This window comes from Corythoichthys intestinalis, chromosome 1 (genome assembly GCF_030265065.1).
Source record: "Corythoichthys intestinalis isolate RoL2023-P3 chromosome 1, ASM3026506v1, whole genome shotgun sequence".
Taxonomy (NCBI): Eukaryota; Metazoa; Chordata; class Actinopteri; order Syngnathiformes; family Syngnathidae; genus Corythoichthys; species Corythoichthys intestinalis.
In genome coordinates this window covers 58,878,906-58,934,741 of record NC_080395.1, presented here as the reverse complement: position 1 = coordinate 58,934,741, position 55,836 = coordinate 58,878,906, and the positions used below count along the sequence as shown (strand labels likewise).

Genomic DNA, 55,836 nt, shown 5'->3' with positions numbered 1-55,836 from the left:
TGTCGTACTACGTCGTATGTTGTCGGCGATTAGCCTAGCAATGATCTTAATTGTGGTTATTTGTCAGCCCCGTAGACGAGGCCAGTTTCTTTTACTTGGTACCAGCTAAATATTATTCAAAAAATAACGATGGTGGAAGAAAGGGAAGTCACAAACATCTTGAATTTGAAACTATGTCGTACTACGTCGTATGTTGTCGGCGATTAGCCTAGCAATGATCTTAATTGTGGTTATTTGTCAGCCCCGTAGACGAGGCCAGTTTCTTTTACTTGGTACCAGCTAAATATTATTCAAAAAATAACGATGGTGGAAGAAAGGGAAGTCACAAACATCTTGAATTCTAAACTATGTCGTACTACGTCGTATGTTGTCGGCGATTAGCCTAGCAATGATCTTAATTGTGTGTTTGTCAGGCCAAAACCCTCTAAATATATATTAAATGCATCTTACCGGATATAAAATGACTACTACATAGTCTGTGGTGATTTTTTGGTGTCCAGTTTTCACGTCGAATTGCAGCCGTCCATTTCGCTCTTCTCTTTGGATCCCTCGGAATACGGTAAAACTTCAAGTCTCTCCTTCCATCTTCTCTGTTAGTGCAACCAACAGCCACACACGCCTTCACCATTTTGATTATTAATGTTAAGGAGCAGAAAAACACGCCGTAAATAGGAGAAATGTACGTAGCCGTAATAGGTTAACACTATGTTTTGACGGACAAGTGGGCGGAACCCTACAGCGAACACGTGGTACGTGGGTAGGCTCTATAGAACAAATCCTCTGATCCCATTCATATTTGTGTCTGTTGGCAGAGCGAAAAGCTATGATAGCGCAATAAATGATAATTATTCTGTGCATTCCTTTATTTTGCAGTCACGGTGTATCAGCTTCACAAAAAGAAATGCAAAACAAATCATTGGTGTCTCCCACACGATCTGCTGCCGATGTTTCATCAGTGTCATTGGTCCCTTCAATGACCGTTTCATTACGCTGCATTGGCGTTCGTTTGGGCTCAAATTGGTAACCTAAAACACCGATTAAAGCTTCGTAACTCTCCTCGTCACCATTAGATGAACATTCGTTACGTCCTTCTACGTCGGATTCGTCGCTGAAACTAGAAATAAAATTGTCTGCCATCATCGCCGCCATTCAGTATTAAAGCACTGAGCCTTTTTCTTGTTGAAGAAACACCCCTCACTGTCAATTCTGAATTCTTTTATTGACAACGAGGGGTGTTTCTTCATGAGGGAACCTGGAATATGTGCAGGACAAACACAATGCATCAGCATAAACAGCTCAAAACACCCCTAATTCTCCCCTCCCTAGAAGGAATTCTATTGATGCAGACAGGCGCTGCTCCCCTAGTGGCCGGTGGCACTCTCTTCACTTGTAATGACGTCACGCACACAATCTGCCAGATCTCGGGCGCCGGTCGTTTTAGCTTGACAATCGAGCCAAATTTCTCACATTTTCTTGTGTGTAATTACACGAAGTGGTATGATATGAATACAAAAGGCATGCGTTTATGGATAAATGATGGAATATTAAAATTTTCCCAGGGCACTACATACCCTTTAATTATCAACAATATGGGTCAATAAAGATAAAACATGTTTCAAAGTATCCATAAGATTTCAGTTGTGTACCTGTAAGGAGCGCACTAACAAGTTTTCTCATCATCAAAAAGTTCAACGAGCTCAAAATAAAAATCGGTGGCCTACAAAACACTAAAGACGCACAAAGGCTCTATAACAATGATGTAATAGAACAGCAACCTAACTTAATATGAATATTCTAAAGTTTATTTATAGAAATACAGGCAAGTGTTTACAATTTCAAAGAACCTTGTTTACAACAGTGCAATGAAATCACAATGTCCTCCACCAGTGTACTTTTTATTTATTGCATGAATTATTTATTAACTCAAAAATGTAATTTAAGGAGAAATTGCGTGGGGATGCCTTGCTCTCCCATGGGTCACTTCTTGTAGATTTTTGGTCACTTCCTATTAATTTTGGGGCATTTTAGGGTCACTTCCTTGTTGCCTCATAGCAGTGGTTCTTCGCGTGGGTTCGATCGAACCGCAGGGGTTCGGTGAGTAAGTCTAAGGGGTTTCGTTGAAGGTAAAGAAACGAAGAGCCCTATTTTCGTACGCCAATTAAATCTAGGCAAAGTGGCTTTTGGACCAGGTTTTGGACTGGTTTGCTCCCAATTTACAGGCTTAATCTGTTTCTTTAAACCGCTAGTCCTCAATCTGATGGTAGGAGGAACTGTTTGCTCAGTGGAAGGTTGACTCACACTTGGTAAGAAAGAATACAACAGACCTGTTTATAAAACATGATGTCAATATGAGAAGAATTTTGAAAGGGAATTTGCTAAATCATTAGATTGCTAGCTTCAATATATCGTTTTTGAATTGGGGGGGGGGGGGGGGCTTATTATCTAACGCCAAAGTGTTCGGTTAATTCACATGTGAAACTTGTGGGGTTTGGTACCATTAGTAAGGTTAAGAACTACTGGCTTATAGTCCTCAAAGTACAAATGAACTGGATGTCTATCGTTTTCAATGGCGGGCAATGAGTTCTTTTTTTTATCACTTCCTTGTTAATTTTAGGGTACTTATCGGTCTTTGTCAGGTGACGTAACGCTTGCAAAAGCTGCAGTGCATTGTGGGCTGAATCGCCATTTTGGGTGCACCGATCACTTATTGTAAACAACTGAGCAGTGAGAATCGTCTTTGCTTTCATCATTGTCTTTGATAAAATGGGACACTCGTGTTGTGTGAAAGGCTGCCATACTAAATCACACGACAAAAATGGCAGCAAAGTTGACCACGAGGTAAGATTTTTTCGTTTCCCCACTTGGAAAAGAGGTTATGGACGGCAGCTTGAGGAACTAACGAAGAGGCGTCGGATGACCTGGCCTGGGTCGCAGCGGTGAGACGGAAGGGTGACTTCCTGCGTGTTTGCTCTCGGCATTTTCATAAAGGCAAGTCAGAGCTTTTTTTTAAAGTATTGATACTGAATATGCTGTTTTTTTTTGTTTTCTAAAGTCGCTATTTTCTCATTGGCTAACCTTAGCTAGCTAGCCAGCCTCACTTGTAAACTGCAGGCAAAGAGGGAGGGCAGAGGAAATGGGTTAATCTGTTTGTCATAAATCAGTGTTTAATTTATTCAGTCATGGTTTATAAAAACATTATAGAGTGAATGATTTAAAAGATAAGGGTAAACAGCAAAAATGCACAGAAATATTTATCAATGCGTGAGATTTCCTCTTGACACCTGATGGAATGTTGGATGGGATGGTAGCATGTCTTATTAAGTGGTTATGATTGTGAAATGCCATGGAAACATCCAATCTCACCTAACTTTCTAAATAAAACCGAACGTAATTGCAGGTGAACCAGCTTATGAAATGATGGGAGACTGACCTAGACTGGGCATCATCCCTACATCTGGGACACACATCTGTTACACCGACAAACACTGCACGCTCTGCAAGACGAAGTAGGCGTGAGCAGCTACGGAAAGAGACATTGCAAACACCAGAGATGGGGGTCCAGCAGGATGCAAACATTGAACAGCTGCAGACCAAGGGGGGACCATCTGAACCTGGTGAAATAAACAGTCACCAATAGAATGAGGAAGGGACACCTGATGCTGAAGAAGAAAGTGGTCAGCTACAGACTGAAGAGGGGACACATGAAGCTGGAGAAGAAGGTAATCAGCTAATCACAGAGGATGAGACGCACAACATCAATCAGAATTTGACACAGGCTGTTATTATTGACTGTTTTGAAATTTTCACAGAGAAACCATCAAATCTGAAAGCACATGCCCAAATGTTTTCCAGCTACAAGCACCACCACACTATGACGTACTTAATAGGTATTACACCCAAGGTAGCCATTTGTTTCTTATCAAAAGGCTGGGGAGGTCGTACAAGTGACAAACTTATAACCCTGAACAGTGTTTTTATTTTTGTGGATAATTTGTTACCTGGGGACATTGTATTGGCTGACAGAGGTTTTGACATACAGGAATGTATGGGCATGTTGTGTGCGGAGGTCAAACTCCCAGCAGCTAGAGATGTAGAGGAAACTCAGAAAATTGCACATTTGAGAATCCATGGTGAAAAGTTCATCGGAATTGTTTGTCAGAAGTATAAGATCTTAACAGGAACCATAAACATCATTCTTCCATGAGAAGGTGAAGAAGCCACAATGTTGGATGAAAATAATATGTTTGTGCAAGCAAAGTTTTATACATTTTTAGATGACCTAAACCTGTTTAATAAAGTATGTCAATGACAATTTTGAAGTCTTCTCGAGTCTTTGCCTCTCTTAAGTACATAAAGAACTGGTGTTGGTTTTGACAATGAAAAATACCTTTCTTTATTAATTACATTCAAACACGTTGTGGAGATAAACACTGTATAGGAAATACGATGTTTGCTCACAAAACAAGCATGACAGTTTTACATTTTAATTTTTTTTTTTAAAGATGTTTTACTAAAATTCTCAAAACAGCAGCAGCAGCACAATGGTAAACAGAAAATAGCAATTCAAGGAAATATATGTGCATACGAAGTAAAATAACACTAGTTGTAGAATAATGTGTTCAAGTAAATTTGTCCCACTTCACATGACAAGTCCTGCATTGAGAGAAGTGCACATCTTTGCATAGCAATGTCAACACTGAAACAATAGGGAATGGGACGTACTACGTCATTGTTTGGACCCGCCTCCATGCTGGCAATATAATTCACTTCCGGGCCGGCAGAGTCAATGCGGATTGTAACGTGTGATAGTGCTAAGCTAACTCTTTCGGTGTTTTAGAAAGAAAATATGGGTGCTTTATTGTTGCGTTACCGGGTGCAACAGCGTCTCCTACGACAAAAAAAGGGGTGAGGAAAAATGGACTCACTTTTCACCGTTTTCCTGCATGGAGGACCAAATATCAGATCACGAAGGTACGACGGATGGCTGGATTGCAGCGGTTCGTCGGAAAAGCATTTCTTATGATCATATTTCTGCTGGAATGAGAGTGTGTTCCTGTCATCTCTACTCTTGTAAGTTGAACGATTTATCCACTTTTGGTTTCAATACGTTTTTGTTTTTTTACACCGTTGTGTAAATCTGCCTCGGTAGCAATGCTCGCCTACTACGACTCCCCTACCTGTTGTGTTCCTAGGTAAACCTGCTGACAACACATCCCGATTGGTCACCATCTCTCTTCTTGGATCATTTGACAAAGAAAATTTGTTCAATGGAGTGGTTCCATTTGTCCTGTGTCGGACTCAAACAAGCCCCTGCAGCAGACGCCATCTGGGTCTGCCCTTCTCGTCGATGAACTGCGGGCTTTTAACTTGTGAAAATGCAAGAACTTTAATGCACATATTTATTCTGCCTGGCTATTTAACTATGGCCAGTGACGTTTTTATTTTTTATTTTTTTTTTAACCACTTTGACAAAGACACCTTTCATTGTAATGTTGAATTTATATATTCTATTATTATTTTTAAATTATAATATTCTTATTTGCACTTATGTAGACTTTAGACTGTCAATTCAAATAGTGTTGGAAAAGTTGCAATACCTAAAATAGAAATGCAAGAACTGTAAAGTACATATTTATACACCTTTATTTACCTAAGGCCACTGGATGTTTTTTAACTGCTTTGAAAAATACAGGTTTTGTTGTGATCTTGTATTTATATAGTATATAGCTTTTTATAATGTATTATGTATTATAATATTTGCTGCCCCCTGCCAGAGTGTGGGCCATTTTGTACTAAAATGATTTTAAACTGTCAGTTCAAATACTGTGTTGGAGACTAGTACTTGCAATACTTAAAATGGAAATGCAAGAACTTTAAAGCACATATTTATCCTGTCTGGCTATTTACCCAAGGCCAGTAAATAGTGTTTTAAACTGCTTTGACAAAGACACGTTTATTGTGATCTTGTATTTGTGTATCACTTATAATTATATAATATTTGCTGCCACCGTCAGAGGGTGGGCCTTGTTTGCACTAATTTAAAGATTTTAAACTGTCAATTCAAATATCGTATTGGAGAAATTGCATTACTTGAAATAAATCTATTGCAACTTATCAGTCCCAGTTCTTGTCTACAACACTGTCCAAAAATTGTCAATGCATATTCCAAATAGAATAACAAAATTAAGTCACCTGACTTTGTAATTATTACACCTGTTTATTATGAAGACCTGAAGTAAACAACAAGCAGTTACAGTTTGTCAAGAAGTTGTTCAAGTCATGTTTTGGTATTCATATTTTATTGACTTTTCATAACACTTGGGATCGTGTTTGTAAGAGCAGAGCAAACTGAAGTTTCAGCGTGCACTCTTCGCCTTTCCAACCTCTCAACGCTCCGATGTGGTGCGCTTGACCTCAGAATAACCCAAGAAGAGATATGGTGACCAATCGGGATGTGTTGTCAGCATTTCATATGCAGGTTTTCCTAGTAACACAACAGGTAGGTGATGAGGAGGAGTAGGTTAGCATTGCTACCGAGGCAGATTTACACAACAGTAAAGAAAAAAACAAAAACAAAAAACGTATTGAAACCAAAACGGATAAATCGTTCAATTTACAAGAGTAGAGATGAGGGGAATACACTCTCATTCCCGCAGAAATATGATCATAAGAAATGCTTTTCCGACGAACCGCTGCAATCCAGCCATCCGTCGTACCTTCGTGATCTGATATTTGGTCCTCCATGCAGGAAAACGGTGAAAAGTGAGTCCATTTTTCCTAACCCCTTTTTTTGTCGTAGGAGACGCTGTTGCACCCGGTAACGCAACAATAAGCACCCATATTTTCTTTCTAAAACACCGAAAGAGTTAGCTTAGCACTGTCATTACCCGATCGTGACGGGTGCATCGATTGTGACGGTTGCTACTGCGCACGCCCAGATCGACGCCATTTTCTCCCGAGCGATGACGGGAGATATAGACATATATGTGAGAGACTCAATGATCGAAATACATTTAAAATGTATTTTTTTTAATCGGTAGGGCATCTGAGGTACACCCTGATCCAAGCAATTCATGTGTACACAAAAAGAAAACCTTAAGACTTTATTTAATCATGAATAAATCTTAGGCAAGCCGCGATTGGTTCTGCGCATGCGCGTAGAGCACCGCCCCCACTTGAGTCACGATGCCGCAAGAGTGATTTATGTGGTAGATTCTGACATAAAAAAATATTAATCAACCTAAAGACATCGAAGAATAGTGAATTTTTATGTCTGAATCTCTTGCGTTTATAAGCGTAAAGCCTTTGAAGGAAGTGACGTGATGCAGTCACGTGAGAGACGGTCGCGATCGGGTAGCTATCTGCGCATGCGCGTTAAAGTTCTTCGTTTTTTTTTTTTTTTTATTAATCGCGAATTTTAGTGCATACTGCCATCTACTGTATAAAAATGTACATCATCTACAGTTTGCCTCCACCCTTATCTGTGTATCAATATAGTAATAATAATTCTTTAAAAGAATTGAAAAAGTGCTTCCCTTACATACTTAAATGTCTTCCCCTCCCCTCCCCTCACCCCCAGTAACCCCTTCAGAGACCATTCACGCTGGTTAAATTTAAAAGAAAAACTTTAAACCTTACGGACTTTGTTATAACATACGTTTCTCAATGGTATTACAAATAGAAATTGTTATTGTAATAATGTACGAAGGCTTCAGAGTCCTAGATTTATATGGTGAGTATAGTTTAGTCCTTAACAGTAACAATTAAAAAGAGCCTCTATTTTGACTTTTTTATATTTAGTATATATACAAAATTTTGTTAAAGCCCATGCTTTGATTTAATTCTGCAGCTAAATCCAACAATAAAATGTTTTTGTTTTGTATATATTTTGGTATATTCGTAGTTTCATGTAATTTGCTGTGATTATAAAAAACAAAACATTATCACTGTCAAATTTATTGTTGTAATATTTCGACCATTTTATAAGGATTCAAGGATTTTTATTGTCTCATCAGTTCACATTTACATGTTAATGGTGAGAAATTAGAACTCAGGTCCCGTTTTAAAAGCAAATATAAATGCAGAGTGAGTATAAAAGAGCAAAATTGTAAGGTGCATACAAAAATAACAAGCAAGAAAGACAAAAACGCTGGATAGAAGTATAAAAATATGTAACTACTAAAACAATTTAGCAGTTGGCTGACTTGAGCTTGTTAGGGGCTAAGATGTGCGTGAGGTATATAGACATGATCATAGTAGTCCAGTAATATTGGGGGTCTACGGAGCATGGCAAGAGTTCAACAGTCTGACAGCTTTAGGGAAGAACAACAGAAAATTTATGACAACACTGAAAACTATGTGGCAGTCATTCTTTAGTCCAAAATACATAATACAAACCTACAAATGCATAAATATAATTAGAAATACTCTTGAGGATAAACAGTAGAGAAGGTGAATAAACAAATAAAAGCTGTAAGGTGACATTTATTGCTGTATTAAATTTAGGGGGAAAAAAAAAGTTTCATAGGAAAGCATCCAATGATTATGCCGTAGATTGAAGAAAACAAAATGCCTTAAGCTGAAACAGTTTTAATGTGCATGTGTAGAACAAACTCAAACAAAAACATTACAGTTTAATGCATTGGACAGCAGGAACAACTGCAGTATCCTGTAGGTGTTTCCTCCTCGCAGTAAAACGCCGTTACTTTACCCCTTTTCTCCTCTCCAACAAATCCTATAAAAGAACATAAAAACACTGAGAAATACCGTTTCCAAGCACTGTGGCTTTTCCACCATGTCTATGCTTTGTTGAGATATTAAGTGTCTCTAATGACACCAAGATAAGCTTACACAGTGCAACTCACCTCGTGGGGATTGTTTGAACTGCTCCCCATACCCATGGCAGATCTCAATGGTGTACATGTTGTAATACTCTCTCCTGAATTCTGCACAGAACCTGCTCCATGTCCAGACACCTGTGGGATAAAAAAAAAAATCACATTTACATATATAGCTTGTAGACAAATGTGACAACAGCACAAAAAAAGTACATGTCATTGCATTTTACTGAAGTACTTACTGTTAAGCCATTTAAAATGTGGCCGTCTTCTGAAGGAGTCTGGAGAACCAAGGTCTCTGATTCTGGACCACACAAGCGCCAATGTGCATATAGCACGGTCACCTTCCCGAAGGACAACTTTTTCATGTATGTTGGCAGTCAATACTTCTGGCAACTGTAATATAGGTGAGCCGACAATGAAAAAGTATCAAATTTATTAAAAAACAAACGTTTAAAATGTAATTGGCTTCTCATGACAATTACTAAACTCCCTGCGCAATACTGCCTCATTGGGCCCTGTCTCTAATTATAATTACTAGTATAGCAGTTATGTCCTCAATTTAGATCAAAGGAAATTATGTCCAGGATTAGGCAGCTGTCAGTGTCATCCTCAACCTTTCAAAGAAGACATAATTTACACATGACATGCAGGTGAACGTTATGACCAGGTAAGCAATCAATTGCAGTGATGACCATTCCCCTTATCAACATTGATTGATTATCTTGTAGTTTTCTTTTACCTGTCTGATTGAAGTTTAGTAAGATATAGAGGGGGTTGCCTTTGGAACCCTGAAGACAGGCTGTAGAGATCCCTGAAGAAGAGGGGACGCTTTCTCTGTCCAGAAGGCAAATCTGTGCCCATGCCTTTAAAAAGAAATGCAAATAAATCCATGCCCAATACCTCCCAATGTTCTTTGACATAAGTGTCACAAAATGAAAAACAGACCACCAAAAAGGCTTTAAAAATGTGACAATATTTGATAATTTTTCAGAAATTTAAAAAAAAAAAAAAAATTATTTACAATATTTCTACAATTCTGAAAAGGAGGATGGTCTAATATCGTAATGTCTGTTGAGAAGTGAAAACAATCCATTTGTGCTTCAATATAAATCATTACTTTAGATGAAATAAATTTCATGTAACGCTTCTGATTTAACTTAGTTGCTCAATTAAGGCATTTACCCATTCATTGATGTCCTGAATCATTGTTGGCCAATAGAAGCTAGAAATGGCCTCGACGCCGCTCTAGTTCCCAGAGTTATTTTGACACTCCATGAGGATAGTCTGCTTCCCCTTTGACTTGATGACCAGGCGCATATATTTCATTGGGGGGTCTTTTATCTGTTGGACGAAAATTAAAAAAGCAAAGAGATTCTTAAAATTCAGTAGATTAAAATGACCACCACCTGACAGAGATCAATAATAATAAATAAATAAAACTCAGCTCTGGACCTTCTCCCACCTGACATTCACAACAGTTTCACTTATTTTTATTATAACATCTCATATCTTTCTCATTTTCTACTTAAAAAACAAAAATAGAAAAAGTGCCTCTTTTTTTCAATGATTTCAATATCTTTATAAATAGTTTATGGAGCTGCGTTTTTTAAATGGCATAAAAAATAGTTACTTGGCCTATAAAGGATTAAAAAAACGTAGAGGCTCATATATTCATGACCCTCTTTTCAGACCTATAACACAAATTGCCAGTATAACATCAGTTTTACTTACCTTTAACAATGAAATCACGCACCATTCGTCGAATCTTACGGCGCCCACTTGAGTAGTTGGAAGCGTTCCGTCGACCAGGTACCTTGGAAGATGCTAGGTATCCACATTCATCTTCTCGGATCACTCGAAGTATCTATTAAGACATATTCAAGCATTTCATGCTACTCGAAGATAGCGGCGTACACACACGCATAAAAAACCCTCAATGTCCGAGCCTAACGCATAAATCTATATCTCCCGTCATCCCTCGGGAGAAAATGGCGTTGATCTGCGCGTGCGCAGTAGCAAACCGTCACAATCGATGCACCCGTCACGATCGGGTAATGACAAGCACTACCACACGTTACAATCCGCATTGACTCTGCCGGCCCGGAAGTGAATTATATTGCCAGCATGGAGGCGGGTCCAAACAATGACGTAGTACGTCCCATTCCCTATATATTGTGCAATATACATGAATTTGCATGTCATTATGACAGTTTCTTAACCTGTTTTAGTTATGTGATGTTTAAGATGATATTCAAGGTACAATTCAAGTTCAACAATGTTCAAGTAAGAGCTGTATCACGTTTCTGAGAGGAGCAACTAGAGTGACGGCTGTGTTTTCGCAGTCCTGCGGTCGAAATGAGAAGAGATCCTGCACCCAGCCATTCGTGAAATGTCCGTGAGCTTCGAGAGATTTATAGTTTTTAAAATGTAAGCGCTGATACCATAAAAGACGGAGTTTTTTATATCCGGCGATGAAGTTGGAGGCAGTAATGTGGCGTCGGAGCTACTCCTTTTCTGGTTTGTTTACATCCGTGGTACACTCAAAATGGCGCAAGGAGGCGTGTCCGCTAGTTTGGGCACGTGACTGACAAAGACCGATAGGTCACTTCCCGTTGATCTTGAGTCACTTCCTGCATATTTTAGTTCGTTTCTGTGTCACTTCCTGAAGATTTTGGGGGCTAATTGGGTCACTTCCTGTAGATATCAGGTTCCTTTTTCCCAATTGGAAATTAATGGTGCCATAACAAATAAATGAGGAAGTATACAGTATGTCAAATTATAAGAAAAGTGCCCACAGCCTACTCATGTGATCCTTGGGGAATGCATGGTTCCAAGCGAGCGACTATATTCTTCGTGGCAGTGTTGCCACCCAGTGGTGAATAAGGTTGATCACACACAATTTCAGATGCGGCGTTGATGTTTGATAAGCAAAACCTACTAATCCACGGTTAAAAATAGTCTAAATACAAATGTAGAGTGACTAGTGTCACTGACTGATGTCTTATAACATCATCTGCGTTTCAGACCCTGAGTGAGCACAATTAAGTGTAGCTGATGGAATTGGGAAAATAATATGAATAAATACAGTATTTGATTTCGTTTCACACCTCTTGGCCTGAATTTGGAGTTTACTGCTAGAAAATCAAGCATATGCTGATTTCTGCACCAGCAAGACCAGCACCAAACATTACAAATCCAGCAAAGATTTTAATATTTTATTATTAAAAACATAAGTAAAAATCAGAATTGTCACCCATATTCATGTTTTTCGGATTTGTTTTGTGTTTGTAGCTTCCAATTATGTTGCCCCAGATAAGGAAAATGACGCACATTGTCCCGGTGTTCTGACACCGGAAGTCCTGGGGTGAAGCTTGTGTGGTCGCGACTGTGACATAGTTTACTTTCACTCGACAGTCCTGTGAAGCAAAGTGCCAAGCGGGTAAAAAAAAAAAGTTGTTAAAAACAACAACAACAGTTTTTCGAGTTTGAATTTGCGCTTCACTTTTTTTGGGTCAAGATTCTCACACATTTCAGGTAAGTGAACGGAACGGTCATTACCTCACAGACACGGACCACTCGGTGCCCACCCGTTTTCCATCTTTTCGTCCTGTAATGACAAATGCATGTCTATAAACCTTTCTAGACACTCATATTTGGCCCCGAGCTATACTGTATTTGAGAATATCTGACATTTCGCCGCAAATGTTGTAATCCAGTTGTGCTCGTGCTCCTATTAGCATTGTAACTAACATTTCTGATAGTGTTTCTTGGCTTCGTTGAAAACCCAACTTTAATCAATGCGCAATATAAACACAAAATACGGTACTTTCATTAATTCCCAGCCCGTATAAAGTAATGGAGATATTGCATATTAGTGAAGTTGTGTAAAGAAATTACCTTTGGGGGGTGGGGGCTGGGGGCATCAGGTGATGCTAAAACCTAGATGTGATTTAAAATTAATTATCAAACCATCTCTGTACTTATCCTCAAGACAGAAAATAAATCTGATCTGTTCCCCGATAACCATTCAGGATATAAATGAACACTTTCTAAAAGATACACTCATCTGCCATAATTCTACTTACAAAGGCACAGTCTAATGAAAATGCGGATACAAGAGCCATATCAAATTATTCTAAATTTATAAATATTAGGGGTGCACGATATCCATTTTTTGAAACCGATACCAATATCAATAACTTCCTGCTCCTTAAGGCCGATACCAATACGATAACCGAGAATATATATATAATTTTTCAATGTATATTCACCTGAGTTTTTGAACACCTGTACGTCAAAAAATATTGGTGGTGGATTCAGCATAGATTTGCCTTTGACCTTAACAGAATTTTCATGATGACATGAACATTATAATAATGAACAAAACAAAGACAAGAACAGTTTTGACTTCAAATAAAGTGTCCATATTATATTTTTCAAATAAATATAATTTGAGTCAATCACAATCAATCAGTCAATATCATTGACGATGTGTTCCCCTGAACAATGAGCACAGAACTAAGAGAAACATACACCCAACAGGTATTGTGCTTTGTCAGCAGATAAAACATTTGGTGCAACATGAGAGGAGACTTTTGTCATCTTGGTCCAGGAAACAACTTTCTTAACGTGGCAATTATAGGACAGCAAGCCTATCAATAACAAAAAGGTCAATAACTTGTAAACATTACACTGTAAAATGCAAACATTTGCTAATTGCCATAGTAAGGTTGTCAGTGATGGAAAAATAAGGCTTCGAGAACAGTAACAAAACTGTTTCCACTCCTGTTTTGCCAATATGCAAACGCACACATCGCAATCCACCGACACTGTGCCAAAATTAATGTTAATAAGACCGATAATATATAATGTTATTGGATTTATTGGGGTGACGTCATAATTCCTATTATCTGGCCGATAATTATCGGACCGATAATTATCGTTCACCTCTAATAAATATGTCGATGTTCGGTAGTAATATTAATTGGTAGATTGTTATTTTTGCATACAGCAGCAAAGTACACAAATGCGCATGCTCAGCAGTAATACTAAGCCTTTCATGCTTAAATATATGATTTTTTCCCCCCTGCACGAATTTTGCCATGGGAAATAACTATATAAACAATTTTAAATAAAATAGATGAGTTAATTGAAGGAACCATTAGGGGGAATTAAATAGTTATCAATAAAAAAAAAAATATATCCATAAGAGCACAAGAATAGAAAGAATTAATTCCAAATGAATAATAATAATAATGATGATAATAAAAAATAAAATAAAATAAAAACACACACACAACAAATTGTAATACATTGAAGAAAAAAAAGAGTGCCCTGGGAGTTATATGTATGTATGTATGTATGTATATATATATATATATATATATATATATTAGGGCTGTCAAAATTATCGCGTTAACGGGCGTTAATTAATTTTTTAAATTAATCATGTTAAAATATTTGACGCAATTAACGCACTAGGGCCGCTCAGACAGATTTAAATGTCAGTACAGTGAAAGGCCAACTTGTTAATTGTGTTTTATGGAGTTTTTCCGCCCTCTGCTGGCGCTTGGGTGTGACTTGCATATGTTATGTGGCGTAATGTCGCCCTCTGCTGGCGATTCAGTGTAGCTGATTATTTGGGTTTCGGCGCGCTTTTCTGACGTGATTATATGTCGACGCGAACTCACACTAATAGACAGTGCTATTCAGACCAGCTAACGTCCGCGTCCAGTATTCAGTGGCAGTTCTCATAGCCCCATCACACTGTTTGTGTCTAATACATGCACCGCTTGTGAGTTATATTCCTCCTTTGTTTATATTCATGAGCATTAGATAGTTATTGATGATGTGTATTTGAATTTGTTCACATATATGGTGAAATGCAGTTACATTGTTAGATGCTTGTGAGCTAATTGGCTAGTGCTACTGCTCAAATGGACACGTGTGTGTACATTTTATGTTATTTTGTGATTTATGCAAGTTATTGACACATTGCCTTGTTATTTTCAGTTTTACAAAAATACAAGAAACGTGCTCCTGTCAAAAAGAGATGACTTCAGTAAAGCCCATGCAACTTTGCCACACCGTCTGATTTCTTTTTGGAACTTATGTTCGCTACCTGTCAATTTGTGTACTCACACACATTGAGGAGAGAATAGGGCTAATAGTATATTTTTTGATTGAAAATTTTACAAATTTTATTAAAACGAAAACATTAAGAGGCGTTTTAATATAACATTTCTATAACTTGTACTAATATTCATCTTTTAAGAACTACAAGTCTTTCTATCCATGGATCACTTTAACAGAATGTTAATAATGTTAATGCCATCTTGTTGATTTATTGTTATAATAAGCAAATACAGTCCTTATGTACCGTATGTTGAATGTATATATCCATCTTGTCTTATCTTTCCATTCCAACAATAATTTACAGAAAATATGGCATATTTTATAGATGATTTGAATTGCGATTAATTGCGATTAATTACGATTAATTAATTTTTAAGCTGTAATTAACTCGATTAAAAATTGTAATCGTTTGACAGCCCAAATATATATATATATATATATATATATATATAGTGGGGAGAACAAGTATTTGATACACAGTCAATGGGAAAACCCATTGGCAGCGTATCAAATACTTGTTCTCCCCACTGTATATATGTTTTTAAAAAATTCTTGTGACCTCACATTCAGTCCTTTACAACTGGTAGGGCCTGGAGGCCATTGAATGATGTGTCTGTTGCCTTCAATGGGCATTTACAATGTACATTTAGCTCTTTTACTAAATACCACAACATACTTTGTGACCTGGGCTGGCAGTAATAACTTTTGAATAGATTGTCCACTGTACTGACCTCTGTTTTTATAAATCCAAATAATGTTCGATAAACCTCTCGGTTCTTATTTTGTGGTATACCTCATGTTATATCCTGAACTTGGAATCATAAGCATAAAATGGATAGAGAAGCAGTGACTTCAATTTTTTTGTTGTCACTTCATGTTATATTAGGGTTGTCGTGTTTTTTTGTTTGTTTTTTTAAAACAAGTGTGTGGAATTGTTAAATAAAATTATCCATTCAGGAACGAGACGCTGTGAAGCAATGTTATCGGATTTTTGAAAAAAGTGTACCTTTTGTTTTGGATGGTCAGTCTAAAAAAAGACAGACATGACATCATTTACACCCTGGACACAATACAAGTATGAAATGTGAAGTTTAACTTTAATGCATCTTGAGTTTAAAGCAGTGTCTTCTAGTTTTTATATGTTTCTTGTTTCACTTGATAAAATTAGGTTTCTTCCCGTAAAACATTTGTTTCAATAATGTTACAGCGTTAATTTCAAAAGTTGCAATATAAATCATATATGCCCCCCCCCCCCCCCCCCCCCAGTAAAATATCACTAAGCTAATTATATAACTGGTTTAAAACACACTTTCCTGTCTTTACCCAGCTGTATCTTCTTTGAAACAAAATAAATGACAAAATCCCCATTTGATGCTGTTTGCGTTTAATTTCCAGGCACATGTTAAGAGTGTTGACCATTCTCCAGCAGATAGGCGACAGATTGACGAGCGTGCTGTCTCTGAATTGATAGAACCATTTGCAAGGGGAGAGAGGAAAAGAGTCAATAGGAAGCAGCTGGAGCAGGGCAAGTCTGAGCTTGAGTAACAAATCAGCAAGTAGTACAACAAGGTGGAGTTAGGTTTAAAAGGATTCTCATGATATAAACTGTGAGTCAGTGTTCAAAGAGTGTTCAAATTAAAGTTGCAGCATCTACAAAATATAGTTTCCCAACACTGTGCTTGTACCAAGGGCTTACGCATGGATCTCTTTGTGCACAAGTGTAACTGAGTCACTACAGATGCTGCTGTCCGCCGCCACAAATTGAAACAGCTTGCAATATCTCTTTATGTCATATACATCAATAGATGTCCTTTAAAGTGCCTGTGACACGAAAAAGCATGTTTATTTCATAATACACGCGGTATTTTATGCCCCTGAATGATGTGGGCCGCTTGGATGTGTGTGGAAGCGATCGCTATTTTTATTTAGTTTTTTTAATCCCGCGCCATGAAAATGAGTGACTTCCGGCTTCGGTCTTGCATTGAGGAGGAGGGCGCTGTGACGTGTACGGTAGAAGACGTCCTCTTCACGCTACAGTGTACTGTTGTGTATGAGGATGAAGGATTCAGCTGATTTTGCGGATTAATACGTTTATTTTTCGCATCACGCCAGCCAAACGGCTGCAGAAAAATCATTCTGTATGAGGGAGAGGCGTATGCACCTTTTTGGAGTTTAACAAAATTCACCGTGGATATTTACTGTGGGACCATTGGACTTATGAGGAAGTGAGTAAACGTCTTGTTTTGTATTATGTCAAATACGAATACAGCGATTACAAAGTAAACACTACAAACTTCCTTTAAATGAAGGACTACTTACGTTTGATCATTGATAGGCATGTAAAAAGCTCTCCTAATGCTAATTAGCAGCAGCACGTTAGCTGCACAACAAATCCAGCCACCCTCCTCCGGGGAACGAACTGTAAATTGCTCTCCGCCGGGCGGTTTGCCGATCCACTAAGACAATCGACAACCGGGTCGTCATGTCAAATAATCCGGGATAGTTGTGTATGATTTTCCACTTCGAAGACTTTGAAACATCACTCGGTTCGGGTTAGCATGTCGGCTAGCTGTCACGGCTTCTGGTTTGTTTACATTTTCCGAAGCCGGGGAAGGGAAATGACATATGTCCGATTTAGGTGTCATAAAATATCGTTCGGGAGGTGCGACAGTAAAGGTGAAGTCGACATTTTTGACCATTATGGAGTAATTTTGCCATGTCGTCCTGAATAAATGCATTTTTATTATTTCATATTCCATTCAGCACAAGACTGTTATTTGTCATGAACATGCCATTTATTTAGCAATTGGGGAAAATACTTGGATAAAAAGAAAATCCTGTAAAAATATTGAAGTAAAGAGACAGAAAACATGACATTTTGCCGCTCTCTTCGTCGCGTTTTCCTCGTTGTGAATAGTTCCCCCTCGACGAGCTGACTGGTCCTTCTCAAGCCATTTATATAGCTATTGGGGAAAATACTTGAATAAAAAGACTATCCTGTAAAAATATTGAAGTAAAGAGACAGAAACAATGACATTTTGCCGCTCTCTTCGTCGCGTTTTCCTCGTTGTGAATAGTTCCCCCTCGATGGGCTGACTGGTCCTTCTCAAGCCATTTATATAGCTATTGGGGAAAATACTTGGATAAAAAGAATATCCTGTAAAAATATTGAAGTAAAGAGACAGAAACAATGACATTTTGCGGCTCTCTTCGTCGCGTTTTCCTCGTTCTGAATAATTCCCCCTCAATGGGCTGAATAGTAAAACTGATGAGCCCAGTCTACCGCTGACGTCATCCACCTGTTGGGGACGCTAAAGCCCTATAATGGTAGGCGTGGCTAACCGGCAGATTAAAGAACTAATTTCTCGTCATCTGTGCTTTTCTAAATTGTTGTATATAGTCGAATTGTCTCAAAATATGATTCTAATTCACATAATAATGCCATTTAAGACTTTTTTTCTCGTGTCATATGCTCTTTAACTTACATTACATTCTTGCCTTCTGTTGTTTTTTTTTTTTTTTTTTTTTAAACATATACATCTTAAATTGAAAATGTCACATTAAAAAACACTAACACAATGTACATATGATGTAAATGACAATAAATGGCAGTACTATGTACAGTTATTCTACAGTATTTCATAGCTAGCATTACAAGTGTCGTTAGTCACAAAAGAAACCTCAAGTGCTTAAATTTTCTTTTATTGTATGTTTTGTTTATTGATCAGCATGGGTGCACAAGAAGAGAAGAAAGAAACATGTGGTACTATCTGCCTGAAATACCTACTGATCACATTCAACTTCCTGTTTTGGGTAAGTCTCCATGCAATAATTTCATACATGTCAGGATAATTGTATTCTTCAAATTTAAACACCTAAAACACTTTAAAAATTTAATTTCACTCAGTTATTTTGCAACTTTGTAATCAGCTATCGCTCATGATTGTGGACCTGAAATAGAACACTGGCATTATGCATATTTGAATAAAATAATACTGAGAAGCAGCGCTGCATGTAGCATGAGCACTTTTCTGCTTTCAGTGTCTAGGCCTGAACTATAACTCATGGATCAGAAATTTTTACCTTGCCCGATCTGGGAATTGAACTTGTATCAGGACGTGATACTCGATCGCATTAGCCTTATCACTACTTGTCATTTAATGTTTTCCAAGGAAACGCATCAGAACTTAGCTTAATTAAAAATATTGTATTAATTAAAAAAAAAAAAAAAGTCAGTAGGTATCCTTGATCTTAAAGGGGAAATGTGAACTAAGGTTGGCCAACCATGTTTTTGAATAATATCAATGGCTAAACAATTATAAGCATATATATATATATTTTTTTAACGCAGCCCTTCCAGATTCTTTGTTTAACCCATAGCAACGCCCTTGACAACGAAAATGCTTTTCCTCTGCAATCTTCGGAAATCTTCGGAAATTACGTCACCGTGGGGTGGCGTGGCTCAGTGGTAGAGTAGTTGTCCCCCAACCCAGAGTTTGTGGGTTCAATTCGCCGCCCTGATGAACTCATCTAAGTGTCCTTGAGCAAGACACTGAACCCCACGTTGCTCCTGGTGTTGCGTCACCAGTAGGTGGATGGCGAGATAGTGTAAAGCGCTTTGAGCGCCTTGAAAGGTGGAAAAGCGCTATATAAGTATATAACACCACCCCGGGAAGTGCGAGGGAAGTCCGCCATAGAACAGTATTGTTTGTTGCATTGCTTCTCGGTAAGATGCCATGGCGGTGTGTGGCGATGTTTTGTTCTCACTCAAACGAAAAGTTGTATGAGTGGCCAAAGGATAGCAGGGCACGTAAATGGACATCTTTCGTTCGCACGAAGTGAATGAATTTCATGCCATCATTGAGTAGTGTTCTCTGCTGCAAACACTTCGAAGATGCCTGCTTCCTTAACCGGTCTGCTTATGATCAAGGATTTGCCAAAAAGTAAGTGTGATTTTTGGATAGATGACTGATGACTTTGTCAAAGCAGAGCTGCCAACTGTTGTGGAATGAACAGTATAAGCTAGCGACGTTAGCCGAGGCTATCCCCGATCATAGTTGTTGTTGCGTTCACTAGGTTAAGCGTGTTTAAATTGTGCGTCATCTACGATCTTGTCCGAAAGGGTTAATCCACTGTCAGTCGGGAAAGGGGTGTGGATGTGCACATAAGCGGGTCGGCGTCGCGGTAATTCACGGTCACGTTGCAGATAGCCTTCTAGTTTGTGTTTCGCCGCTTCGCGAGAGCCGCTGACAGGTGACAAGTGTTACTTTTAATGTCTGGCAACGAATCAGCGAGCGCGCAGGCCACGCAGTGAATCATGGGAAATGTAGTCTCGGGACAACACTGAAGTGGTGCTTTGTAATCTGTTCGCTTGTGTGAAAAAAACTACATTTCCTCACGCCATTAGACGCCACTTTGTTTTCTTATTGTTGCCACAATAAAGTGGAGAAAGCCATCGGCGACTGTGATATAGTGGATATTATTTAGTTGTAATACGGGAGTTCACCAGTAGAGTGTACGCATGTCATCTAGATGTGTTATTGTTTGTGCCTTACTCCTTCACTAAAAGAGAGAAAAGTTGTTGTTCAGAGTCACTTGGCGAGACGTTGAGTAAAGTTGTAAAAGCCAATAAAGGTGTCGTGTGGGTCACTCGGTCAAGATATAACAACGACTCATCCCCCCCCCCCAATCCCCCCAACGTTTTTATATTATTATTTTATATGCATGAGAGCTGCTGGATCTGCCAAAATGAACATGAAGTCTGATTATTATTTTTTTTTAACAATGTCATCAGATAGACAAAAACATAAAATTATGTGCAAATGCCTGCATCTTCAAATCATGAAAATAATAACAGCCTATATCTTACCAATGTTGTAATCGCAATGGGTCTTGTATCCATTCCATGTCAGGAAGTCTAGGCACATTGTTTGCATCCTGATTAGCGTCTGGCTAATAACATAAAATTCCAATCTCCTCTTCTTCCTCCAACTCTTCAAAAACTTGGATCTCCTCCCTTGCGCTTGATCTATCGCTTATATCGCTGTTTGAATCATTGTTTGAAGGGCTTTGTATGGCGGCCGTATGTATGGAGGTGCCATCGCGTTCCCGGTGTGACGTATCACTTCCGGGTTCGTCCCCTTTCAGGCTCAAACTTCGGAAACGCGATTATTTTGTCAAATATACAACATATAAATGATTTTTTCATGCTGTATTTGTTGGACAATGTTTAATTACTTTACTTGTGACCCTATTTGGCATGTGAAGAAATTACTTCACATTACTGCTTTAATATCTTTCACGTTACCACAAACCTGGACAGACATATGGGCCTCGGGCTACATCTGTCCTGCCCTTTCTGACCAGCCCTCGCAGTGTTCATGAAGTCAAAATGAAACATAAATTATGCAGTGCTTTTATTTTGATGCACACACGTGTAGATGGTACACAATTGAGATCCACAAATTGTGTCTATTGCGTTGTCGCTATATTTAGTGACTTTTTCGATGCCTCCAGCCATTATTTTTCAACTAAAGGTTAACAACAATAGGAACAGTAGTTCTTAGTTCCTGCAAAATGAAGAGAATAAATTCCAGGTTTGGGGTTTGCTCTGATAATACGAATAGAACTACTATACTTTCCGACTGTGGAATCTCAAAAGGGTAAAAATTAAATAAATAAAAACATTTTGAAATAAATACCAATTTGCTTTGTAAAAAACGCTTTTTATCTTGAAAAAACTCATTGTGCTGAAAAACGACTTTAGGAAATAAAAAAGCTATTGTGGAAGAAGGCTCTATGAAATAAAAAGATACTTTGTGAAACACGCTTTTTATCTTGTATATTTTGTAAAAAAAAAAAAAAACAACACTTTTTATCTTGTAAAATCTCATTGTGCTGAAAAATAACTTTAGGAAATAAAAAGGCTATTGTGGAAAAAGCTATGAAATAAAAAGATACTTTGTGAAACATACTTTTTATCTTGTATAATCTTTTTCATAATTATATTACCTTATTTTACATTTTAAGGGGCATATTACAGAATTTATCTTTCAAAAATTTGTTGTTGTTGTTGTTGTATTTATATAGTATTTAATTTGGACCCTTTTGAGGTTCTATATCCTACATTGAATCTATTGGGTGTATAATAAATTCCTCATTGAGTTTTCACTTTATTCCCACTCATCAGGCTTTTGATGAATAGACAGCTTTGACCTCATTCCACTTCTCTGTCTTTACTGTGCCATGTGTTGGAGCGTTAAAATGGTGCACCTTTTCAGTGTCAAACAATTGATAGACAGCTAGTGTATATTTCTGAGATTGACCAACATTTTTTTAAGGGCTTATATAGAGTACAAATATTAGTAGTCTAAGAAGCCAACACCCAATACTGTGATACCTCAAGATACGTAAGCTTTGGTACACAAAGTCTTTTTAGGAAGCTTTTCAAAGCTTTTTTGCTTCATATTACAAAAAGAGGATTCATCATATGAAAGATAATGCGTACTCTAATACACAAGTCTCGCTTGCAGCAATGCAATAATGTAAGTGCTTTGACCAAAAATGTAAACAAACGAAATGTATATGCTACAATGTGCTGCACAATTCTCATGTATATGAAACAAAAGATTAATATAACTTACAACTGTTACTTTATCAAGCCACAAACATATAACAAACATAAAATGGCAAGCAATGACTGCTGAATTCAGCTCGTCTATTAGCTCTCTGTGTTTGCTATGAGCTTGAGTAGTCATGTGATAACGTCTGTAGAACTAGCTGGAAACAAACTAGTTACACTTAAGTGCCACTAGGATGCAACAATGCATTACAAATAAAGGCAGGCAATCACAGGACATGATAGCAAATGAATTGTGTTTTACTAGCGCTTGGAACGAGTTAGGCGATTTACATGCAAAACCCGATTCATTACCCGAAAAAAAAACATGATATGAAAGCCACTCCGGAACCAATTAATTTCGTATCTTGAGGTACCACCGTATTTGGTGCCAGTATTTGTTTACAGTAAAGCATTATCATCCAAATTTTGAATAATACACACTCAAACAGTTACTGTATTTTGCTTTAAAAGCCTTTGAATTTTTGTTTATTAAATAGTTTTTCAAGTTTGCCACCTGTGTCCGTCTACCTCTCGGTATGTCCTTCTGTCCATCTGTTTGTCTAACAGTAGTGGAAGCCTCAACTCGACTATGATTGGCTAAAATGATTCAGTGGTTGGTGCTCAATGAATGTCTGCACGCTTTGTAAACAAAACGTTTTTTGCATGATTTTTGTCAAAGTTGAATAAATACTAATTGTCAGTATATAGATATAATTCAATTTTAATAAGTGTTTTTTTTTTTTTTTGTTCATGATAGGTATGTATTTCTTAAATTTGATATGATTAACACCTACACAAGTAGCAGTTTATTAGAAAATGACGATATCTTCCTTGAATAAAAATACATTCAATAACGTGGAACACATTTGTACTTAGTACGCTGCCATTGTGTTCGAGAACCTTTTAGCTTCTCATGTCACTCCTTGGAAAAATGACTTTCCCAAAAAATGAAAAATATTCTAGTTTTTTTCCCCATTCATCACAAACTCTTAGTTGTTGCTGATGTGCAGGCTATGCCATTTAGGGATGCAGAGAACAAGTATAGCTATATTTGTAGCTTTGTTTATACAACAAATATTGTGTAATGTCTTTTCATATACTGTACTTAGATCTTTGGTAACCTCTGAGAGCAACCAGTACCCAAGTTATTACCTCTTTTCGCCACTTGGGGTCGCTGGACACTTCATTTTAAATCACTAGATTAAATTGGACCATAGTGTATACATGTCATTCAATTTTATTGGAACAATGAGACACCATAATTTCCTAATTCAGCATTATTTTAAAGTGTGGAGCACATATTTCTTCTTGGTTATTAGCACAAGAATATTATTTTGCGCTTGATTATCTCATATAGTGAGCTATGGCATAGGTTTTAGCCTACCCATGAGCCGTGACCATGTAAATTGGTGCACATTGATTAATTATATATTATGTGAAATATGTCTTGTTTTATTTTCTATAAGAGATTTCCACTTACTCATTATCTCACAGATGATTAATGTTCCATGAGAATTGATCAACATCAGGTAAATGCACACTTGCCAATTATTATCATTTTCTAACTTGCTGAGATACACACTCAGTAACAGGCATTAGACCAGACTTGACCAATGTGCAGTTAATTCAAAAGAAAATCAATTGACAAATGTGTTTCACATATGCAGATGACATTTATACCCATATTGTTTTAATACGCTGGTTATTTGCATCATAATACCAACTGACCATCATAAGTGTTTGTGGCTACAGTGGTTCGAAATACGATTCTTCGACATCCGACGTAAAATTTGACTCGTCATTTGTCTCGACATATGACGACAAGCTCGAAATACGCCGATTTACTATGACAACGTCACAATTTCATTGTTTTCCCACAAGACGGACGCACGGCAGATTTTCCTGTGAGAGAAATCAACATGGGTCCCAAGAAGGTTAGTGCAGGGGGTGAAAAAAGGAAATTGAAATTAGTAGGAAATGAAAGAAAATATGAGCGTGGTGTGCGTGTCAGAAAACTAGCTCAACAATACGTCTGGAATATGTCTACGATTTCGAGGATGACTGTAATTATTATTATTGTTATTATGATTGTGACATCGGCAAGGAAGTCACCAGGTTCGTCAGGTTTTTTATCATTTATTTCAGAACTCGTGCAACAAAACACGGGAACTGTCTGCCGTAGCCAACGCCAACAACAAAAAAACATGAAAAGAAAAAGTAAAAGCTTTTCATTCCTCCGCACTTATTTCACTCTCGCGTCACACGGTTCATTCAGGAACAGCATGCAAAAAACAACCGCCACATTAGAACCATATTCATTACGTTATTATTGTTATTGTTCCAATTTGGAATTGTAATTTATTTGTTTATATGTAATTGCTATTTGTAATTGTACCTGCAGTATTTCTTAAGGATTTAGCGTAGGCTTTTGGGCTGTGAAACGAATTAATCAAATTATAATGTATTCTTAAGAGAAAAATCCCGCTCGACATACGTCTATTTCGACTTACAAACCAGGTCCTGGAATGAATTAAATTCGTATGTAGATGTACCACTGTATTAGGTAAACATGCTTGGAAGTAGCTCCGACCATGAGAATGTTGGAGTTGGCTGTTGCATAGTAGCAGATTACTGTATGTTTGTTTGGGTTGATTGTTTTTCTTGCACCCTATTCTATCAGAATTCCTTTAATGTTTTTTTGTTTTTTTTAACCATATTAAATGGTTATGTCTAATCATTTAAGTGAAGTCAATTGTTTACCTTCCAATGATGAGAGTAGATGCCTGTAGAAGCGCTCATAAACGGGCTCACACAGTGGCAGTAACTGTCTGTCACTTCAATAACCGTAATTCCCCAGCATAAGTTGAGTGTTGACATCAATCCTGAGTATCAGTGAAAAGTCATTCATTTGTTGACTGTCAGGAGCGCCAGACGCCTCCTCCTCTGGAGATCTGACTCATGTTGTGCTCTTCTCTCAGCTTGCTGGGGGCGTTGTGATGGCTGTGGGTGTTTGGACTTTGGTTGAAAAGAGCGACTATATCAGCCTACTACCCTCCATGACATATGCTGCTTCTGCCTACATACTGGTCCTTGCTGGAGCCATCGTCATGGTAACAGGCGTTCTGGGATGCTGTGCCACCTTCAAGGAGCAGAGGAGGCTACTGCGAGTGGTAAGAGACTGTGTCAGAGGCAGCACACTGTGCACTTGTATTGAAGAGCCACACCACAACCTATAAGACTGCAGTGTAGGTATTAACTACCATATCTAATGGAATGGAAGAAGCTCTTCAACCATGAATAATATCCAGTTCATATTATGTAAGTCTTGCCATGCTCATGGTTACATTGTTTGAAATGTCATGGTAATTTTGATAAGTCATCTTGAAAAGCCATTGGAATTTCAGGCCATATGAGTTTATTGGTCAGAGCTTGTTATCATCAGTGTCGATATAGATATCACAACCCAGTTATGTGCTGCATGTCAGCTTTGGCCCTTTTTGACATTTGTTTTTTTCAAGGCCAATGGATGAATACAGCTTAATTGAAAACTAGGGTATTTTGCCTCTGATGGAGTCTTCTAAAGCACTACTAAAACTCAAATCATGGGAACACAAACAGCTTAGAAGCCCAAAACAAATAAAAATGATTCTTGTAAAAGCGTCGATCGGAATAAACAGGCTGAATACGATGAGAGTTTTGTGAAGTATTAGTTTGACCAAACCCATCAGACTTCATTTTTAACTCTGCTAGTAGGTGAAAGCTACAGAAGCGGAGGTTATGTATTGGGTTCCGTATGTCCGTCTGTATAATTGTGTTAAAGATTACTCTAGAACGGAGATATGGATTTTTATCAAATTTGCAGCAGATGTTTGTAATATGAAACGGAAAAGGTGATTAAATTTGGGGGTCATGAAGTCAAAGGTCCCAGGGCCAAATTGAATTTGGCTGCTTGGACAAAAGTGCATTCTCAGAGTGCTCGGGTAATTCATCATCGAAACATGTTATTTGGATGTTTTCATGGAATGTTCTATCTGTGCATGTGTGCTCAAAATCCACAATTCTGGCATAATGTTTTTAAAAAATCTATACATACAGGGAATCCGTGTTTACTAACAGTTGTTAAATGGTAACCTAAAACGGAATTTGAGTGAAGGGAAAACGGGACTTTGTTGTGTAAACAGTAAGATAAGTCCACTTAGCTATTTTGCTTCTGTGATTTATAACAACTCTTGGGCAGAGTAAGTGCGTTTCGTGTGTATTTTCAAATGCCCCATACTTCCTGAAGAGCTAAGATTAGGCCGATGAATCACCGTGATGGAATGAACTTGTCACCAAGGAGAGATGCTATCGTGATTGTTAAAGAGGGCAAACATAAGGGAGGAAAAAGCTGATTCATTGGGCTCCTGTGTTTGCCGGGAGTTCAACCTGCCTCACCTAGGAGTACATGAGCAGCAGTGATTGTTGATATACAGTTGTGTTATCTAAATGTCACAGGTTTGAGTCCTAACAAGATGACTCTTTGTTTCTTCACTGCAGAGCTCTAACACTTTCAGCTTTCAACTATAGATTATTTTTCAAAGAACAAAGATTTTATTTATTCCGCTGACTCGTAGGGATCAGTAAATATTGTACACTCACCGTTCAGTGTAATGACGATGAGGAAAAACTTTTCCACACGCGCTCCCACCAGAGACTGCAAACTCATGTTTGACTACTGTCACTTTTTTATACCTTACACAATTTATTTTACTGCCTGACTCTTGTGTTGGCAGCAATATTCACTTTGTAAGGACTTGAAACATTACGGAAACATAAGAGACAAAAAAGTACTTGTTGGAGTGGTGCTAGACTACGTCCGTCCCGATTATGATGCCTTTACTCTATGTGTGTGATCTGCTCATATAGGTGCGACTGTTTTTGGTCATACTGCCGTGCATAAATTGAATTTCCTCTTGGGTAATTATAATCAGTATAATTGCTGGAAGCTGAAGACGATGTGAATGAGTGCTCAACTTTATAGTTCGTAATTTATTTATGACAGGTGTCCCAGTTTACAGCCCATTTGCGCTGCAGTCTTTCATGGCTTGTTTTTGATGAGTTGGCATTCAGAAGACTGTGACATGTTTCATACTGCTTCTATTTATCTCAAAGAGACAAGTCAACATTGTGGAACTAATACCGGTGTGTGAATCACATAGTGGCTCAGAGTGGCAGGAGTGTGAGCATGCACTCACTCAGTCAGATGACAACATTTGTCCGTATTCTATTCTGCTTGTCTTCATCAGAATTAATGTTGAGATGCAGCCTAAGTGAGCTGACAATGGCCAGGGACCAGGATCCACCCATAAAGTCACATATACAGTACATTCAGTCCTATGGTCAATTTAATTATTTAATGAACTTAACATGTGTATGTTTGCAATGTGGGAGGAAGTTGAAGTACTCAAGATAACTCACAAGGATCATGCACTAGGGGCCGTTTACATGATGATGCTCCGAGAATATGACATATTTCATGTTTGCATTTACATGGTTCCGTCTTGGTTCTGTCTCAATTCGAACAATGTCGCAATTCCGTGTGAAAACGATGTAGTATTCATGCAGATCCCTAGGGGGCAGTGCAGTTTTACAAGGCGACAGCCAATGATGCACTGACTTGACAACGACCTCCTGAACCCGGAAGACAACATATCCGCCCATTCAAAGCAATGGCGTCAAAGCGTTTTTTTCTTTTGCTTCAAAGGCACAAAAACGCAAACATGAAATATATTTGAATTAAAAATATGATAAAAACAGTAAATTAAAGCCAACTTTCTGCCATGTTTGCTATTTTGCATGTTTTGTAGCAAGGACTGACGTCATCGGAGTGAGAGCGTTCCATTCATATGGTTGCGGAGTGATCCCCACAATCGAATCATTCCATTTTGGAGGCCGGAATCAAAAGTTTGCGTCTTCGCCTGCCGTGTCTGCGACACAATCGTTGCGTTTTGGTGTTGCAGCATCTCCATGTAAACGGCCCATAGGCTGGCAGGGTTTGGCTGGATATGGCCTGTCGGGCATTCTTTTCATTCTGAATGGTTTTGTGTGCCACACTGTACAAACAGTTTCAAATTTCCCCCATCATGTCACAAATTTGTTTGTATTAAGGTGAAGTAGCAGTTGCCAGCTTTAGAAAACAAAGGCTGACAAAACCAATCAAATGTCTAAATATATTCTCCTCAACTCCTTTAAGATGTGGTAAAATCGGACACAGATGGTAAGGAAATTGAAACGGAGGCCTGTGAATCAGCCTGCTGAGTCATTTTGGCAGTAATTACACTGTAACCTTAAGATGCCTGCTAGATGATCATGACAAGTCCTCTGGAGTCAGACGCCTCTGTAGCCAACAACACGTTCTCTGTCACACTGACTTGCTCGGTATCTTTTGGTCCTTTTTGTTGAGCGGGTTCTACAGAGTGTTATCAATATTTAAAATATTGTTAATCTTCTAGTTTTTACATGTTTATTTTACAGTCACCCCCACCTCCATGATCATTACTGCGTCTATATGCATTGTTGTAAAATGTGTATATTTCTCTGTTTCCAGTATTTTGTCCTACTGCTGTGTATATTCCTGTTGGAGATCCTTGCTGGTGTCCTGGCGTATATCTACTATCGGCAGGTAATAAAAAATTGAAAAACTTACCAAAAATGTAATTTCATCATTTTGCACTGGAATTTGAGGGTTCGAATTTGAAAAGGGGGACTTTTCATTTTTATTGTATTTAAAAATTTTTTTTTAATGATAATGCCACCTCACCCATATTTTGGAACAAAACATTGAAAAAAAATCGTTGCGCAGTAATGTGTGGACTTGATGAAGCGATGCACTAAAATGAGCAATGATTAGATCGCCCTAATCTTGACATGCCATCAATCATGCTGTCAATGGAACTGCCACTACATTATTTGAAGATGATGAGCCAATTGTAGGCAGGAAATGCCAGCCTGTTAGAAAATGCAAATAATCACAAACATATCAAACTAATGACACTGAAGAGAGTGCTGAAATTATTTACAGTATAAACTAATTGGTATAAACAACAGGTTAGACAAAGTTCAGTAAAGACAATATGACTGTTCTTACTTACTAGATGTTGAACAAACCGCTGCTGTGCTTATTTGCTGTATTAATATGAAACGTAACAAAAGCTGACAGCTTTCTTCAGCACAGTTTATTATGACGCTCACAGCATGCCCCCCCCCCCCCCCCCCCCCATGTTGCATTGTTACAAAATATTCGTTTCCTTCTGGTATTCCAATTGACCAAATCTGAAGGCCTCACAGGTTTTATGTGACTTTGAAATGGCACTCATTATAAATTCTGTGTTACTGCATCTGCACACAATTGGTCACTGAGCTCTGCCAAGTAGCTTTCTCTTCTTTCTCTTCGCTCACTTTTCTAACTCTTAAGTCAATTGTCATTTCTGAAAACTAGTGGTTAAACGTCTCATGAAATAGGCTTACAAAAAAGACTCAATGAGACTCATTTGGCGATCTGCAGAGCGTTCTTCAATCATCTTCCCCATCCTCTTCCCTGCCCATTTTATTTTACGATTATTTGTAGAAAATCACAAAGGAGGATTTTACTGAGTTAAAAAAAAAGTGATATAATTTCCTGCAACAGCAACAAAGGTAGCACAGCACATATTAATCACTATTCTTTTCCAATATCTTTTTTTTAAAGTTAGATATCTTTTAGTGCTTTCTAAAATAATTAGTATTCATAGTTCAGAATCTTTTTATATTCAATTTTAAATGAGGCATGGTATTAAATGCTCTTTGGTGAAGAAACCTCTTCAAGCTTGACATTCTTCACTGTGCTGTCAACAAAACATTAATGTCTTTTTTAGCGCTTTGTCGTCCTGTCGCTTTGCATAAACCAAATATCCCTGTGCACAGGCGATGTTTTGCTCACCACCACCATCAATCATTGTCATAAGTTATACTGCAGCCATAGTGCTCCTATACAGGGGAATGAAGCATTGTGGGTGGATGTGGGTGATGTTTCCAGCTTTTCTCTTTTGCTTCTGTTAGTTGTACTCAACGGTTCATCCTATGGTGGTGCAGACTCTTTACTGTATTTGCCTCTCACTTGGAAGACTGTTTAAAAAAATATCATTTATGGTCAAACACGTACATTTCACGCATCATTTAGTTATTAACACACTTCTCATGATGTCTTTCACGATGAGGATGTTATGCCAATGTTCACAAGGTGAAACTACTCTTAGAGGGCCTGTATATGCCCATTCATTGCACTTTGTTGCAGTACACAGCGTAGGACGCCAGAGGTCAGCGCTTGCTGTTGGAAACGGTATGTAGACAAATATGGCACCTGGCGTGTGCTGAAAGTTATTTGGGAGTATTCTGGGTATGCCAAGCACCAAGGACAAATTTGATTCCTAAAGGGGATGCATGTAAAATAGCTTGAAGTGCACCTTTTCCTTTTACATTCGGAAGGAATTGTGGGCCACAGGTGCTGCGAGAGGCAATGTTCTGTGTCCTCATTTCACATCTAGACACTTTATTAGAAAGGTAATCACATGTCTGGTCAGTTCCTCCGCAAGAGAAAGGCGAGACAGACTGAAAACTAGGTGCTTGTACTGTTTTTTCCCCCTTTTTTTGTCCATTTTGAAAATGGACTAAAAATCATTGTTAATATTGTGGCTCCAACTAATTGAAATCAAATGTCAATCAATGTGTTTACGGCTGCTTGGAAGGATATGTAAAATATATAATTGTCAGTTTGATGCTTTTGTTTACTTCTTTTTTTGTGTGTATTTTTGTTTTTATATATATATATATATATATATAATTCAAATAAACTTAAATTGCAGTTTGGTAAATGTCAACATGACAGAAATAAATAATAATAAGGGTTAAATTAATAAAATAAGTCAAATGAGGTTTGTCGAATCTTTTACCCTTTCAGGGACAACGGTCACAACAGTGGAGAGCTATTCAAAAGTTGACACATGAAAGTGACTTTTTGTTAATAAAAAATATAGCAATTATTGAATGAATGAATGTTCTATTTAAATTTTTTAAAAAATTATTCAGTATTGTATTTTTATAATTATACATAAATTTCCAAATGTATACAATGTTAAATAAAATTGAACTGAATAAAAGCAGAAATGCACACCAGTGATGGCCCCAAGTAACACTCCAGTAGGGGGGTGTTCAAACGTCCGTTTTGACTGGGAGGGGCCACTGAACGACCTCCCAGTCATAATAGATTGGACATCTAGCGCCGTCAATTGCAGCCAATGAGTAAAATATGAGTGTTTTGTAATGGTTAAAAGAAGTATCATAATTAATGCATGAAAGGGTGAATTGGTGTTTTCAACTGACTCCCTCAAGTGTGAACAGGTGGCAAACCCTTGGCCCTTGCTTATTTTTTTCCCCTCTTTCCCTGCCCCTCCCTCTCTAATATCACTCTGTCCTCTATAGTTCCTCCCATCATTCATTCCCTTGATATTTCTGTCATGCTTTGATTTACAGTGGTTTCCCCACTGGCTTGTTGCCATAGAAACTGAGCCCCTCCAGACCTCCCTGCAACACCACTGAGCCTTCTTGAGAACAAAACATACATAAGCAGCCCCCCCCAGACACATAAATATTTCCTGTCCATGTATTAAAACCCAGAGTGTGTATGATGATGACAGCGTATTAATCTCATCTGCGGCAAAATTAAAAGTTGCAACTCATTTATTACAGTCTGTGCACGACTGAGATGAATTGTGTGGCTGTATTGTGAGTTTTGTGTGCATTTGTCTGTGTCTGTGTCCAGTTAAATGAGGAGCTGAAGCAGAACCTGAGGGAGACCATGATCCAGAAGTATGAACAGAAGACTCACGAGCATGTTACCAGTGCTGTGGATAAGCTGCAACAGGAGGTAAATGTGACCTGATTCCGGGATAAACTTTGATGAGTCTATGGTACAATTATGAGAGAAAAGTAGCATGCGAATGTTTTGGTATTGGATTACTGTATAGGTAAAAACTTCCTTTGCAATAAAATATCAAATACAGTAGCTATAGGCCTATACAGTAGACGTGATAGATTTGTTAAATGTCTCATTAGTCATGTAGTTTTATGCCTTTACTGCTTGAGGCAAACCAGTAATGAATCAATTTAAGGTTTTGATCACAGCCTTTCACTTTTAGGTGGTTTATTGAGCATCATTTCAGATCTATGGCTATCAGAAGCTCACCCCCAAATCATTTTCTCTCCTAATGTACGAATATGTATTCTGTGTCTGTCCCGTCTATCAGTTCAAGTGCTGTGGGAGCAACAATTCATCCGACTGGGTGGAGAGTGTCTGGATCCGCTCCGACGACGGAAATGGCAGGGTGGTGCCTGACAGCTGCTGTAAGACTCCGTCTGACATGTGCGGACGTGGTGGGCACCCCTCCAACATCTACAAGGTTGAGGTAGGTCCCTGCCAGGTGCCGTTTAGCCTTGTGGCTTTATTAATCTAAATTATAAACATAAATTCTGTTTGTACATTACTAGTTGCAACATAAGGACTTGAATTTTTTCATTTAGGGTGGCTGTATCTCAAAACTGGAGAAATTTATCCAGGACCACCTGAAAATCATTGGTGCAGTGGGTATTGGGATTGCCTGTGTACAGGTAAGCCAAATCATCACTCTTTGAAACTCTAATGTACATCTGTATATTTACATTTGATTAATGTCATATTTATATATTTTTGCCATTGCTCTGCAATATGCAGATAATAGGGATGGTGTTTACATGCTGCCTATACCGACGTCTCAAGTCAGAGCCATACTAACGAAGGAAAAGAGATGGAGGAATTCACTTTTTTCGCTCATCATTTATTCTCTTGTGGAAGGAGGTGAGGGATTAAAGGACACATCTGAGTTTTTATCATGGTTCAGTGAAAATGAAATTAGGTCACATAGTGTAATTAGGCATTAGAATTAGAGTCATGATTACAGCACTGATGGGGGAAAAAGCTATAAGTGATAAACTGGAATATTAGCTTTGCATATTTAATTTAGTGAGGGATACCCTCTTTGGGAATTATTTTTTTCAGGCAGCACCAGCTACAGGTTTTAACAAACCCACTTCACCTGCTATAGCATCTTGTTTCCATGTTAACTAACCACTTGTACACTTGAAAACATGGCGGCTCTGTGAATTCTCAACTTTATTTTGCACCACTGTTTTTGTACTTTTTGAATGCCTGTTTTCTGTAAAACTCAAGGTTCTACCTGTGTGCTATTACTGTAGTTGAGCCTTTATTGCCTAATGTGTCTTCAAATTGCAATGTGCCACTGTTAGATCGGGCTCTTATCCCTAGTGTGTTGGCAAGGACACTTTATCTGCCAGACTGATGCTACAATGACTGCGCCTTTCTCACCAGCATAGCTGCATCGTCACTGTAATAACACAATAGTACCAGCATTTTCTAACAATTTAAATCTAGTCTGATGTACAAGGCTGATGTAATGTAATAATGTGTAATGCCTCTCAACCTCATTGCTGTAGGGGAAAGTCCCTGATTTTATATTTTACTTTTCTGTTTTTACCACTGATGCCAAAAATAGACACTGACTGACCTCTGTGTGCATCTACTGTATCTTCACCAAATACCATTTCATATCAGTGATTTTTATTGAATGTTTGAAATTCAGGTTTTGTATACTGTATTGGTACGTCTCTTCTGATCAATATTATATAATCCCAGCGTTCCGAATCTACTGTTGACATTCTTTTAAATCAATAGTATAGATCTTCTCTAAACATCCCAACATTGATCACAAATGTCCTGTTTTAGCCAAGAATATATTCAGTTTGAATAAACATCCATCAAAATTACACAAAGGTTTCTGTTTTTTTTTTCTTTTTTCTTTTTTTCTTTTTCATTTTCATTTAAGTAAGGATTAGCAGCAATATCTCTGGACAGAATCAATATCACCTGAAAAAAAGCATGAAACAATGCCTTAGCAGAGTCCTTCACTAGGTTAGGTCACCCCTTAACAAAACACAGCAAAATGTCTTTAGACATACCTGCCTGTAAGCAGCGGACCCTACACGATAGGAACAGGCTTACAGCTACATTAGTGTATTAATCAATTTCCTAATGTTGCTGTGCTGCAGTGTTTTCGGGTCATGTTGTGAGTTGTCACCCTGACGGCGGTAGCCCCACAGTATTTTCTATGTACTGTGGCGGCTACTATGGTTTTAGATTTGACACGTTCTGTTGTTGTGACCTGTTGTGAAGCTGAGTGCGTGTCAGCAATGGTATTGCGGCTGCAGTAGTGCTCAAGTGCTAACACATGGAGGCGGCACCCTCCACACTTTCGTCATCTCAACAGCTGGTGAGAGTCTGTACAAAAACACCCAAAGGCTTTTCAGGATTACCTCCCTTCCAATTTGATTATTTCCTAATAAAAGCAGGAAAGAAATGCACCCTTACGCATTCTGAATGATGTGTAAAAATCAGTGACGTGCGGTGAGGTTCATGGTTGGTGAGGCACTGACTCCTTTAGTGTCAGATTTCCAAATATATCAACCAAAAAGGGTAGCTTATTCAATTGGCTACTGGTTATTTCATATCTCATCAGCATTCTTCACAAAACACGCACACAGGATACATATTATCGATACGTAAAAGTAACAAAATAACATGCATTTGCTCTACACCCTCAATGTGTTGGCCGTCGCAATTCTATAATTCATGCAACATAAATGAGAGTAAAGAGTGGTGTACAAAACCACAGAATTCAATTCTGACCTTTAGTGAAATATTCAGTTTTTAAAACTTTTAATTCTGATACTTTAATCAATTTATTACAGATTGCTAAACAAAAATTGTGAAAAGAAAAACAAAGAATATTTTATTTAAGGCCAAAATTTGGTTTTTAAATATTCTAATGTATTTTTCTTAGTCTAAGCTCTTTTAAAAAAAAATTTTTTTTTTTATAAGATTGAAATGAAAACTGTTTGTGGTCTTGCGCCTGTCCTTCACCACAAAAACCGCCTTTATTTTGGAAGGGCATAGGTTTGGTCTTAACATTCGTAGGGACGATATAACAGCATAACCTGCATGTAGGTACACTTTTTGCTGGGGACGGGACATTAATAAGACCAAACAGATTGGATGAAGGGGGCAAAGGGCCACATTTCTCATGTATATGAACCTAATTAATTAATAGGCAAAATGATCAATGCAAAATAAATCCTTATCTACTGATAATAACTTTTACGTGCATTGGTTCAGATGATACACTGTTCGATTCAAACCTTTGTTTTCAAAAAATACTAAAGAAACATTTTGAAAACTTCCTGAATAACTTTAAGGGTTAAAGACATTAGCCAGACTGTGGAAAATCAGGTCAAATAAACGTATCTGGAAACATTATAATGGCGACATGCAGATGTATGGCAACCAGCACGTTCCAATTCCATGTATCAACCCAGTTTGTTATGGATTGCGCATTCAGAGGTGAGGCTTTACTCGTTGCTGCCGCACCTCTCGTTTCATTTCTTTATTTGAACAGGAAATAGGCAAATTCAGCGATTTTGACTATAAAAAATGTTTGAAATGAGTCATACATAAAGAGCAATGGACAAATATTAATATAAATTTGATGCTATAATTATTTTTTTGTCATGATGACAGGTGAGGCTCTGCCTCACCTGCCTCCCCTGACCACACGTCACTGGAAATGGCCCATCATGACAAATTCAGCTTTATTGATTTATGCACTTGTCACGTTTGTCTGAAGTTATTTGCCTGCATGCTTTTTAGCTACCCTGTCAGAAATCCCATTTCACCCTGTGCAGACAGTGAAATAATTGGCTTCGGCTGTTACATCTTGAAAATAAAAATGAAGATCTGTTTGTGAACACGTTTTAATAGGGCAATTAAGCATATAAAAAATTCCAATCCCACTTGCAGTTTGCTTTCTGCTCACCCTGTGAAGCCAGAGTCCTCTTTTTACAAAATGAGCAGGTGTTTTTCTATTCATGGCGTGAGGTATCAACGCAAGTACTTCCACACAAGGTAATTTTAACAGCATGATTGCAACAAGAAGACATCTGGGGAGCACAGGTTGCCTGCCCTCCCTTAGACTTCACTTGTTGTCTAATTCTGACTCCAAATAAATGTCAGAAGCCTTTGAACAACAAGTAACGTTACCTGCTGATGAAAGCCATTATTCTCCCAAGTCTATCTTGCTCGGCAGGTTTGCCGCCTGTTTGCGTTGTCTTGTTTTCTGTGACAGCTAAAACACTAGCTAACACAACTGCTATGTTAATAATGCCGGCCTATGACATTTCTAAAGTGTCTTTCCAGTACAGCCTATGCAGTTGTCTGTTCGCTGCTCGTCATCCACTGTATAAGAGGTGCTCTATTTTCAGATAGGGGACTCTTTTACGCCCTTCACCTTCCCCAATGCACTACATTTTCCTGGAAGCTGATTGGATTTCTGCATGCCGCCATGACAAATGGGCAGCAGGAATCTTTGTGTGTGTTTGTTTGTGTACATCTGCTGACAAGAGAAGTGACGTATAGGCGTTTGTTCCTCAAATGACCTATGGGCAAGTAAAATTGAAATTACTGTGTCTATATACAGTGGCATGAAAAGGTTTGGGCATACCCAGGGTGCCCAAACCTTTCATGCCACTGTATACTGTTACTACCATGATATTGAATTTTAAACCTGACAGTGTGGTATCAGGTTCAAGATCATTGCTCCTCAGCTGCTTCATAGTAGTTCTATTTATCCTGAGTTCACTCATTTAATTTGCCTATACAAGAGCCAGGTACACTACCGTTCAAAAGTTTGGGGTCACCCAGATAATTTTCTTTCTCATTAAATGTCATATATTTATCAAATGAGTTAAAAAAATGAATAGAAAATATCGTCGAGACTTTGACGAGGTTAGATATTATTTCAAATAAAAAATAATTATCATCAGATCTCAATCCCAATGGGTTGTTGTGGGAGGTGCTTGACCATATGCTGAGCAAGAAGTGCCCATCAAGCCAATACAATTCATTGAAGGTGTCTCTGTAAGCTTGGGGGGGGGGTTTCCTGATCACCCTAGCAATCATTTTACATCAATGCTGTAATTGCTGCAAATGGAGAATTATTTCATTACAAAAGTAAAGATTGAGGAAGGAAATATTTTGTTTCAAATGAAAAACATTATTTGTGAACTTGTCAATGTCGTCACTATACAGTGCTGGCTAAAAGTATTGGCACACCTGCAATTCTGTCAGATAATGCTCAATTTCTCCCAGAAAATGATTGAAATTACAAATGTTTTGGTATTAATATCTTCATTTATTTTGCTTGCAATGAAAAAACACAAAAGAGAAGGGGGAAATCATTATCATTTTACACAAAACTCCAAAAATGGGCTGGACAGAAGTATGGGCACCCTTTGGAAAAATCATGTGATGCTTCTCTAATGTGTGTAATTAACAGCATCTGCTACTTACCTGTGGCACATAACAGGTGGTGGCAATAACTAAATCACACTTGCAGCCAGTTAAAATGGATCAAAATGGACTAACCTCTGTCCTGTGTCCTTGTGTGTACCACATTGGAGAAAAGAAATAAGACCAAAGAACTTCCTGAGGACTTGAGAAGCAAAACTGTGATGAAGCATGGGCAATCTTAAGGCTACAAGTCCATCTCCAAAGACCTGAGTGTTCCTGTGTCTACTGTGTGCAGTGTCATCATTAGGTGTAAAGCCCATGGCACTGTAGCTAACCTCCCTAGATGTGGACGGAAAAGAAAAATTGACGAGACATTTGAACGAAAGATTGTGCGGATGGTTGATAAAGAACCTCAACTAACATCCAAACTAGTTCAGGCTGTCCTGCAGTCCGAGTAGTATCTATCTGTCGGCGTTTGAATGACAACGGACTCTATGGTAGGATACCCAGGAAGACCCCACTTCTGACCCAGAGACATAAAACAGCCAGGCTGGAGTTAACCAAAACTTACCTGAGAAAGCCAAAAATGTTTTGGAAGAATGTTCTCTGGTCAGACTAGACAAAAGTAGAGTATTTTAAGAAAAGGCATCAACATAGAGTTTACAGGGGGGAAAAAAACGAGGCCTTCAATGAAAAGAACACGGTCCCCACAGTCAACATGGCGGAGGTTCCCATACGTTACGGGGTTGCTCTGCTGCCTCTGGCACTGGACTGCTTGACCGTGTTCATGGCATAATGAAGTCTGACTAGACTACCAACAAATTTTGCAGCATAATGTAGGGCCCAGTGTGAGAAAGCTGGGTCTCCCTCGGATGTCATGGGTCTTCCAAAACACGCTTCGAAAACCACTAGAAAATGGTTTGACAGAAAGCACTACAGACTTTTGAAGTGGCCAGGAATGAGTCCAGACCTGAATCCCATAGAACAGCTGTGGAGAGATCTGAAAATGGCAGTTTGGAGAAGGCACCCTTGAAATCTCAGAGACCTGGAGCAGTTGGCCAAAGAAGAATGGTCTAAAATTCCAGCAGAGCATTGTAAGAAACTCAGTGATGGATACAGGAAGCGGCTGTTCTCAGTTATTTTGTGTGAAGGTTGTGCTACCAAGTATTAGGCAGAGGGTGCCAATACTTTTGTCCGGCCCAATATTGGAGTTTTGGGTAAAATGATAATGATGGAAACAGGACAGAGGTTGAGTCAACTTTAATCCTTTTTAATCCTTTTTAACTGACTGCATGTGTGATTTACAGTAGTTATTGCCACAACCTGTTATGCGCCACAGGTAAGTAACAGGTGCTGTTAATGACACACATTAGAGAAGCATCACATGATTTTTCAAAGGGTGCCAATACTTTTGTCCGGCCAATTTTTATGAGTTTTGCGTAAAATGATAATGATTCAATTTTTTTTCATTCTCTTTTGTGTTTTTTTTTTTTTTTTTGCAAGCAAAATAAATGAATATATTACTACCAAAGTGTTTGTAAACGCAATCATTTTCTAGGAGAAGTTGAGCATTATCTGACAGAATTGCAGGGGTGCCAATACTTTTGGCCAGCACTGTATATTGTATTCATTTTCAAACTCCTTTGCTCAATAACAGTGTGACTCTTTATGGGGGGGGGAAAAATGCCTAGGTGACTGACCCCAAACTTTTCAACAGTAGTGTAAATTTGGAACATCTTCACAGTTTGGGGGTTTCCAACTGGCCATAGGAAGCTGTAATTTATCATTAAGAATTATGTTGATTGTGTGTAATTGATTGTTAATCACATTTTGAAGGATGCATCCATTTTTTTAGCGTTTGACCTGATTAGATGGGCTAGAGACTACTTAAGTTAACTTAAGGTGAGAGGCAGGATACCCACTCCACTGGTAGCCAGTCCATCGCAAGGCATTTATGAATAACAATTTCTATTCACACCGATTGGCAATTTAGGATTTTATACTTACGTGTTGAATACACCAACACAATAAGAGCAGAAAGCATTAGAGGTGGAACAATTAATTGATCTGGATCGATATATCAATTCATCAATAAAAGGTGAAAAATAAATGAACATCATTATAATTCTGATATTTTTTTTTTTTTTTTTTTTAAAGAATGGGTTGCATTAAAATGTCTGAAATACTTGAGCAACAGTAATCTCAAAGACTAATGAAATTTCTAAATTGCTTTGTATTTTTTATTTGCAGTAGTTAAAATTGATTAAACTGATTGTGTTAGATGTGTACATAACATAGAATTTAATCGATGGAAGGCCCTGCCCTGGATAACCAGTTGGAAATGGATGGATGTTTGGATGAAACTTTGTGCTTGATATTACGTGGTATATCATTTCTGATTGATGTTTTCATTCAACTACCCCAAGGCAATATTACAGTTGAAAGCAAGATGACAACAACTAATCTTGTGCGTGCTCCGCTTTCTACCCTGTATCATCTCAGCTCTAAGTGCAGATGTCTCATTTTGATTCAAGGCCGTGGTTCTGTGACTGTATGCATAGCTGAGAGGGCCAACAAATGTAATCATGTGTCTGTAGATGGCAGCAAGACTCTTGGTCTATCTGTCTTAATAACGTAGGAAAAAAGCTCTTCTGTCTTGGCTGTCAAGGGCCACCGATAAAATTTAAATTAATATGATAATCCTGCATGAAGGGAGGAAAAAAATCCATGAAATAAATTCCTTCACTACCAAAGAGCCTCTCACCATCTGTGTGACATGTCAGCACACCTGTGCACATATTCAAACTTAATTGATGTCTAAATGCACATTTTGTAAATTACATAAATATTGGTTTGATAATAGCCATAACATGCAGATAGGAATTAATAGAGCATGATTAACACAGGCTCAATCACATGACTTCCATGACTCATTTAGCAACAGAAGCTCCCAAAATGTTTTCTGCTCTTTCGCTTAACCTGTGCAGTGACTTTTTGGCTTTTTGTATTTCACTATTTGAGTGGTACCTCAATATTTAAATGTATGTGTGAGCATTGCTCATTACGTTAGTCGTTAACATTTCCTCCAACGTGCGAGCCACTTGCTGAGGGAAATAAGGAAGCATTCAAGCTGTGTATTAAAACGGTCCCCGAGCTGCCTCTCGGCTTTAAGCCCTGAGTGTCAGTGGATGTGCATGCGCTGCTGAAGAGGAGCAACTTTATTGCTGTATACAGCTCCAGTGTGTTGACAGGAGCCTCTTATCCTTGTGCATGCAGATCCACACCACATGCCTCAGTTTGTCACTCACTTGTTCAGTCAGCCTCACTTCAGCACTCGCCAGCTCCCTCAAGCGTAGCGCCCAACATCTGGCCCTCTGTCGCCTTTCCGGTCATATCCAATTCAGGAGGATGCACGGGATTCTAGGTCCAGAAGTTTCTAGGACTTTCTAAAGAAGTCCCAGTAGTCCCAGTTTTAAAACAAGCAAACCTTGATAAATACTTTAGGTATTGTGGTACCTTTACTTACGGAATTAAGTGCTTCTGGAAATAGTATGGTAACCTGAAAATTCTGTAGGTAGAGACACGTTTTCCATGTGAATGCCCTAATCCATTTTGAGCAATAGTGAAACTCCACATTAAATGTGTAATCGTGGTAATACCGGAATAAAACTACAGCTCAACACATTTGGATGTGAAAACCTAACCTAACTGTTAATACCTGTAAAAAACTAAATAATAAAATAATATTAATGCAAACGGGGGGAAAAAAATCTTTTGAGTAAGGCGATGTTCTCTTCTTTGAGATCGAAAATGAGAAGTGTCTCCATCTCATCAAGAAACTTCATGACACAAAAACGCAAAGAGACTTGTGCTCTTTTGGCGAACACGTTATGTTATGTCGAGCTCGCTATAGACCCTACCCACCGACGTCACAAAATCACGTGCTCGCTGTATGGTTCCGCCCCCTTGTCCGTCATTTTGTGTCTGTATTATCAATGGTCTCAATTGATCGAGCAATTTATAATGCATTTCATGGAAGACCCGGTGCTTTCGGATGCCCTAAACTCACTTGATGCGTTGCATAAAAGGCGTTATGTGGAAAAGCTTCCGTTTATCCATTCGCCAGGTCCATATTTGATGCCTAAATCGATGTTTTTCGACCCGCTGTCTCCGCCGTATTTGCCTGACATCTGCTAGCTGCCCTGATATGTACAACTATCTTGTCCATACAAAATCAGCCTATTCTCACGAAAGTTTGAAAAACTTTAAGAGCTTGGAGGCTTATAAATACTTCGTTGCTGGTTGGGTGAAACAGGTCCTCGTCCATGAAAATTCGGCAGGAATCTATCTTGTCCTTGGAAAGGTGAGTTACGAAATTTTCAATTCAAAATCTTTTGTTATTGCTAACATCCACTGTCAAGTCTAAAGTATTTCATGTCGTTTGTCAATGGAGTTAGGGCTTTTAATGTTTATATGGTTTAGCGATAGCACTCTCACTACATACATACGTGTATGTTGTCGGCGATTAGCCTAGCAATGATCTTAATTGTGGTTGTCAGCCCAAAACCCTCTAAATATACATTAAATGCATCTTACCAGATATAAAATGACTACTACATAATCTGTGGTAATTGTTTGGAGCCCAGTTTTCTCGTCGAATTGCAGCAGCCCATCTCGCTCTCTTCTCTCCGGGTCTCTCGGAATCCGGTAGAACTTCAAGTCTCTCCATCTTCTCCGTCTATCTTCTCTGTTATTGCAACCGACCGCCACACACGCTTTCACCATTTTGATTATTAATGTTAACGAGCAGAAAAACACGTCGTAAATAGGAGGAATGTACGTAGCCGTAACAGGTAAACATGATGTGTTGACGGACAATTGGGCGGCACCAGTCAGGAGGAAGGAGTTGTGACGTCACGTGGGTAGGGTCTATACCACCACCAGCAACCCAATTGTGCCTGTGGACGTCATCATACTGCGACACCCAGATTGAAACGTCATAAAAAATAGGCCAATAGGAGAGCAGAATTGTGTCAGTGAAGCATGATGGGAAAGATTATGACCAGTAGGACAGTGCGATCTTATGGCGCGACATTTAAAAGCAGAAAGTACATATGTATCTTTTACAGTACTGTATTTTTGTCTCTCGTATCCTGAAATTTCTTACATAACAAGAGGCAATATTTTCCCAATGAGGCGTGCCATAACCTGAAAATTAAATAGCGGTACCACTGTATAGACAAGTTTCCTGAGTGAAAATTCGGCGGCGCCATCTTTGACATTTTCTACTGCGGACTTCCAGTTTAGACAGAACACCATGAATTGCGGTTGAAGTAGACAAAGTTTTAAACTGCCAAATCAAACCAGAGGAACCCACGGAACCTCCAAAAAAAGGATTCAGCATGATTTAGATGAGACTGATATTTTCTGTGCTGTGCGTGGTTGTGTGAACTATATACTTGGAAGTGGAATATTTTGAACAGCGTCCAGCTTCAAAGCGCCAGTGTGGATCTACCGCGCCATATGTCTTAAATCGAAACCAGCAGCAGATTAAGTATTTGACTAGCAGCTTTAACAAATATGGATCCACTGAAAAGATTACATGGTTGTTCGTACCACTTCGTTGATCGTTCGTGGACAAAAGTCTAACAATCTGTGCAGCCTATGTTAACATGGGGTGTAGAGTGACACGCCGGCCACTTTAGTGACGAAAAGGAGGTGAAATTACAAACAATATTACAGTTGCCGAATGCAGAAGGGCTGACACGGATTTTGAAGTTACAAGGAAATATTATAAGGTGATTTTCAGCTTATGTTATAGTTATGGTATTATGAGCTCATCGCACATGTAAAAATAAACATAAATAGTATGTCATTCTTTTATTTGCAGATATTGATCGCAATAAAACTTTTAGACATGATTCGCTTTCTTGTTTTATTTAAATGCAAAGCATGTCAATAAACCACATTCTATGAATTAGAAAAATATTAACGAAGGTTGAGCATAAATCAAGCCTTCCATCATCGAGGTAGAAAGCACATAGTCTCGATATATGTCCATCAACCTAAGTGTTGTGAGGCACATCAAGTTGTTTTCCCTTGCCTAACAGTGTTTTCCACCTGTAAACAAACGGACCAAAAACATGTAATACTTGAATTTATGCATTTAGAGTAAAAAGCCTGTGTATGACTTGTAGGAGATGAGTGTTTTCCTTTTTTTTTTTTTTTTTAATCATTGAAGCTAATGCCAAGCTAAAGATGTCTCTGCGTCAGCGGTGACGCAACACACAGAATTGTAGTCAAATTGAACATAATTGTACCTGTTATTGCTTTGTGGTGGCACTGTCTTGGTTCCACATCTGTCGTCATGATCACAAATTCCCATATTCATGTAGGGCTGTCAAAATTATTGCGTTAACGGGCGTTAATTAATTTTTTAAATTAATCACGTTAAAATATTTGACGCAATTAACGCATGCACTGAATGACCCGCTCTCGCATTGCCTCAAACAGATTACAATGACGCAGTTTATGGACATTAAGAGTGAAGAGAATGCCACCGGCCGCTTCGGGGCAGCGCAGCGCTGTTCCATACTCATGTTATTCCTTCTAATAGTTGGGAGAAATAGTAGTTGTGAGACGTTTATGCTGTTGCATTGTGCTATTTGTGCTCCACGCATATTTCTGTAAGTTTGCTTTCTTTTAGTGGCAATTATGTGTCTCTTGTTGTATTTTGGGTAAGATATACACAGAGATATATCTGTTATAAAGGCGAGTGGACACAGGCGTTCTTTGGACCGCGCCGTTTATTGTTATAAGCTTCGGCAACTCCTTCACAACAAACATAAGTATCATTTAGTGAAAGCACAACAAAAATAATATTCCTATCTCTCAAAAAAAATAATGTTCGCAAAAAGAAAAGCACCTCAGTCTGTAGTAATGAAGCCCTATTCTCACACAGCTAAGCAACAATGCAAAGTGAACTGGCATTACTCAGACTCAGTCACTCTATTCCAGGGGTGTCCAAACTTTTTGCGAAGGGGGCCAGATTTGGTGTGGTAAAAATGTGGGGGGCAGACCTTGGCTGACGTCCTTTACGTAGAACAACATATTGAAGCAAATTTTAGCAAGCCATTCTGTCTGTCACATTTGCTTTATTTTATTTTATTGTTTAATTAATAATTTCAACAATCTCGCAACTAGCCTTTATAGCGTTCTCTTTCGACTCTCGGGCTCGTGCGAAATACTGCTGCTGTGAAATTAAACTAGCCTCAAGTTGCTTCAATTTCTCGCTATGTATCTTCCCGGTAATCATGTCGTACATGTCAGCGTGTCTTGTTTGGTAATATCGCCTCACATTGAGCTCTTTAAAAACAGCGACTGTCTCTTTGCAAACGAGGCAGACATGGTTGTTGCATATTTTAGTAAAGAAATAGTCCAATTTCCACCTATCTTTGAAGCGTCAGCCATTGCAGTCAACTTTTTTTTGTTAATTGTCGCCATTTTTGAAAATTAGGAGTAAAGTGTCACATGGGGTAATGTTGCTTAGAGTGCTGCTGCCTTTTAGTGGGTAAATGAGGAGCAGCATTTAGTGTGTAAGCTACTTCATATGCTGATAGCAGTACTGCTGACCAATTTATCAAGTCTGCGTGCGGGCCAGACGTTATTGATTTTATGACAGAGGCTGGGGCCTGATGAAATTTGAACACGGGCCGCATTTGGCTCCCGGGCCGGACTTTGGACATTACTGCTCTATTCTTATTATTGCTATTTTTATTCTTATTATTATTATTATTATATTAACTCTACTTTTGATTGAACATTTTACAAATTTTATTAAAACGAAAACATGAAGAGGGGTTTTAATATAAAATTACTAAAACTTGTAATTACAACATTTATCTTTTAAGAACTACAAGTCTTTCTATCCGTGGATCACTTTAACAAAAAGAATTAATAATGCCATTTGTGGATTTATTGTTATGATAAACAAATACAGTACTTATGTAAAGTATGTTGTATGTACAGTATATATCCGTCTTGTGTCTTATCTTTCCATTCCAACAATAATTTACAAAAAAATATGGCATATTTTAGAGATGGTTTGAATTGCGATTAATTACGATTAATTACGATTATTTAATTTTTAAGCTGTGATTAACTCGATTAAAATTTTTAATCGTTTGACAGCCCTAATTAGGACACATTCAACTGGATGCTTTGGAGCTTTTCAGGTTCCTGGATGCGTTTCCATCCACTGCCATCAAATGAATAACATGCAAAACTATACTGCTTTTGGCGACTCTTAGCCATTTCCTTATGTTGTTCTCCCATGCTGTGATGATGGCAGATAGATGTGGCATTGCCAAATTCTTTTTGAAGGATTTTGATGAATAATGCCACTTCAGCTTCACTGTTGTTTTGGTTAGAGAAACTCTCAAACGGAAGTCGCAAGCAGAAATGCGGAAGTAAAGGTGAAGTACCTTGAAAAATTGTTTAAAAGTCTTAAGAACATCTGCCTAGTAGTTTGAAGGTTTGCAGTTCAACATGGTGAGTCTTTGTTTACCTTCATCGGTGAGCACAATGAGGTAACTTCTTTATGGTTTGGTATAAATATGCACAGTATATAAGAGCAATCAGTTTAAAAGTCAGCATCTGCGTGGATATGTGCCAATGGCATGGGTAACTTACACATCTGTGAAGGCACCATTAAACGTTGAAAGGTACAGTACATATACCTGTAAGTATTGGAGGCACATATTTTGCCATCCAAGCGGTCTTTTTCATGGATGCCCCTGTTTATTTAAGCAAGACAATGCCCAACCACATTCTGCATGTTTTACAACATTGAAAGTGTGCAGGTATTGGATTGACCTGCCTACAATCCAGACCTGTCTCCCTTTGAAAATGTATGACATATTTTAAAGTGCAAAGTACGACAAAGGAGACCTTGGACTGTTGAACAGCTGAAGCTGTACATCAAATAAGAATGGGAAAAAAATCCCTCTACAAAGCTTCAACTATTTGATTTCTCAGTTGTCAAATGTTTATTGAATATTTAAAGAAAAGGTGATGTAACAGTGGTAGTAAGCATGATCCCCTCACACATGTTTCAGACATAAAATTCTAAGTGAATAATTATTTTCTAAAAAAAACAAAGTATCACTTTGAACATAAAATATCTCTTTGTATTGTATTCAATTTAAATATAGGTTGGACATGATTTACAAATGATTGTATTTTGTTTGTACTTTCCCTTAACACAACTTCCCAACTTCATTGGAATCGGTGTTGTACACTGCTCAAAAAAAATAAAAAATAAAAAAACACTAAAGTGCAACTTTGTAGATCTAAATAAATGAAATATTTTTATTAAATACTTCATTCTTTCCATAGTTCAATGTGCTAACAACGAAATCGCACAAAAATATTAATGAAAATTAAATGTATCAACCCATGACGGTCCGGATTTGGAGTTATACTCAAAATTAGAGTGAAAAGAACACACTACAAGCTGATCAAACTTTGATCTAATGTCCTTTAAACAAGTCAAAATGAGGCTCAGTAGTGAGTGTAGCCTCCGCGTTCCTGTATGACATCTTTACAACGCCTGAGCATGCTCCTAATGACACAATGGAGGGTGTCCTGGGGGATCTCCTCACAGATCTGGACCAGGGCACTGAGCTCATGGACAGTCTGAGGAGCCGCCTGGCGGTGCCAGAATGACCTAAACACAATTTCCCAGAGGTGCTCTATTTGGTTGAGGTCAGGAGAACGTGGGGGCCAGTCAACGTTATCCATTCCTTCTTCCTTCAGGAATTGCTTACATACCCCAGCCACATGAGGTTGGGCATTGTCGTGGACTAGGAGGAACCCAGGCCCAACTGCACAAGCATATCTTATGACAATAGGTCCAAGGATTTAATCCCGATACCTGATAGCAGTCAGGGTGCCATTTTCTAACCTGTAGAGGTGTGTGTGTCCTTTCAGGGATATGCCTCCCCTGACCATCAGGGAACCTCCACCACCCAGGTCATGGTGAATAATGTTGCAGGGAGCATTATATTCTCCACGGCATCTCCGGACGCTTTCACGTCTGTCACATGTGCTCAGGTTGAACCTGCTTTCATCAGTGAAGAGCACAGAGCCAGCAGAGGTCTGGCATTGCTCATCCTGTTCCTTCTTGAACAAAGCAGCGGATACCAGTCCTGCTGAGGGCTTAAGGACCTTCTACGGCCCTGTTCAGTTCCTCTGGAGAAACTACCTGTCTCCTGGAATCTCCTACAGGTTGCTCTTCAGACTGTCCAGTAGCTCAATGATACCCTGGTCCAGACATGGGAGGATATCCCTCAGGAAAACATCTGCCGCCACATCAGGAGCATGCCCAGGCGTTGTAGGGAGGTCATACAGGCACGCGGAGGCCACACACACTACTGAGCCTCATTTTGACTTGTTTAAAGGATGTTACATCAAAGTTGGATCAGCCAGTAGTGTGTTTTCCACTTTAATTTTGAGTATACCTCCAAATCCAGACCTCCATGGGTTGATAAATTTGATTTTGATTGATAATTTTTGTGTGACTTTGTTGTCAGCACATTCAACTATGGAAAGAACAACATATTAATCAATATATTTCATTCATTCAGATCTGCAACATTTTACGTTTGTGTTCCCCTTTATTTTTTTTTATTATATTATCCGCATAATGTGAAAATAAAAATTAATGGCATATTGAATTTAAGGTTTGATTTTTTCACCGAGTGCTGTATATATATTAATTAAAAAAAAAAGGCTTGGGCACAATCTGGCAAACCGAACCGTAGTTTCCGTTCAAGTTAGATTCTGCAATACTTCCAAACAAAACGTGTATGAACCTTTGTGATTGATAACTACAGTAGGTTGTATTTCGGCCCACATCAGTTAAAATTTATTGATTACTCAACAATGAGGGCTGGTTAAGTGTGGCTGAAGTATATCTACATACTGTAAGCAAACATTGTTGTGGATAACGACCCAAATGATCCAAGGAAATTTTTACACTGTGTAGCCAAATTGTCAATGTCAATGTATCCCCTTTATGGTTGAGGACTAGCTGTAGCCTACCAGGACGGAGTTTGCGCATGACATACATAGACTGAGTGGCATGCAAAATTGATATCCATATATTATTTGGTTTAGGTATTCAATAATTCAGTATACAAACAGCGTGATATAATCTACATACACCTAAAGTTCTAAAAAACAAAACAAAATGTTGCTTTGCAGAAAACAGCAACAAATTTGCATTGTAATATAGCCTGTTTAATTACACCTGTGGGTTGTTTTAATCCTATACATTAATAGTGGCAGGGCTTAGTTAAAGCGCTTCTTTGTGCCTCCTCACAAGCTGTAAAGCCTTAATTACTGCTGGAGCGTGTGATTTATCTAATCGAAAAAACTTTGTGAAGGTCAATATTTCTGACACATTTGATCAGAGCTCCCTTTGGTCATTAACTCGGGATTAAAATATTGCATAATATGAGCAATTAAATGTATATACTGTAGCTGAAGTTTGATTAGGTATTGAAGTCTTTTTACTAGGTGAAAAATAAACAAATGCCTGGCAATACGGCTTTCACTCTAACTTATTTTTGTGAAAACTTTCAGAAGCAGGTGCAGTTTAAGAAATGTATTTACAGTGGTATGAAAAAGTATCTGAACCTTTTGGAATTTCTCACATTTCTGCATAATATCACCATCAAATGTGATCTGATCTTTGTCAAAATCACACAGATGAAAAAACAGTGTCTGCTTTAACTAAAACCACCCAAACATTTATAAATTTTCATATTTTAATGAGGATAGTATGCAAACAATGACAGAAGGGGGGAAATAAGTAAAAAAAACAACAACAACTGCTGTAGTTAACCCTTTAACACCAAACGTGTCGGAGGCGACACATTTACGCATATCATCTTTGAAGGCTCGTAACGCTGTAATTACGTCACCCATGTGCCCCTGGTTGCTCTCATTTGAAAGTACGGAAGTTGATGTCCACACCAGTTTTTATTTGAAGTCAATCGGCCAAGAAAAACGGGAGATAATGTCATTTGAGTTTTATAGTTTTATTGCACTCATAAATGTGCATTGACACGCTGCATGGACTATGTGTCTATCTCCATATTTCCATCATTTCTTGTCCTTTTTTCAAAACCGAAAGCAGCACAAAAGACTACATATCTCAAGAGCTGTTGTGATGTCAAGAAGGACGAACCTAATGTGAACATTTTTAATAAATTGACGAGCAAGGCGCCAACTAAGTAGAGGGAGGCTAGGTAGTGGGCGACAGCAGGTTCGACTTTGAAATGTGAATGAATGAATCGAAAACTAAATTTAGCGCAAGCTAATGCATTATTTCATCAACTCAAGGAATAGGATGAGCTCTATCTGTCATTGTTTTCCTCGGATCAGTCGGCGTCTCGTTGAGTAGAAGTGACAGCAGCGCGCAAACGGCGGATGAGTAGGCTGTGTGACGTATGTGACGCAGATTAGTGACATTTTCAAAAACAAACTTTATTGAGTGCGCAAAAAAAAAACTTTATTGGGTTGCATGCCTAAAAAAATTTGAATTGAACTGAACTACTAGTCAATATTTTTGAAAATACTTTTTTTTCAATGTTTGTTATTTTTTCTTCACTATGAATCTTTTCAATTTTTATATAGATGTGTGTTCGAGAAGCTTGATTGCATGTACATATATACCTTTGATAAGGTGATGGGTACAATACATAACTTCACAAAGAGATATCCTCCAAACCCTTTCTGTGTTGGATAATATATATATATATATATATATATATATATATGTATATATACCGTAATTTCCCGAATATAAGGCGCACCCGTGTATAACGCACACCCCCAATTTACCTGCAAAATCTAGGGAAAATTCTTGTACCTGTGTATAACGCGCACCCTAATTTTAGCACCAATAAATACGGTGGAATACAAGAAAACAGCTCGTGTAGAAATACAGAAATGTCATTTTAATTTAACAAATTATAAACAGACATAACACAGCACAAGCATAGCACAGTGATAATTATCGTTCCGGTAGTGCAAAACATTACTGTAACAACCTTTAACAACTTCTCCAACTTAAGAGAACCCGTGAGAAAACAAAACAGCCATATCTGTATTATACATGAACATCTAAAGCATTCTTATAAGTGCTTTTCTGCCCCTACCAATTGCTTTTGCTGATGACTTTGCTTGTTCCAGCTGCTTCTTCATTCGTTTCCAATACGTTATGTAATATGTTTTTTTTTTTTTTTTTTTTTTTGCTAACAGAGTGGTATCGGAATGTATCGGTATCGGCTGATACTGCACAGCCAGGTACCTGTATCGGTATCGGGCCCAAAAAATGGTATCGGTGCAACACTAATATATATATATATATATATATATATATAAATTCTCACTGTTTTGCACTGTATATAATGTGTTTTGACCATAGTATGTGTGAAGGCCAAAAACGCCTATGACCATAGCTGCTGTTTGTGTTGATTTGTCAAACATGAAACTATTCAATCTTATTTTTTTTCTATTGAATGTTTATCCTAGCAAGTTAAAAAAATATTATCAAACTTCAAAACGGTTGGTCGAGCATGTTTGGTTGTCAGTGGGGACTTCAACATTACAAAGTTTGAAAAAAGATTTTGGGATTTTTTTGTCTTTTTGGGTTCAAAATGTGGATTAAAGTTGGTCAGTGAAGAAAACAACAGTTTGGACATGAAGTTCAAGGTATCCTGAAAAAAGGGACCCAACTTGGCCATTGTGAACATTTTTTTCTTTGAAATATAAAGGCAACATCAAAGGAATGCAAATTCGGCCAAAATAGGCTTAGGTGTTAAAGGGTTAAATTCCTGGGATGTCTGGTGGGGTTTAAGTCTTGACTTTAACTTGGCCACTCCAGAATGTGTATTTTGTTATTCTGAAACCATTCTGAATTTGATTTACTTCTGTGTTTTGGATCATTGTCTTGTTGCAGCATTCGTCCTTTTTTTTTGTTTTGTTTTTTAGCTTCACCTGTCTGACAGATAGCCTCAGGTTTTCCTGCAAAACATCCTGATAAACTTTTGAATTCATCCTTCCATTGATGATAGCAAGTTGTCCAGGCCCTGAGGCAGACATGCAAGCCATGCTTCACGGTGGGGATGAGGTGTTGATGTTGGTAAGCTGTTCCATTTTTCCTCCACGCATGATGATGTGTGTACTCCCAAACAATTATACTTTAGTTTCATCAGTCCACAAAATATTTTGCCAAAACTTTTATGGAGTGTCCAAGTGCGTTTGGTGAACAATGTTTTTTGTAGACAGCAGTGCCTTCCTCAGTGGAGTCCTCTCATGAACACCATTCTTGATCATAGTTTTACATATAGCTGATGTATGCAGAAACAATTATACTTTAGTTTCATCAGTCCACAAAATATTTTGCCAAAACTTCTATGGAGTGTCCAAGTGTGTTTTTGTGAACAATGTTTTTTGTAGACAGCAGTGGCTTCCTCCGTGGACTCCTCTCATGTACACCATTCTTGGCCATAGTTTTACATATAGTTGATGTATGCAGAGAGATATTAGACTGTGCCAGGGATTTCTGTAAGTTTTTTTTAGCAGACACTATAAGGTTATTTTTTTACCTCTCTGAGTATTCTACGCTGAACTCTTGGCGGCATCTTTGGTGGACAGCCATTTCTTGGGAGAGGAGCAACAGTCACAAACTCTCTCCATTTGTAGACAACTTCTCTGACTGTCGATTGATGAACATTCAGACTTTTAGAGATGGTTTTGTATCCTTTCCTAGCTTTATGCAAATCAACAATCCGTGATCGCAGGTCTTCTGACAGCTCTTTTGACCCAGCCATGATGCACATCAGGCAATGCTTCTCATCAAGACAATTCCTACCCGCTGTGTGTTTTATAGTGGACAGGGCAGCTTTAATTCTCTCATTAATGATTTGGCACACACCTGACTTACTGTTTGGTAAAAATTGGTTTCAACTGCTCTTTAATTGTCCTTAGGCAGAGGGTTCACTAACTTAATTCCCCCCCTCTATCATTTTTTGCATGCTATCTCATTAAAATATGAAACTACTGTATAAAATGTTAAACTAATGTATAAATGTTTGGCTGGTTTTAGTCAAAGCACACACTGTTTTTACATCTGTGTGATTTTGACAAATATGATTTTATGCAGAAATGTGAGAAATTCCAAAAGGTTGAGATACTTTATCATACCACTGCATAATGTGCATCACATTGATTACCACCACAAAGCACTATTTACGCTTAAGACCTAAATTTAATGACAGCCTGCTGTCTTTGTGTATGTCCTGTACACAGCACAGAGATTTTCTTTCCTGACTTGAAACTACGGTAAGTAACAATAACACAAAGACTACCTCGGGGTCTCTGAATGTACCACAATATTGGCTCGATAATAATGTCTGTGTTCTATTTTTAACAGCGTAATTGCATTGGGATTATGACATTTATCTGTATTATATTGAGCGAGACTCCAAGGCATATGTATGTCTAATTGCCACTCATTCACACTGTCTGATTCAATTTCACTAATTAGGAGTCATTCAAATCTACAAATGAAGTAACTGTCATATAGTGAAACAATTTTTGTTAATTTTGAGATGTTGTTAATGTCACACTTCCCTTTGGTATTTCTTTTTCCTCGATTAGTCAGTGTCTTACGAGACAAGGCTAAATTTTTGTAGTTTATTTAGTACCTCGGAGGTGCGATGGGGCTGCACATCCACTCTGCGTGTGTGTGGAGGGAAAGGAAGGGGGTAGATTAAGGAGGATATTTTGGTGTAAAAGGATTGTGTGTATCAAGAGACATGGTCAGTATAAATTAGCAGTGTGCAAGTCAACTACTGTTTGTCAGCTTGCTGTCTATGGAACCCGCAATTGCATGTTAAAGCAATGGCCTCTGGAAGCCTTACTCTCCTATGGCGTGCATCTCGTGGGAATGTTGCTTTCATGCATTTGACAATGGGAGGGTCAGCAAGCTTCGTATCTATCCACTCGGGTCAGAGACATGAACCGAAGCCCAACTATACCATGTGCACGCAATCTTTCACGTGAACAGAGAGCTAATGGAAAGATGTACGTAATAAGAAGAGGGCATTATATTATATATTTGGATGAACAGATTTGAACAAAGTAGCAATATCTACAATTACTATCCATGACTTTGTAACCCTATTCTGTCTTTCCTTTTCTCCGTTGTATACTGTATATTTCCTCAATGCATCTAAATGACCATTCAAACCTTTTTTTTAACTATCGTCTTCTCCGCAGCTGGCCGCTCGTCAATTGACCCATGACCCCGTCATCAAACGACGATAGTCATTACTATCTTTTAATTATGGAGGCCCAGGAATGCCAGAATGAATAATGTCTTCTCTATTTAACATCACTTTGTGTGACTTTAACACTAACCCCAGCCAGTTCACACCCACTGAGTTTCATGGGAGAATGACCGATGCATTTCTTAATGCACAGGGAACAGAGGTGCCATAATTAAATAAATCAATAGTAGAATGTATCATTAAAAATATAAAAATGATTTACATATTGCTTATATGAATAAACAAATAACAATTTGAATAAATACATCAATATTGAAATAATAAGCATGTGCATACATAAACGTTTAAATTGATGACAGTTTTTATAGGTAATTAATATCTTTAAAAAATAACAATAACACATTTAATTTCGTTAATTATGTATCGCCGAACCCTCATTGCGTTAGCGAATGTCTTTTTTGGTGTGTGGGGGTATGTGTGTACTAGGAGTCGGAACCTCTTGGTACCTCATGATACAATACGGTTTGTGATACAAAGCTCACGATAACAATGATCTGACGATATAACGATTATCAATACGTTGGTCAGGAAATCATTCTAGGATATTCTACCTACAACTAATAAACAGAACAACAAGCCTCTGCTGTGAATTGGAATTAGTTTATCACTAGTAGACGTCTAATCCATTTGAACAAACAGATTGAACGTCTATGGCCGTCAGTGGCAGTCAATGCCAGGCAATGAGGTAATTTTGGGCCATTTAAGATCATTTACCTGTTGATTTTCAGTTACTTCCTGTTGATTTTGGAATATTTTATGGGTCACTTCCTGTTTATTTTGAGTTAGAGAACAGGAAGTGACCTGGGAATCACCCAAATGAATAGGCAGTGACTTAAACTCAACAGGAAATGACCTGTAAATGCCGGAAAATGAACAGCAAGTGACCTGTAAATGCCCTGAACATCGGAAACAATGACTGTGAATGCTCTGGTTTCGAGTGAAAGAACGTTCCAGTCTAAATGGATTGGGCGTCGAGCACCGTAGATGCAGCCTTAGAGTTAACTGAGACACTATTATGGTGGTAGATTTTGGTTGCAACTTGTTGGTTCCTTTTTATTTTTTTATACATTGACATCTTCTTAAAACGATTCTTGGCAGGAGCATATCGATAACCTTTTAGGATACAAAGTATCACGGTATATCACCATTTCGATACTTTGTCACACCCCTAGTGTGTACCATAGACTTCATAATTTTATTGACGGGACACGGGCTGATTAATAGGGGGCCTATCTCCGTCAAGGCTGACTGAGTGGAAACACAGACAAAGAGCTTTTTACATTAAAGATTTTTGTGAATAAATGCTTAAATCCCTGAATTCTTTATAGATATGGACATAAAACAGTCTTG

General features: G+C 38.2%; 1 protein-coding gene and 1 long non-coding RNA gene across 2 annotated transcripts; one reads left to right on the top strand and one right to left on the bottom strand.

The window, feature by feature from the left end:
* Window positions 1-8,573: 8,573 nt before the first annotated feature.
* On the bottom strand, window positions 8,574-10,842 carry LOC130919762 (uncharacterized). Its single transcript, XR_009064011.1, has 6 exons — window positions 10,572-10,842; window positions 10,023-10,181; window positions 9,580-9,703; window positions 9,080-9,233; window positions 8,865-8,975; window positions 8,574-8,734 (listed from the first exon to the last, which is right to left on the bottom strand). It is a non-coding gene; the product is annotated as an uncharacterized LOC130919762 (long non-coding RNA).
* Window positions 10,843-12,190: 1,348 nt separating this feature from the next.
* On the top strand, window positions 12,191-34,494 carry cd151l (CD151 antigen, like). The gene is made up of 8 exons (XM_057851365.1): window positions 12,191-12,374; window positions 18,704-18,788; window positions 25,575-25,766; window positions 29,183-29,257; window positions 32,432-32,536; window positions 32,916-33,074; window positions 33,190-33,276; window positions 33,380-34,494. Exons 2-8 carry the CDS (start codon window positions 18,705-18,707, stop codon window positions 33,437-33,439), a joined length of 762 nt encoding a protein of 253 aa, XP_057707348.1. The 5' UTR covers window positions 12,191-12,374; window position 18,704; the 3' UTR covers window positions 33,440-34,494.
* Window positions 34,495-55,836: the final 21,342 nt, after the last annotated feature.

Bases quoted from the DNA above. Each gene is read 5' to 3' on its own strand.
- cd151l (XM_057851365.1), top strand. From the start codon at position 18,705: ATGGGTGCACAAGAAGAGAAGAAAGAAACATGTGGTACTATCTGCCTG. The intron at 32,537-32,915 runs GTAAATGTGACC...CCCGTCTATCAG, and splicing joins TGGATAAGCTGCAACAGGAG to TTCAAGTGCTGTGGGAGCAA. The intron at 33,075-33,189 runs GTAGGTCCCTGC...TTTTTCATTTAG, and splicing joins CCAACATCTACAAGGTTGAG to GGTGGCTGTATCTCAAAACT.